The sequence below is a fragment of the Hyperolius riggenbachi genome, chromosome 1, assembly GCF_040937935.1.
Source record: "Hyperolius riggenbachi isolate aHypRig1 chromosome 1, aHypRig1.pri, whole genome shotgun sequence".
NCBI classification, from domain to species: domain Eukaryota; kingdom Metazoa; phylum Chordata; class Amphibia; order Anura; family Hyperoliidae; genus Hyperolius; species Hyperolius riggenbachi.
Genome location: NC_090646.1, coordinates 463,605,897 through 463,677,985, shown reverse-complemented (window position 1 = coordinate 463,677,985; position 72,089 = coordinate 463,605,897). Strand labels below are relative to the sequence as shown.

The 72,089-nt window shown below is 43.5% G+C and overlaps 1 protein-coding gene across 1 annotated transcript; it reads right to left on the bottom strand.

Annotated features, from left to right (window-relative positions):
* Window positions 1-12,559: 12,559 nt before the first annotated feature.
* Window positions 12,560-64,483, bottom strand: FOXN4 (forkhead box N4). Its single transcript, XM_068271482.1, has 10 exons — window positions 63,722-64,483; window positions 63,416-63,501; window positions 33,603-33,766; window positions 33,407-33,504; window positions 33,214-33,324; window positions 31,947-32,071; window positions 31,753-31,849; window positions 27,231-27,438; window positions 18,213-18,596; window positions 12,560-14,041 (listed from the first exon to the last, which is right to left on the bottom strand). Exons 2-10 carry the CDS (start codon window positions 63,496-63,498, stop codon window positions 13,791-13,793), a joined length of 1,521 nt encoding a protein of 506 aa, XP_068127583.1. The 5' UTR covers window positions 63,499-63,501; window positions 63,722-64,483; the 3' UTR covers window positions 12,560-13,790.
* Between the last annotated feature and the right edge of the window lie 7,606 nt (window positions 64,484-72,089).

Here is a 72,089-nt window from a genome sequence, read left to right as displayed (position 1 = left end):
CATGTTCGCAGGTGGGAGAGGGATCCACTCCGCTACGAGCAACCACCAGCTGGTTACAGTGAACGACCAGCTTGTTACCGGTTTCCGCGACACTGGAGCGGATGTCACCCTGGTGCGTGCGCACCTGGTCCCGACGGAAAATATCCTCCCTGACAAATACCTTACCCTCACTGGAGTGGGGGGCACTCTTTCTCGCATTCCCCAGGCTCGGGTGTCCATCGATTGGGGGGTGGGGGTTCAAGAGAAGGTTGTTGGGGTCCTGGACCAACTGCCGGTCCCAGTTTTGTTGGGGACCGACCTGGGCAAGCTTGTGTCCTATTATGAACCTGCCCCAAGCCCCTCAGACTGCCAGGAGGGAGACGGACTCTCCGCCCACACTAAGGTACTTTGCACCAAGGGGCAAGAACAGGGGGGAGGTGGGTTGAATGTGCCCAGTCCAGGGGTACCGAGTCCAATAGTACCTGTGTCACAGGTACCTGTGTTTGATATACCGATTGTTTGTGATGAAAATGTTGTTGTACCTGTCACTGTAATTCATGCATGCAGCCAGGATGTGAGTAATGCCAGTATGTGCCAGTCTGAAGGGGTACCTGTACTGGCAGTAACACGCAGCCTGGGAGGGGCCTTTTACTGTAGTGCAGCGGTTAAACCCTCTGACGTATCTAGTGAACATGGGGGGCAGGAAGCAGAAGAGCTTTCATGTAAACATGCTGAAGGCCCACCATGACAGGACCCAGTATGCGCTGCCAGTGTGCAGCCGGTTAGAGCAGGGAGAGGCAGACCCCCTGTTAGACCTGCTGGCTGACGTACGAGATGTGGACGGCGACCTAAACGTCAATCCACAGCTCGCCTCAGCCCAGCAAGAGCAGTTACAGAAGGTGCTGGGCCAGTACCAGCACACCTTCTCCGGTATCCCGGGGCGGACCAGTATGGCGGTGCATGGGGTAGATACAGGTACCCATCCGCCCATCAGGCAATCCGCTTACCGTGTCTCTCCCGAGGTACAGGCGGACATGCAGAAGGAGGTGAGGGAGATGCTGGAGTTAGGGGTGGTTCAAAAGTCCAGTAGTGCCTGGGCAGCCCCTGTTGTCCTGGTCCCCAAGAAGGACCAGACAACTCGGTTCTGCGTAGACTACAGGAAACTGAACGCCATCACCACTACAGACGCCTACCCCATGCCTCGCATTGATGAGCTGCTAGATACACTGGCATCAGCCAGGTACCTATCAATCATGGATCTGAGCCGGGGGTATTGGCAGATACCACTTGCACCTGACGCGAGGCAAAAGTCGGCCTTCATCACCCCTTTCGGCCTCTTCGAGTTCACGATGATGCCCTTTGGGATGAAGAACGCCCCCGCCACGTTTCAGCGGGCCGTGAACGACCTGCTAGAGGGAATGCAAGGGTTCGCTGTAGCGTATCTGGATGACATTGCGGTGTTCAGCCCCACCTGGGAAGAACACCTCAAACACCTGTCCCAGGTACTAGAGAGGCTGGCCATGGCCAATCTGACGGTTAAACCGAGTAAGTGTCAGATTGGCATGACCGAGGTGCAGTACTTAGGTCACCGGGTGGGGGGTAACACCCTGAAACCTGACACGGGAAAGGTGGACGCCATCCTGGCATGGCCTCGACCTATCACGAAAAAGCAGGTCCAGGCGTTCCTGGGGACCGCCGGCTACTATAGGAAATTTGTTCCCGCCTATAGTACACTGGCGAAGCCCCTGACCGATGCCACTAGCAAGAAGCACCCCAAGGTTGTTAGCTGGACCCCCGCTTGCGAGAATGCCTTCCAGGCCTTGAAGCAGGCCCTCGCAAGCGCCCCTGTGCTTCAGGCCCCAGACTTCAGTCGTCGGTTTGTGGTGCAAACCGATGCCTCTGACTACGGTCTCGGCGCAGTCCTCAGCCAGGTGGATGGAAAGGGGGATGAACACCCTATCCTCTACCTGAGCCGGAAGCTCCTGCCCCGAGAGGTAGCCTACTCCACAACTGAAAAGGAGTGCCTGGCGATCGTGTGGGCCCTACAGAAACTGCAGTCGTATCTGTACGGCCGCTCCTTCACGATCGTCACTGATCACAATCCCCTGAGTTGGCTAAACCGTACTGCTGGAACCAACGGCAAGCTCCTACGGTGGAGCCTGTCATTGCAGCAGTACGACTTTACGATCCAACACAAAGCAGGCAGCCGACACCAAAACGCTGATGGGCTGTCGCGGTGTCAGGGGGAACCCGACCCAACAGCGCCAATAGCTGCTACGGAAGGCGTCCTGTTGACACCTCCCTGAGCAGAGCTCGGGAAGGGGGAGGTGTGACGCCGGGCGACGCCCAGTCGTCCGAGGATTCGCGGCCGATTGTCCGATCGCAACCGTGATCGGAAAACTGACATTCTTTATTTTTAAAATAGAAGTTTTTCCTTCCTGCCTTCCCCCCCCCCCCTTTTGCCATGAGGGCTGAATGGGCCTGCGTTAGCATATGGCTAAAGCAACCTGGTTTAGCAAGAAATCCTGTTAAGGCTCCCGGAAAAGCTCTGGTGACACTAATGTGCTAATTGGGCAGAGCTGAAATACCAACAGAGTCTATTCAACAGGGGAAGCTAGCACAGCATGAGGTCTATTGACACCTACATTCCTCCCAGTCTTGACGGCACCGACTAAACTGAGTATGGAATGCATGGTGTTGATAACTTTGTCACATTTCGCAAATACCATCCATGGGAGGAATATGAAAATTACATAATTTTGTTTCCCTAATTCTGGAGAATATGGTGATACTAGACATAGCCAGGTAACCCGAGCAGGGGCTGAGATATGAATAATGGGGTCCCCGTGCGCCCCAAATATTGCAAGTTTGATGTCCTATGAACGTGTATTCTCAGCCCAATCTGAATATGAAATCGGTTTGCATGTGCGACAAAACCCCGGCGGGGTATGAAATTGGACATATTTTGTGGATGGCTGGAAGTTCCTCCCCTGAGAACTCACTGCCTGACACGCCCCTGGGCTGAGCTTGAGACTCCGCCCAGAAATGTCAGTGCTCAAAACTGATTGCATGAGGACCCCCAGCCAATTCCCCCACTTTCCATCATACCGAAAAGACTGCCACTGCTTGGGGAAATAGCAGTGGCCATCTTGCAGGCGGAGCAACGGCCATGTGGTTCGGCCATATTGCGAACTAACTGCAACAAAGGAACTTTGTCTTTTCCCGAACGGACTTTCCACAGAATCATAAGTATTCGTTCTTTTATCCCTTTTTCTTTTATGTACTGTGTTATCACTGTCTCTCATCGTTTAATTGTTCACGATTGTCTGTATATATTAATTATTTATATTGTAACAAATAAAGGCTTTTTAAAAGGTCTTTACCTCTCAGTAAAACCTTCTATTCAGTATACACAGACGAGACCTAAACTTCCGAAGGGACGCTACTGTTTTGATAGATAGATAGGAATTGCACAGTTTTAACCGGTTGTTTGTTTCACAGGTCTATAGCCAGTTAGCAGTTTTCTCTGGGCTGATAGAAAACAGAGATGGTGGCAAATCTACCCCTGGGTTGGAGTAAAAGTGTATTTTCGTAACCTCACAGGCTCCCTACTGCGTCGTGACGCTCAAACTCCGCCAATTCTACGCAGATTGCGTCCATAGCTCTCAATCTGTGTGCTAGAATCGGATCGGACGGTTTTGCGTGTTCACGGCCAGTGGGGCTCTTGTGACACTGGATATGCCTGTTAGCGCCTGCCCTGAACCCTTGCCTGGATGCCGGCTATGCCTGTTCGCTGCCTGCCCTGAACCTTTGCCTTGATACTATATACACCTGTTATTTGCCTGCCATGAACCTTTGCCTGGACTCAGATGATACCTTCCAGACAGAACGATCAGTCTTTTACATTGGAGTGCGAGGAGGTTTCTTTTTGTCCTTTGAGCTACATTAATGAACCTTTGCCTGGTTACCGGATACGCATGATAAATGTCTGCCCTGAACTTTTGCCTGGATCCTTAATAAACCTGTTAGCGGCCTTCACTAAACCCTTGCCTGGATACCAGATATGCCTGTTAGCTTCCTGCCCTGAACCTTTGCTTTGATACTTGATACACCTGCTATTTGCATGCCCTGAACCTTTGCCTGGGTACTGGATATGCCTGATAGCTGTCTGCCCTGAACTTTTGTCTGGATTCCGGATACACCTGTTAGCCCCCTGCCCTGAACCTATGCCTGGATACCAGCTATGCCTTTTAGCCACCTGCCCTGAACCTTTTCCTGGATCCTCAATACACCTGTTAGGCGCCTTCCCTGATCCCCTTGTCTGGATACCGTTCTCTTCCTGCCCTTAACCTTTGCCTTGATACACCTGTTATTTGCCTTCCCTGAACCTTTGCCTAGATACCGGATACGCCTGATAGCTGTCTGCCATGAACTTTTGTCTGGATACTGGACACACCTGTTAGCCCCCTGCCCTGAACCTGTGCCTGAATACCAGATAAGCCTTTTAGCTGCCTGCCCTGAACCTTTGCCTGGATCCTGAATACGCCTGTTAACCGCCTGCCCTGGACCCTTGCCTGGAGACCAGATATGCCTTTTAGCCACCTGCCCTAAACCTTTTCCTGGATCCTGAATACGCCTGTTAAGCGTCTTCCCTGAACTCTTGCCTGGATACCGGATATGCCTGTTAGCTTCCTGCCCTGAACCTTTACCTTGATTTGCCTGTTATTTGCCTGCCCCGAACCTTTGCCTAGATACTGGATACGCCTGATAGCTGTCTGCCATGAACTTTTGTCTGGATGCCGGACACACCTGTTAGCCCTCTGCCCTGAACCTGTGCCTGGATACCGGCTATGCCTTTTAGCCACCTGCCCAGAACCTTTTTCTGGATCCTGAATACACCTGTTAGCCACCTGCCCTGAACCCATGCCTGGATACCGGATATGCCTGTTAGCATCATGCCCTGAACCTTTGCCTCGATACTGGATACTCCTGTTATTTGCCTGCCATTAACCTTTGCCTGGATACCGGATACGCCTGATAGCTGTCTGCCCTGAACATTTGTCTGGAAACAGGATACGCCTGTTAGCCCCCTGCCCTGAACCTTTGCCTGGATACCAGATATGCCTATTAGTTGCCTGCCTTTTCCCATTAAGAACTGACCTCTCCTATCTCCTATTGAAGCCTACTTCCTGGATCTTGAAATACCCTTACTGGGGTCTCACTGTTCTTCTAACTACTGGTCGGAGTTATCATATGTGTGACCTGGTGGGCACTAGGCAGCAAAGTCCTTCAACCCAGTGAGCAGGCTCCAAGATCCAGGAAGTAGACTTCAATAAGAGATAGGAGAGGTAAGTACCGAATAAGGAATGGCAGGCAACTAATAGGCATATCAGGTGAACCTATGCCTGGATACCAGATATGCCTTTTAGCCACCTGCCCTGAACCTTTGCCTGGATCCGGAATACTCCTGTTAGCCGCCTTCCCTGAACCCTTGCCTGGATACTGGATACGCCTGATAGCTGTCTGCCCAGAACTTTTATCTGGAAACCGGACACACCTGTTAGCCCCCTGCCCTGAAACTTTGCCTGGATACCGGATATGCCATTTAGCCGCCTGCCCTGAACCTTTCCCTGGATGCCGGATACACCTGTTAATTGCCTGCCCTGTTCCTTTGCCTGGATACTGGATAAGGCCCCGTTCACACTTGCGGTTCTCTGCCAAACGGACTGGATGACCTGACCGGATCCGGACCGGATCGGAACCGTACGGTTCTGATCCGGATCCGGTCAGGTTGCATCAGGTGTTCATCAGGATGCGATCCGGATCCGTTTGGCAAAAGATAGTAGAAATAAAATAAAAATGTTGGGGTCTGGGAGGTCAGCAGAAGGTGGACCTGTGGAATCAGGCCCTCCGCTGTTTAGCACTCACCTCCACCTCCGACATACTGCCAACATCTCCAGCACGTTTAAAGTCACTGCTGCTCCACTCCAAAATGCTTGCCCATGTGTCCACATCCAAAATCGCTGCTACAATACGCATAGGAAGTGGGGTAGAACATCTGGATTTTATAGCCAGTGTGTTGTGCGCTCTCCGGTTCTCATTGGTTTGTATTGGCCGGATGGTGCAGTCCGGCTCCGCTCCGGATACGTCTGCCGGAGGAGCCGGACCAAAAAATAACGCATGTTGGGTCTTACGCCGGAGTCCGGTCCGGACGAAATGGACGCATGTGAACGGACGCATAGACTTTCATTGTTATGCCGTGCGTCCGTTCCGTCCGTTCCGCATGCGGTCCGGCTCCGGCACGGCGATTCCGGACGGCGACCGCTAATGTGAACCGGGCCTAAGCCTGTTGGCTGCCTGCCCTGAACCCTTGCCTGGATGCCGGCTATGCCTGTTAGCCGCCTGCCCTGAACCTTTACCCTGATACCGGATATGCTTGTTAGCTGCCTGCCCTAAACCCATTGCCTGGATACCGGATATGCCTGGCTCAGTCCACACTTGTCCAGTTGCAGATCGGATCCGTTTCAAATGGATCAGTTTTTCTAAAAACTGATGCAAAACTGATCAGTTTTTCAAAATGTTGTAGCATGTGTTTACAGTCCGTTTAACCACTTCAGGACCTCAGGCTTACAGCCCCCTAGAGACCAGGCCATTTTTCATAAGATATGGCAGTGTAGCTTTGTTAGCATACTCAGCACACAAATTAATTTAACCTCCTTTTAATGTCCTTAATAGGACACTTTGTATGAGGTATCTGATCGTTGCTGCAATTTTTTTTTGTAATTGAAAAAAGGGAGGCTTTTCCCTCCCTCCTGTGCCGTCCTAAATCGCCATAGGACGGCGAACTACAGTGTTCGCTGCCTCTCATAGGCATCAGCCTATGGGAGGCCACACATTCAGAGCCACTCTGAGGGACAGCCGAGTGTCCCCCGTACAGCACTGCAGGAGATAGCAGCGCTGTACAAATGTAAACAAAAGGGAATTATTTCCCCTTTCGGCTTTAAACAGTGCTAGTCGCGATGGTGGCTAGCAGGCTGATCACGAAGCAGAGCTCCGTGAACCAGCAGGGAACAATTGCGCATGTGCGCATGCGTTCCCTGCTAAACTGAAGCTCCCGGACTTGACACCAATCGGCGTTAGGTGGTCCTGTGGATGGTTGTTAGGTAGTTAAACGTATGTCCTTTCTTCATGTGTGTTTCTATTGGATGATGTTGAGCGGAGGAGCAGGCAGTAGGCACTCCGTTTTTGCCTCTGTTTTGTGTGCAAAAGTTCTCTGTGTAGATGGAGATCCGTTTTTGTGTAGCATTTCACTACATTTCCATGTATCCATGGTCCGTGAAAAACCTGCCAATCCGGACTCTCCGGTCAGTTTTTCAAAACCGTTTTTTAAAGTGTGTGAAGACGGCCGCTATTTTAAACATTGGTATCCATGGCTCCGGTTTTGATCTGGGTCAGAAAAACGGAGCCAGGGATACTTTTTTTTAAACAAGTGTGAACCGACCCTAATGGAGAGCTGACCCAGAAGACTGTAATAGGGTCACCACAATTCTTAAAATGGAGGGCAAATTCCATCAATCACTGTGTACAAACAGGTGACATTTTCAGTTGATTGCTTTGGTCCCATGATGTATCTTAGCATCCCTTCCTCCTCCACTCATGAAAAGCACATACAAACTGGATGAGCAGGCACTTTTTGCTGTCTGACTTACACACTGGGATGTCAGACAGACAATCATGAACAATCATTTTGGTGAGCAGAAGCCCTCGGTCTGTACAGGTGGTTTACCTGTAATGAAAAGTAGGAGGTGTATTTTAAAGTGATAGTATACTTAAACAGGGTAAACAAGCCTTAAAATTGGTTTATGAGTAATAATGCACTATACTTGAGTTACTGATTTTAGCCCCATTTTATACTGGCATCTTACTTCCAGTATGTACAATATACTGTATGCTATCACTCTGAGCCTATACTTATTGTTGGTAGCAAGCTAGCTACAGGTAGAAATGTGCTTCTAACACCTTCCCTATGGTTTCTGAAGTCTTCTGTCCCTTTTTTGTCTACACTGCTTATCATCCCTGTGCAGATTGATTCTATCAGCACTTCTGTAAATAGTGACAAGACCTTTTTTTTTTAATTGTAAAGAATGTGACCCAAAATAGAGCTGACATTTTTTAGATTATAAGCTTGCAAGGGCAAGGCTCTCACCCTTTTGTGCCTTGGAGTTTATTCATCCTGTGTCTTGCAATTTGTTATACATTTTATTCATCATGTTACTTTTGTCACTGTAATTACTGTATTGGACTCTATAAGACTCACTTTTTCTCCCCAAAAGTGGGGGAAAAAGTCACTGCGTCTTATAGTCCAAATGGAGGGAGTGCCTAATTTTTGAATGCCTGCCAATATGAACCTCCAACCCTCCGCAATGTCAGGGACTCCCTGTACTGTGACCATGCAGAGGAAGACACAGGGGGACAAACAGAGGACACAGAAACACAAAGGGGAATAGAGGAGGACAAAAGGAGGACAGAGGCAGACACATGGCGGACACAAGGGCGACAAAGGAGTAACAGGGAGACACGAGGGGGCATGAGGTACAAGATGCGCCTTCACCATGGATGCACCAGGTTTAGTATATAATTATATATATATATATATATATATATATATTTATTTATTTATTTTTTCCCCTGGTTTTTATCCTCCAAACCTAGGTGCCTCTTATGGTCAGGAGTGCCTTATAGTCCGAAAAATACGGTACCAATTCTGTATTTTGTACCAATTCTGTATTGTGTATATTGGTGTACACCATTGCCTGTGTTGTTTTGTACCCCATGTTTGTTTCTTACTTTGTACAACGCCACGGAATATGGTGCTTTATAAATCAATAATAAAAATAATAATTTACAGCATTATTGATCAAATCCCCATTTTAAAAAAATCCAACCACACTTATATATAATTACATTGACACAAATGACTTGTAACTAGTATGTAAAGTACTGACATGAAATAAGTAGAAGAAAATACATGAAGTTTGTTCCCACCTGGGAATGGAATCTTTACTAAATTAAACAATTACAATTACAGACACTTAACAAAAATAAACGCTTCATTTACAAATGTCTGTTTAAAATAATAAATATAAATAAATTTACAAATAATACTGCCTAGCACAATATTATTACACATAAAAACATTTATAAAAAGTGTGTACAAAATGTTCTATAATTCTACGACCCTACAATCGAGGCTGAAGAACTGCTGAACTAAGAATTTACAGTGATTTAGACAATGGTACAAAACAGTCAAGTCACAGTAAACAGCAGTAGCCATATTACACACATTGGCTGAGACACTGAACTTAGATCCTTCATTTGACTGATATGGAATTATAAAGTAAGATCATTGTAATGGTAAAACACAGTGTAAAGCCATAATATTTATCAGTGCAGAAAATGACCGACTGAACTTGACAGTCTTGCTTTTTACAACCTTATAACCTGGATAACAGGAAATAAAAGCTCCACACAATGTTAGAGGATATGTGGTAACCCTGTCCACTAATATGGAAGCTGCTATAATATGAAACACATGCTTATGTTGTGGTAGTATACTACTTCAAGTGGGTAGAATTTTTTTTATTTATTAAATTTGATTTTTTTTTTTAAATCTAATCAAGATTTGAAGAAGAATCACTTATTGTACCCCCACTGTATCCTCACAGACCACTGGTCATGCTTTAGTAATTCAAGCAGAATGGGTTTTCATTAGTAGTAAGATGTGCCAGGCCCATAAGGCTGAACACAGGCTTTACTTATAGGGGCATTATAGCGAAAATTATTCTGTTCCATTATCCCCAGCATCAGTTGTTTAATAGGAATAGCATAATTTCCTCTATAGAGATTGTGCTAAAAAAATAGCTCCTAACACCAATTCTGCTCTTGTACACAACTGATCTGCGTCATTACATCAGCTCTTCCTGACAGGGTAGCGATGGGTGCTGGCTTTTATCTGCTCTCTTCTAACTGTTATCAGCCTTCCATGTCTTTGGCACAGCTGATTTATTACTCAGCTCACACACTTTGTTGCTGAAGGCTTCTCATGGCTAGAAAGTAACTAAATAAACAGGGTTATGTTTATTTAGTTACATGTAAGAAGTCTGCAACCACACAGTGTGTGAGCCGAGTAATAAACCAGCTACGTCAGATATACTGAAAACTGACAGTTCCCTGTTGCATTATCTCCCCCCCCCCCCCCCCCCCCTCAGAACAGCAAATATAATCACACAGATCAGCTGTGTAGTAGAATAGAATTGGCGTTAGGAGATATTTTTTAACACATGCTCTATGGAGACAATTATGCTGTCCCTATTAAACAACTGATGCAGGTGATAATGAAACAGCATAATTTTCGACACAGTGCCCCTTTAAATTACGTGACATTTAGTATTATGTAACCTACTCTTTTTCAACCAATATTTTAGTGTTGTAAATATTTTCAAAAATCTATGCAAACACTGAAGCATTTAGTTCTTAGATTACACTTAAACACAAGAACTTGTATATGTCACCAGTTGCCTGGGTTCACACAGTGATGCCCCATTGGTGTGTCCATGTTGTTCTCACAAGCTCTACAACAGTGATAAATCATTGATATGTGCACTTCCTGTTTTGTTTTTCTTGTACTGTACATCTATCTGGAGAGGCATTTTGGGCAAAGTATCAAGTGCACAGGACAACTGGTCTGACATATGACAATACAGTATTGTGAATTTGTTATTTGTAGACTATACAGTATGGGCAGGTCTTGTACCTTTTTAGGACAGGACAATGTACCTCTTTCCTTTCAGTTATAGCAGTACATTTCAAACGACTATCAAATGACTTTTTTTTTTAGCAATTAAAGTGTTTTATTTTTACAATTTGCATTTTTCTTCCCACATTTTGACTAACACAGCACAATCAATTTTCTCTGCTATTAAAGTTCAATTTCTAATAAGAATATTGTTGTTGCTGTTCCTGTTGGCTATAATTCCCGTCACTTCCTGGTCAACTGGCATTCAGTGCATTGCTGTGACTCCTTGATGCAGTTGTAACAGGAAGTACAGGGATAATCCTCACAGGAGACTCAGTGATGACAGCCTGACAAAAAAAATACCTTGCTTCTTTTGGTTTGGTTAAACACCACATCCTGTCTCAGTGCAGCATGGGACAATGACAGATAGTATGGAAAATACCTCCCACAGGGGGCAAATAGAGGTTTTAATCCTTTCTCATTGTATCTAAAGCCAAGATTCTGGGTTTCAGGCTATTCTCTATGATGTGTTCCTCAGTATGATTTAGGAATAGAAATATAAAAATAAAGATACAATCTAATATTAGCATCTGTGGTCTATATGCAGGACAATAGGTAATGGAAATGTCAGTATACCCTGTATTGGCTGTTGGAAATAAAGATATCTGTGCTGACTGGATGCCGGTTTTTGTAGCGTTTTAGGGTGGAGGTGCCTTCCTGAGAAAGCTGTAGGTATTGTTACTGCTTTTGCTTATTGCTAATTGTGCAGGTCTAATAAGCATATACTGTATCTGCAGCCACCTATGGCATTAGAAAACACTAGGGTAAAATACTTTAAAAGCAATTCAAGGAAACAGGTTAAATGCATCTGTAAACTGCTAGTATCATCCAAGAAACAATAAGACTGTGTAAATGAAAACATTCACCTAGTTTGTCTAAAAGTGTTTATATTTTCCTGTTTAAATTTGGTCCCCATAGGTAAGAGATTTCAAATATATGGCCTGCTCATTCACACACGTTATTGTTAGAATAATGGGTGGAGACCAAGGCCACTTTAAAGAGAACGTGCAATCATTTTTTTCTTTATTTACTGATGAAAATATTACATACTATAAATTATAAAGTGGTGTTATTTAGAGCTCTAGCTACTGGTCTGAAGCTCCATACACACACGAGACTTTCTTTGCCAGAAATCACCATGGATCATTTTGAGTGACCGTCTACTATAATGGAGTCTCCTCTTCACCGATCATCTGTCTTGAAAAACTGCAGACCAACTGCTGTTCTGTTTTTTTTCTGCATTGTTTGTAGCCTCCTCCCACGTCTCCTTTCCATAGGACATTACAAGTTACTCAAAAGAGACATGAGCATGCCTGTACAGTGATCACTGGCAAACTGTCACCTACAATGATCACAATAATGTTTTCAATGACAATAATCCTGTGTGTACAAGCTTAATAGAATACTGTAGGGGGGGGGGGGGGTTTGAGGGAAAATGAGTTGAACTTACCCAGGGCTCCTAATGGTCCCCCGCAGACATCCTGTGCCCGCACAGCGACTCACCGATGCTCTGGCCCCGCCTCTGGTTTTCTTCTGGAATTTCAGACTTTAAAGTCTGAAAACCACTGCGCCCACGTTACCGTGTCCTCGCTCCCGCTGATTTCACCAAGAGCGTACTACGCAGACACAGACCATAATACGCAATCCTGGTGATGTCAGTGGGAGCGAGGACACAGCAACGCAGGCACAGTGGTTTTCAGACTTTAAAGTCTAAAATTCCAGAAGTGAACCGGAGGCAGGGCCGGTGCATCGGTGAGTGGCTGCACGGGCACAGGATGTCTGCGGGGGACCATTAGGAGCCCAGGGTAAGTTCAACTCATTTTCCCCCGACCCCCCTACAGTAGTCCTTTAACTGGAAAACTTTGTAAGTACAAGACTTACAAAAGGAAACACATAAAACTAGTGAGCTAGTGATCTGTCACCAAGTCTGGGGACTTTGCTCTTCTAACGCTAAAGACTTGTTATAATAAACCAATATTTTCTTATGCTTATAAACCTTTACCAATGTGGACCTTTAAAAAGATTTTAGATGTTTCTAATAAAAAATTACTATGCACAATAAATAAAAGCAGAACGTTAGTAAAACACTATAGATTCTCCTTATGTAAATATAGCATTGTACAGCAATGTTTAAATTAATAAAAGTCCTCAACAACTCAGTTTTAATGCCCCATGACTTAGCTAAAAATGAAAAATCAGACCTTTGTGTAAATACCTGATGAGAAAAATAATCTGTTCCTAAATACCACAGAAGCGATACCGGTAAAAGAGGAGACTATAGAGTTACATTAGAATGAATGCCCTTTCACAAAGCACAGAAGGCTTCCAGTGAAATACAAGTAAATGGCTGCTCCATTTTTGTAGAAAGAGGCATGAGGTCCCCCATTTCCAGACTCTGCTGTTTTGTGTTGTTTTTTTCTTTCTCTTAACCTGTAGGTGCAGGGCAGTCACATTTCATCCCCAATGGGTGGTAACTCAACTAAAAGCATATGAAACAACAACAATAAATATAATCCTCTATCCTCAGGTAAGGTGGAGCGACTGCTCTGTAACATGTTCTATTGGCTCTTACAGCAAACACATTTTTAGAACATAAGTTTTAGTGCTAATGAAGTCACAGTTCATGCGTTCAGTTGGCAACATGTAACCATATTGAGTTCAGTGCAGGTTGAATCTTCATATCTGAAGACTGGATGGCCACTGTTATTGGGATTTTTCACAGGTCACCAAAAACTAATCAGAAGAATGACTCTGGTTGTATTTACTTCCTTGACAGATGCTAAACTACTTGTCACGCTGAATGGTACAGAAGTGGTCAGTACATTACATATATTGATAAATTGTACACTACTGACTGAAAAACACCAAACCAGATGAAGGCAGCTCTTTAACTTGTTCATCTTCTCCTTCTGCTTCTAGTGCTTTTGTTTCTGGTGCCTGTATCATCCCAGCAGACCTACAGCAAAGCAATAGGTTTATTGCCTGGTCCTGCTACACACTGGGAGGCGGTCACATTGTCCAAATTTGCATACGTTGTATACAGGCTGGTGACTTGAAAGTCTGTGAAGGAGTGGTCACTGCTACTAGACACTGGTGTCAAACCAATGGTGCCCAAATCACAGTCTGATAGCTGGATAGGGGAGTTGCTGAATGCTGCTAGGGTGTCCAAGTTGAAACTCTCATCCTTCATGTCCTCCCATATATTACCTTCAAAACAAAAAGATAGAATTTTATTAGCACTCCAGTGAACAACTGTAAATAGCGGTGCAGTTTCTACTCATGCAGATTATCAATCAGGCGTCTCTATGGCATACTGCTAAAAGGAATAGATTTTGCTCAAAGGCAACCTGTGATGGGAGATATAGGCAGGTTGCCATTGGTGCTCCAGTTTTAGAAATGCCACTTCCCTGGCCGACATACTGATCTTGGCCTCAGTACTTTCTGAGCAACTGATATAAAACTAGCATGCAGCCATTAAAGGCAGGATATGTAATGTACACACTACTTTTCTGCTAATATCTCAGGCGTTTTAAAGGTACAGGATGAGTAAAGCCTCCCATATACCATTATATTTCTAGTCAAGTAACTGATTGATATCTCCCAGATAGTTTAGCTTTATTACCACCTCTCCACAACTAGATATTCTATCACAGTGATGGCTAACCTTGGCACTCCATCTGTGACAAAACTACAAATCCCATCTTGCCTCTGCTTCCCCAAGTTATGCTTAGAGCTGTCAGAGTATTGCAATGCCTCATGGGACTTGTAGCTCCACCACAGCTGGAGTGCCAAGGTTAGCCATCAATGCTCTATCAGATTTCACCAGAAATCCTATTGAATATCAAATGGAATTTTGACACTGCAAGCTTTGTGTGATTTGCTTCAGTACAAGTTAGCCAGTTATCATTATACATGGAAAATAAGCATGTGATAAATACAGCAGTGGTATAAATATGAACCAGCACAGTATAGTTTATTTTGAAGCATAGATTGTTAATGCGCAGATCAATTACTTTATTGTTCAAGGATAACAGCAATGTCAGGGAATATACAGTAGTACAAACTCTGGATATCCAGCAGAAAAAATGTATACTATGTACATAGCGTTACAGTCATCAATAGATGTTTCTTTAACCACTTACTTCTAAATGGACCTGTCTTTAAATATCTTATTTGTGCACTAATTAGTGCAAATAGGAAGTTTTATAAACAACCATTTTGCTGACATGCTTGCGCACTCACGCACCCATTTTAACTCCCTCAATGGAGGGGCGTGAAGTGGATAAGGTAAACAAACATTCAAGTGTATCCATGAACCCTTTGTGTCTGATGCATATAGGGCTGGTAAATTTGCCGTGTGCACTGGCAATGTGTTGCAATTTTACTGGTACTAAAGCCCGTGCAATGCACATTACTGGGATAACACATGCATTCCTATGGTAAGCTCTGCATACAGCGCGTTGGGCTACTGGCGTTAGTACCAGAAAAACTGCAGCGTGCAAAGAGCTATTTACCGGCCTTTCATTCACCAGGCTGGTAAAATATGCTGCATTTCTGGAGCACTGGCAGTAAGCTGGTTGGTCAGTCTAGTTAAAGTTGGCCATAAACTATTCAATTTGCACTTGATTTTGATTGATATTACACTCATTAGAACAATCAATTATATTATGACTGACCAACACTACAGATCAACCTATCAATTGATATTAGCCCTTAATGTTAAACAGAAGTGTGATTTATCAATCGTCATGTCAACAGCAAATGTTTAAATCCACTTCAGTTTATGATCGATTAGATGTTTGGTCTAATCTAATGTCTAATTGGGCAAAAAAACAAACTGTACAGTATATGGCTACCTTTACTTTGCTTAGGGTGGGGGATCCCCATGTTTAATGTGATCTGTGAGCCACAACTACTGTACACCTACTGTACTACTTTCTAATGTTTTTGCATGAAACCTGCTAGATGCAAGTGGTAGATATGTCATTTTTATTGGATTAAAAATGTATTAAAAATATAAAACATCTGTTTAAGTGCTGATCATATTACAGTTAATATAAAATATTAGCATTACAGCATAACAGTACTCCAGAAAGATGACTGGTGAATACATTGAGCTACAGCTAGGTTAGTTGGTTGAATTACAGCATGATGCAGTCATTATTTTACTTCTTGCTTATCAGACTTTTTAAGTTGGTTTTAGGGCTTTTTTCCACTTTGGCTATCATTCATAAAGCATTCCCTCTTGCGAAATGCTGAAAACAGCTGACTTTACCGAGCACATAGCAAAATGTCTATTCATAAAGGCTGTTTCAGCACGAAAAGCTGACATTCCCGAGCAGAATAAATTACCGCCTTGTGTGGTGATTATCTTAACAAATGTTACTAAATGTCAATTCATAAAGATTAGAGCAAGCGGTATGAGGACGGGGAATACCGCTCCCTTGGAAGTAGCGCTAAGCATTCGGAATACATTTAAGTCAATGGAGACAGACCTCCCAAGCAGCAGCAGTGAGAGCAGCGCACGGAGGGACTCAAGTAGCTTCTCCTGTTACGCCAGCCTACCGACAGCCTAGTTCGGGAAAATACCGCACTGCTATCGGAATTGTAAACATTTTTTAGGAATGAGCACACAGAAGTCTAAAATACCGAATGCAGTGTTTTCCCGCACTGATTTTCTTTACCGAACACACTTTTATGAATGATAGCCTATGAAGCGCAATCGTGCTGCAATGCGATCGTGGTTCAAACTAATTTCCACTAAAGCAATTTCGCTACTATACTCAGTATAGGGGCTCAAATGCATCCGAAACGCGGCAAAATGGCAAAGCAATCGGATCACACTAATGGAAATGGCCACTGCCGTTTCCATTACTTTTACTGTGCCCTGTGTTTTGCAATCCGTTAGCGATCGGAATCAGATTGTAAAATGCAGGGTAGTAGAAAAGGGCCCATAAGGTTACAATAAACTTAGAGGTGGCCACCTGATTTGACCATCAGATAGATCCCTGTCAGATCAATCTGATAGGGATCAATCTGATCGGTGCCACACGCTAGGAACAGATTTTTAATAGATTTCAGTAAAAAAAATCTATCAGACCGCAGCGTTGCTCTGACCGATCCAGTGCAATGCTATGGGTTGTCAATTTGCCACCGCTCTCAACCCACTGCCAATCTATATCTTCCGTCCAGAGCGATCAACTAATTTGTTCAGTTTCAGCCAAAAATCAATCGAATAATCGATCGGGCCAACCCACTGCATCGATTTCTAGTAGATTCAATCAGAGTGATCGAATCAGCCAAGAATCGCTGGGAAATATTGTTAAGTGTATGGCCTCCTTTAGTTGAACTAGAATGAATCACATAGCAGACTCCTACATGGGATCTCTGTCTAGTACAGGCATGGGCAAACTCGGCCCTCAAGCTGTTACGGAACTACAAGTCCCACAATGCATTGCAGGAGTCTGACTCAGTCACAGTCATGACTCAAAAGGCAAATGCATTGTGGGACTTGTAGTTCCGTAAAAGCTGGAGGGCCGAGTTTGCCCGTGCCTGGTCTAGTAGCATAAAGGAGCTTTGCCTGCTGTATGTCACCGTTTTTTATCTCAGCACAATAATACATGAGTTGAAAATTTTAATTTATGCTTGTCCATTCATATAACTGCGCTTTGAATGCAAAATTGGCAGAGAAAAAGGAAGATGAGAATCTAACTGTTGCCTGGAAAGATATACAAGAAGTCCACTTCAATAGGGCATTCATTTTGCACTGATCTGACATCAACTGACTTAAAGGGAATCTGAAGTGAAAATAAACTTATGATATAATGAATTGTATGTGTAGTATAGCTAAGAAATATAACATTAGTAGCAAAGGTATGAGTCTCCTATTGTTTCCAGTACAGAAAGGGTTAAGAAACGTTAGTTGTTATCTATGCAAAATAACTACTCTGAGCGCTCCCATCTTTACAGTGTTATTTTCTGAAGCACTAATACATCAAATAAACAGTGAAAGACAACTTCAGATAAGATTTTACTGCAGAGACGTTCAAAGGGTCATTAGTTCTGCTCCATAGTTTAAAACTTCGGCTGTAGTTTGTAAACTGCAAATATTAGAATATGATGCAGTGTTATAAAAAAACTATATAACTGAAAATAAAAATATAAGACTCCTTTCTTTGCTACTAATGTTCTATTAACTATCTGTACTACACATACAATTAATTATATCATACGTTGTTTTTTTTTTTGCTTCATTGTCACTTTACACCTAACAGTTTTGCATACCTTATTGGCATTGCACATTATCGTTACGTATAGCACTGCTTTATTGAATAAACAGTATGATAGTTTTATATCATTGCTGCCCTTACAAACATACCTTGTAAAGCGAAATCCATGATACTGGGATCAATTGAATCCACCTCTGTGTGCATGTCTGAGGTAAAGCTGAGGAAGTCGGATGACCCCCTGCCTATTATATGCTGGTGCAGTGGGCTCTGTGTCATGTCTGGTACCACATGGAGTGGAGGGCTTTGGGCTGGCGCTGGGGAGTGTGATGCTATTCTTGCTTGTGTCTGGATTTGATGATGTAACGGTATGGACTGTAAAGATAACGTCATGACTGGCTGTGGTTGCATCTGAGGATTAGGCACTCTTCCTGGAATATTCCCAATATTTGTCATTGCTGGTGATTCTGGTCCTGTCAGCTTGCTTGGGGCCTTACAGTTTTCAGGTCTGTCCATGATCAGTTTATCCAGCTCATCTACAAAAAACAAATAAGGGTGACAAACTGTTAAGATTTTCATATCCATGGGAGTGTGACCAGACATGCAAGCATAATCTCAACATCTTGAAAAAATGGTTCTGTCATTTGTGACATAGTATTTATTTGGCTCTGCCATGCACACGTTTATCCTCATCATTGTATATGTTAAAACTCATTACCCCCTGTAGACTTGGAGGACGACTGCTTATGATGTCACTTGTTTACACCTTTGATGTGCGTTCTTGCAAGCACAGAAGTGCAAACCCGCTGAGGGGTCGGCGAGCCTTACGGGTGGCCAGAGGGAAACCGGGGAGCATCGGAGTAAGAATCCCCAGGTAAGTAAAGACTGATTTAACCACTTGAGGACCTAGGGCTTTCTACCCCTTAAGGACCGGCCACTTTTTTTCCATTCAGACCACTGCAGCTTTCACGGTTTATTGCTCGCTCATACAACCTACCACCTAAATGAATTTTGGCTCCTTTTCTTGTCACTAATAAAGCTTTCTTTTGATGCTATTTGATTGCTCCTGCGATTTTTACTTTTTATTATATTCATCAAAAAAGACATGAATTTTGGCAAAAAAATGATTTTTTTAACTTTCTGTGCTGACATTTTTCAAATAAAGTAAAATTTCTGTATACATGCAGCGCGAAAAATGTGGACAAACATGTTTTTGATAAAAAAAAACCCATTCAGTGTATATTTATTGGTTTGGGTAAAAGTTATAGCGTTTACAAACTATGGTGCCAAAAGTGAATTTTCCCATTTTCAAGCATCTCTGACTTTTCTGACCCCCTGTCATGTTTCATGAGGGGCTAGAATTCCAGGATAGTATAAATACCCCCCAAATGACCCCATTTTGGAAAGAAGACATCCCAAAGTATTCACTGAGAGGCATAGTGAGTTCATAGAAGATATTATTTTTTGTCACAAGTAAGCGGAAAATGACACTTTGTGAGAAAAAAAAAAAAAAAAAAAAGTTTCCATTTCTTCTAACTTGCGACAAAAAAAAATGAAATCTGCCACGGACTCACCATGCCCCTCTCTGAATACCTTGAAGGGTCTACTTTCCAAAATGGGGTCATTTGTGGGGTGTGTTTACTGTCCTGACATTTTGGGGGGTGCTAAATTGTAAGCACCCCTGTAAAGCCTAAAGGTGCTCATTGGACTTTGGGCCCCTTAGCGCAGTTAGGCTGCAAAAAAGTGCCACACGTGGTATTGCCGTACTCAGGAGAAGTAGTATAATGTGTTTTGGGGTGTATTTTTACACATACCCATGCTGGGTGGGAGAAATATCTCTGTAAATGACAATGTTTTGATTTTTTTTACACACAATTGTCCATTTACAGAGTTATTTCTCCCACCCAGCATGGGTATGTGTAAAAATACACCCCAAAACACATTATACTACTTCTCCCGAGTACGGCGGTACCACATGTGTGGCACTTTTTTGCACCCCAAGTACGCTAAGGGGCCCAAAGTCCAATGAGTACCTTTAGGATTTCACAGGTCATTTTGCGGAATTTGATTTCCAGACTACTCCTCACGGTTTAGGGCCCCTAAAATGCCAGGGCAGTATAGGAACCCCACAAATGACCCCATTTTAGAAAGAAGACACCCCAAGGTATTCCGTTAGGAGTATGGTGAGTTCATAGAAGATTTTATTTTTTGTCACAAGTTAGTGGAAAATGACACTTTGTGAAAAAAACATTAAAAATCTATTTTCCGCTAACTTTCGACAAAAAATAAAATCTTCTATGAACTCACCATACTCCTAACGGAATACCTTGGGGTGTCTTCTTTCTAAAATGGGGTCATTTGTGGGGTTCCTATACTGCCCTGGCATTTTAGGGGCCCTAAGCCGTGAGGAGGAGTCTGGAAATCAAATTCCGCAAAATGACCTGTGAAATCCTAAAGGTGCTCATTGGACTTTGGGCCCTTTAGCGCAGTTAGGGTGCAAAAAAGTGCCACACATGTGGTATCGCCGTACTCGGGAGAAGTAGTACAATGTGTTTTGGGGTGTATTTTTACACATACCCATGCTGGGTGGGAGAAATACCTCTGTAAATGACAATCTTTTGATTTTTTTACACACAATTGTCCATTTACAGAGATATTTCTCCCACCCAGCATGGGTATGTGTAAAAATACACCCCAAAACACATTGTACTACTTCTCCCGAGTACGGCGATACCACATGTGTGGCACTTTTTTGCACCCTAACTGCGCTAAAGGGCCCAAAGTCCAATGAGCACCTTTAGGCTTTCACAGGTCATTTTGCGGAATTTGATTTCCAGACTACTCCTCACGGTTTAGGGCCCCTAAAATGCCAGGGCAGTATAGGAACCCCACAAATGACCCCATTTTAGAAAGAAGACACCCCAAGGTATTCCGTTAGGAGTATGGTGAGTTCATAGAAGATTTTATTTTTTGTCACAAGTTAGTGGAAAATGACACTTTGTGAAAAAAACATTAAAAATCTATTTTCCGCTAACTTTCGACAAAAAATAAAATCTTCTATGAACTCACCATACTCCTAACGGAATACCTTGGGGTGTCTTCTTTCTAAAATGGGGTCATTTGTGGGGTTCCTATACTGCCCTGGCATTTTAGGGGCCCTAAGCCGTGAGGAGGAGTCTGGAAATCAAATTCCGCAAAATGACCTGTGAAATCCTAAAGGTGCTCATTGGACTTTGGGCCCTTTAGCGCAGTTAGGGTGCAAAAAAGTGCCACACATGTGGTATCGCCGTACTCGGGAGAAGTAGTACAATGCGTTTTGGGGTGTATTTTTACACATACCCATGCTGGGTGGGAGAAATACCTCTGTAAATGACAATCTTTTGATTTTTTTACACACAATTGTCCATTTACAGAGATATTTCTCCCACTCAGCATGGGTATGTGTAAAAATTCACCCCAAAACACATTGTACTACTTCTCCCGAGTACGGCGATACCACATGTGTGGCACTTTTTTGCACCCTAACTGCTCTAAGGGGCCCAGAGTCCAATGAGTACCTTTAGGCTTTACAGGGGTGCTCACAATTTAGCACCCCGCCCACTTGCCAGGACAGTTAACAAACCCCACAAATGACCCCATTTTGGAAAGAATACACAACAAGGTATTCCATGAGGGTAATGGTGAGGTCATTGAAAATTTTATTTTTTGTCACAAGTTAACGGAAAATGACACTTTGTTAAAAAAAAATAAAAAAAAAAATTCTGCTAACTTGTGACAAAAATTTAAATCTTTTATGAACTCACTGTGCACCTCACATAATACTTTAGGGTGTCCTCTTTCCAAAATGGGGTCATTTGTGGAGTCTGTCCTGGCATTTTAGGGTCTCTGCAATCATTACATGTATGGCCAGTATTAGGAGTTTCTGCTATACTCCTTATATTGGGTATACAAGTAATGCACTCTGGGCTGAAAGGAAAAATGAACGGCAAACATACCTTGCTCCCCATCAATGGCAGATCTTCCTCCACATCAATGGCAGTGATAACCTCAGGAGAGAGACACCCCGTGCCACCCTGCACTCAGGGTGAGCCACCAACTTATGTGACTGGGCCTCAGAACTTTAGTATACAGCATTATGCCTGTAGGATACAGCAATATGCCTGCCAATAGAGATGACTCTGTGTGGCATTAAAGCATCATCATCGGCCCAAATCACATATAAACCGGGGGTGTCCACACTCAAGGGAAATTCAAACATGCCGTCTTATATCGCCAATCCAGGACAGATCAGCAATATCAAGCATGGAAACCGATCCTTCTTCCCACTTTTATGCTTACCCGTTTGGTCTTCAAGCTTACCTCTCCTCTCCCTGCGACAATGTGCAAAAGACCACTGAGTGTGTGCCTACTCCTGTGTCTGGAGTTCCCTAGGTTCTAATAGTGTACCTGCTCGTGGTACCTCTCAAAACACGGCCCTACGCATAGGCCAGGCTGGTCAGGACAGCGGGGACAATAAAAACTGGTGTCATTCCTTCTTCCAGTCCTGCTGCAGACACGACAACGTTTTCTTCGGATGCGTTGACCTGGGGCACACGGAATCTGATAGGCGTAATGCCTACCATGCAGTCGGCTAGTTGCATCTGGGGGGGGGGGCCTGGCACCTCCTGGATACAGGATGTCCAGAATGATCTGTTCCTGAAATTGGAGGAAAGATCCAGTTCTCCCAGCCTTACTGTAGAGAACAAAGCTGTTGTAAACTGCCAATTGAATCAGATAAAAAGACACTTTCTTATACCAGCGTCTTGTTTTCCGGGTAACTAAATAGGGCGCTAACCTCTGGTCATTGAAGTCCACCCCTCCCATGTTGACATTATATTCGTGGACGACAAGGGGCTTTTCAATGACCTTAGTTGCCCGTTGAATTTGGACAGTCGTGTCTGTGTGAATGGTGGACAGAAAGTAAACGTCCCTCTTGTCCTTCCATTTCACCGCGAGCAGGTCTTCAGTACGCAAGGCGGCCCTCTGCCCCCGTTGAAGTCTGGTGGTAACGAGCCGTTGGGGGAAGCCCTGGCGACTAGGCCGCGCAGTGCCACAGCATCGGATTCCTTCTAACTTTAAGTGCTGAAAGAGGGCCACACTTGTGTAATAATTGTCCACAAAAAGATGGTACCCCTTCCGGAACAAGGGTGACACCAAGTCCCACACAACCTTTCCACTGCTCCCCAGGTAGTCAGGGCATCCGACCGGCTCCAATTTTGAGTCTTTTCCCTCATAGACCCTAAAACGACATGTATAGCCTGTGGCCCTTTCACAGAGCTTATACAGTTTCACCCCATACCGGGCGCGCTTGCTTGGGATGTACTGTTTGATGCCAAGGCGCCCGGTAAAGCGTAAGAGGGACTCGTCTACGCAGATGTTCTGTTCAGGGATATAAGCATCTGCAAATGTTGAGGACAGGTGGTCTATGAGGGGCCGAATTTTGTGGAGCCGGTCATAAGCAGGGTCTCCCCTTTCAAGACAGGTTTCGTCGTCGTTGAAGTGCAGGAAGCGCAGGATGGACTCAAATCGTGTCCTGGACATGGCAGCAGGGTACAAGGGAACATGATGTACTGGGTTCGTAGACCAATACGACCGCAATACATTTTGTTTCATTAGTCCCAAGTGAAGGATAAGGGCCAAAAAGATTTTAATGTCGGAAACTTGGACTGGTTTCCACCCGAAAGGCTGGGCATACATGCTCTCCGGGTGCTCGGTGATGAATTGTGTGGCTTTACGATTGGTCTCAACCACAATTAAGTCCAGGAGAACCTGGGTGATGAACAGCTGCAAAAAGTCTAGGGCCGTTCCTAGATGAGCTGTCGCCACCTGGACTCCAGACTGGGCGGTGAAAGGGGGCACTACGGGTGCGGCGGAATCAGGGGATTGCCAATCTGGTTGTGCCAGCACCTCTGGGAGTCTATGGGTACTACGGGCCCGTCTTCTTCTTGGTGGCTGCGACGGGGGTACTACTGCACTTGCCACCGTACCAGTTTCCACTTCCATGCTGACGCTCACCACTTCGTCAGGGTCTACGGAAGCACTGGCACTAAGTCCAGGAGATGCTGCGCTGCTGGTGCCTGCCTCACCAAGAAAACTATCAACAGCGCTAGCACCACCCTGCTGCCCTTGAGGCGGATCCTGCGCCACCTGCGGTCTAACGACTTGGGGTCTGGTACGCCTGGCTGTAGCCGGGACCATAGCCTCGTCATCAGTATCGGTCAGGGAACCACTGCTTTCTACAGGTTCAAAATTGGACCCGGAAGATTCGACGGATGATTCTTCCCAAAAGAACTCATCCGACTGGTCCATATACCTGTATACCTCGTCATCGGAAAGCCCCCTTCTTGCCATTTTGGATTGCTAAATTTATGGGGTTTTCCTCCGAGACTACCCAGAAAAAAAGAGCACCTACCTAGCAAAAAGGGAGTATTTGAGAGGTATTGGGGTTGGTGGGAAGTGGGGTCTCAGAGGCAATCAAACAATCACGGGACAATCAAATCCAATTACAGCACAATCGACTCCAATCACAGCACAAGCAGATCTGATGCACTCGGAAGGTGATGGGGGGAGGGTGGGATTGGGTGTGGCGGGAAGTGGGGTCTCAGGCAATCAAACAATCACGGGGCAATCGAAGCCGATCACGGGACAATCAAATACAATTACAGCACAATCGACTCCAATCACAGCCCAATCAAATCTGATGCACTCGGAAGGTGATGGGGGGAGGGTGGGATTGGGTGTGGCGGGAAGTGGGGTCTCAGGCAATCAAACAATCACGGGGCAATCGAAGCCGATCACGGGACAATCAAATACAATTACAGCACAATCGACTCCAATCACAGCACAAGCAAATCTGATGCACTCGGAAGGTGGTGGTTGGAGGTGGTGGGGGGAGGGTGGGGTTGGGTGTGGTGGGGGGGGGGGGAGGGTGGGGTTGGGTGTGGTGGGAAGTGGGGTCTCAGGCAATCAAACAATCACGGGACAATCGAAGCAGATCACGGGAAAATCAAATACAATCGCAGCCCAATCAAATACAAGCGCAGCACAATCGAATACAAGCGCAGCACAGTCAAAAACAATGCACTTGGACGGTGATTAGGGGGGGGGTCTGAGGGCGATTTGAGGGAGTGGGGGGTTGATCAGGAGCCTGCACGGGGCAAACTGAGTCCTGATCTGATGAGAGGCAGACACAGGGGGTTACTGATCGCAGATCAGTTAGTGATTGCTGGGGAGGACAGATGTAAACAAAGAGCAGGGGATGTAATCAGAAGGGGGGTATGAGGGCAATCGAGGGCCTGGGCAGGTGATCGGTTACCCCCGCGGGGCAGTTAGGGTCTGCTCTGATGGGTGGGGGTGCCAAGGGGTGATGGACAGGTGATAGACAGGTGATCAGAGGGGGATCAGAGGGGGATCAGAGGGTAAGGTAGCTGTATACAGATGTATACAGTATACAGGGGGGTAGTCTGGGATGGAGTCTGGGGGTGATCTAAAGGTAGGGGGGGGGGGATCAGGGGTGACTAGGAGGCAGTTAGGGACCTAACGCAGGGGATAGCGTTTAAAGTTAGTGATAGGTGGGGGGGTTGGGGTTTTTAAAGGGGTGCAAGGGTGCTGGCAGGGGTCTGCTGGGGTGATCAGGGGGGGTATGAGGCCTGGGGTGGGAGATCAGGGGGGCTGTAGGCAAAAAAAAACGTGTGTGCTGTATACTCACAAAGTGCTTCCTCCTCGCTAGTGGTCTCTGCAACAATGAGACCACGAGGCGAGGAGGAAGCACGTATAAGGCACTTTGTTTACTTAACAAAGTGCCTTATACATTCTGATTGGCCATTGTTACGGATTCCTCCGCTCGCCGGCTCTGCTAAGTGGCCGGCGAGCAGAGGCAAAATGCCAGGCTTCCGACTCCCGGCGGAGGATCGCGTCACGGATGACGCGATCGCTCCGCCCACGCCCATACAAGGACCGCCGCATTTTGTCTATACGGCGGTCCTTGCGGCGTCAGCTTCCCGGCCGCCATTTGTCTATACGGCGGTCGGGAAGTAGTTAATTTAACACCTTGTATGTTCTTTAAAACCACGGACTCTAACACACATGCATAGACATCTGAACAGGCTGCTCAATTTCACACATCTAACCAGTGCAATGGCCAATGGGCATAAATTTCCTATTTCAGAATAAGAAAAGGGAGACACAGGAAGAAGCTCTGATCACAGTGAAAATAATAGGGCGTAAGAATTTCTAAACAATACTTGTTTGCTAGATTATCTAATGATACTATAAACAGGAAATGGATTCCTTAAAGGAAACCAGAGACAAAATAGATTCAAAATTTTATACATACCTGGGTCTTCCTCCAGCCCCATCACCATGCATCGCTCACACACCGCCATCCTCAGTCTTCTCCGTCTTCTGTATCGGGCCCCGTAAGTTCAGCCAGCCACAGCCAGTCTGGGCATGTGCACTGCGATCTCTCCATCTCTCTCTGGCAGAGAATAGTACTGCGCAGGCTCAGTAGCTCCCACCCGCCGGAGAGAGCGCACTGCGCTTGCTCATGCTGGCCGCAACTGGCTTAATTTACGGGACCCGGTACCAAAGAAGGAGAAGACTAAGGACGGCGGCGTGGGAGTGATCCATGCGGATGGGGCTGGAGGAAGCCTCAGGTATGTATAAAACGTTGAATCTATTTAGTCTCTGGTACATTTTAAGAGCCCTTTTCCATTACTGTGAATTTTCAGCATTTTCCTGCATGCAAATTCGGACAGGGAAATCAATAGGCTGCCACCCCATTCGCATGCTGCTTTTAAAAACGCATCTAAATCCCTATAGAATTGCATGGGCCCTAACTGGATGGAAGCAGCCAAATGCAGAAACTCATTCATGTCTATAGTCAGCCCCTGATAAGTAAGTAGTTGTTTAAGGGTACTAAAGCTAAATAAGGTTACCAGAACTAATACTTGACCACATGCCAGGTTAGGGCATTGTTCATTTCAATAGTACACAGTTTTGATTGGCCAAAGAGTTTAACTCCTCCATGTAGTATGAGGGGCAACAGATTTTGAATACAGAACATGAACAGATTGTGTGGGTAAACACTACATGGAAGCGGTAGAATAGTTAGCCATAACCTTTAGCCTCACCTGGGTTAGCCATACTCCTCCGAATTGCTGGCAGGTCCTTCCTCTTCCACTTCTGCATCTCCTCCTCCATTTTGTCAATCTTGGCTGGGTTTAATGCCCAAAGACATCCTTTGCGTGAGGATCCGCTCAGCTTGTTCTCCACCTTTTCAAAGCATTTGTTTAGGGATAGATTGTGCCGGACAGAGTTTTTCCAGCCATCTGGGGCTGTCTGGAATGAGGCAGAAGAGGAAGCTGTTAATATCAATAAGGTTTCCAATCTTTAAAAAGGCATGTACAGGGGTCTGAAACAACCAACAGGTCAGAAGGTTTAATGAGATGCTAATATTGTTTGCATGCAGAGTTAATGTAAATTGTATGCAGCTTGAACTGAGCCAATCAAAATCATCAGGAAGTGTATTAGAATGGCCCAGTTCCATGCTTTAAAGGAACCCTATCAAACCAAGTGCTGACAATGACAATGTACAAATAATGTCTAAAGGTTCGTACACACGCTCTATTTGCAGGAACGACGGGTCCGTCAGACCCTCCCGCTGGGCTGGTGTTCCAGGGACAGTAGAGCGTGTGCACAGTCTGTCAGGCAGACTGATAAGGCTGTTTCTGAATCAGTCTGCCGACAGACTGTACACACTCAATACACATATACTGATTATTACTAGAAAAACATAAGATTGATTCCTGTCAAGAGTATCTACATATATATATCTATAAAATATAACTTTTATTAGACCAATTAAAATGAAATTTCATATGCGTTATTTACTATTTGGGATGGACTAATATTCCATAATCAGACCACTGTCAGTATTTTTCCTATGTCTGATCGTCCTATTCCCAACTAAGATTGTTTAAGGCAGGGGTCTCAAACTCGCGGCCCGCGGGCCATTTGCGGCCCGCGATACAATATTTTGTGGCCCCAGGGCCCCAGAGCTTGTAGGAGCCTCCAGTGGCTACAAGAGGAAAAAAAAATTTTTCAAATCGGCCTTATAGTTTTTGAGAAAATCGATTTTAAAGTTGCAAAGGAAAAAAAATACACATTTAAAAACCTGCCGACTTTAATGGTTAATAGCAAATCCACCTTAAATGCTAGAAACCCTAAATTTGCAGGATATGTTAAGGAGATCATTAGGAATAAGAGGAAAAAACAATTTTTCAAAAAGACTTTATAGTTTTTGAGAAAATCAATTTTAAAGTTTCGAAGGAAAATAGTATATTTTTAAATGCGGTAAATGTCACTTTTAGTAGCAAACCTAACGGTAGTGTAATTTGACATGTATCAAAAGAAAGAGCAATACATTTCCAGACAGGGTTTCCAGGGGGTCCATACGCAGCCGCAGCGCTTTGGCCAGGGATCGCTATACAGCCGCAATATGGCTGTATGAAGATTCCTGGCATTTTTTCCTATTTCCCCATTTTTTTATTTTTTTTTATGTTTAGAGTGTGGGAATTTTTTTTAAAAAAAATTATGTGGGGTCCCCCCTCCTGAAACTTTTTAACCCCTTGTCCCCCATGCAGGCTGGGGTAGCCAGAATGTGGAGCTCCGACCGATTGGGGCTTCACACCCTGACTATACCAGCTGCAAAAAAGGTCCCTTAATGCCGATGATTTTTGTTCCAGGGTATCTGTTGGGGGGGGCAGGTTTATTTTGCTCTAGGGCCCCATTGTTGCTTAAACCGGCCCTGCCTGCCGGCAAAAGCGACACGGAAGCGAACTATATTTGCCCATTTTACCTTATAGTTCGCTTCAGTGCTCCCAAGTAATCCGCCGCATCCCCGCCGCTAAACAAGGGCTGCAGAGCCCCCAAATCCCCCGGGCAAACATCCACAACTGCGCTGAGGGGCAGAGCTTCCAGCTGTAGCTCTGCCCCTCCTGACGTCAATCGCCGAATGGATCGCCGCCTCTCCCCCGCCCCTCTCTGTGAAGGAAGAGTGAGAGGAGCGGGGAGAGGCGGCGATCCGCCGCGATTGATGTCAGGAGGGGCAGAGCTGAAGCTGAAAGCTCTGCCCCTTCCAGGAAATGCCGGCGGATTGCCCCCTGGGGCGATTTGGGCGGGGACACGTGAACTCCCTTATGCGGCCCAGCCTCATCCTGACTTTGCCTCCTGCGGCCCCCGGGTAAATTGAGTTTGAGACCCCTGGTTTAAGGTGCTATAAAGATTCCCCCCACCACAAATCCAGATTTAGATACTCTTGACAGGAATCAATCTTGTGTTTTTCTAGACTGTACACACTCTCTACTGTAGCTGGAACGCCCGCCCAGCGGGAGGGTCTGACGGACCCTTCGTTCCTGCAAATAGAGCGTGTGTACGAACCTTAAGTAGCTGTGTAAACATTTTCCTACTTTTCATGTTAAATATCAGAGGCAAAAGCCTTATGTGTAGATATTAGCTACGTATGGAATGTTTGATTTGCAAAGGTCATCAAGGATCTCTGCAGTCTGACATTCTAAAAACAATGTAATATTGAAGCAGAGTTATATGAAAACAAAAGCCTGTCAGGTATCAGGTTTCACACACACAATTACAAATGTTTATGTTGCACATACATAAATGATACATTTCCTCTGCTCTCTGTGAGAGAAAGCTCTGCCTGTCTCTGCCTGAGCTCTCTACACACACAGGATTAACAGATACACTGTGAGGGAATTCCCCCCTCCCCTCATGGCTCATTCTGTCATCAAAATTACAGCAGACTGCTGTCAGAAAAATGTGAAAATAATTAGATAACAGTAAATAAAGAGATAAAGATTCAAATGTATACACCAGTAATTAGCAGCACTTCCCTAACATTTCCTATCTCAATTGAAAAAAAAAGTTAATCAATAGTGTTCCTTTAACTACCTAACAACCGCGTCACGCCGATGGGCGTGACCGCGGCGGCAGCCCCAGGACCATCTAACGGAGCACATAGACTGTTACATGGCGAAACCCCCGTCTAATTAGCGTGTACAGCGCTGCGATCTACAGCAGCGTTGTACTGGGGACAGCCATGTGACAAGGCTGTCCCCCTGTGAGTCACATTAGCGATCAGCAGTGATAGGCTGAAGCCTATCACAGCCAATCGCTGTGATAGGCTGGCCGGGGGAGGGAGCGAACACGCTGAAACCAGCGCAGGAGATTTGGGCGCAGCCGGCGCCACCATAGGCTGTAATAGGAATTACGGCTATAGCAGTCACAGGGATTAACTTCAGCGCCGTCAGAAGACGGAGCTGAAGTTACTTTTAAAACATAATAATTCGGCTTCCAGCAATTGCTGGAAGCCAAATTATTTCATTCCCCACTATCTGTGGCGACCTGGAGGGGGAATAGTATTTAACACGGCCGGGAACTTGTGCAGCAGCAGGATCAGCCAAATACCGGCTGAATCCTGCGCCCAAGTCTCCAGCACCGTTATCTCTCGCACACGGGAGGGAGGGTTGGGAAAAATAAAATAAAAATAGACATTTTTATTTAAAAATAAAGAAAATAAATATTTGTCAAAAAAATAAATAAATAAACAGCTGGGGGGGGGGGGGGGGGGGGGCGATCAGACCCCACTAACTGAGAGCTCTGTTGGTGGGAAGAAAAAAAAAGGGGGGGGGGAGGAATCACTTGTGTGCTGTGTTGTACGGCCCTACAGCTTGGCCTTAAAGCTGCAGTGGCCTATTTTACAACTCAACTGGGCTTTTCTAAAAGGAAACAGATAAGGTAGCCTCCGTACTACTCTCGGTTCTGATTTCATTGACACAGATGCAAATGTAAGAGGTGGTCAGGCAGCAAGTTACATTAATGAGGCACCGTAGTGACATCTAGTAGAATGCAGTAAATTATCCAGGATAGCCACTTTCACAGTCATTTTCAGCATCAGAAACACTTCCTTTAGTTTTATATTGCTGTATATTGAATGTAGCCCCGCCCTCCCACTGATGTTCACCCTCAGCTGATTAACTATGCAGAATCACCACCAGGCATTCTGGGGGTGAGACAGGGAAAAAGGGCACCGCATGACCGAGCACATTTGGGTGCTGGCTGTAGCGGTGCTCAGAGAGTGATTAGGGCACCGGCAAAGACGGAGCCTAAATTACGATAAAAACAGCACAGTTTGGCTGCCACCAATAGCTGGAAGCCAAATTGCATCTTAATCCCATTGTATTGTATTGTTGGAGGGGAAATAATAAATATGGCCACTGGGAGATGTAATACAGCAGGGTAAGACATTTATCGTCTTCACCCTGTGCCCAAACTTACCGGCGTCCTTTTTACATGTATGCTTCTGAGAGACCAGGTATATTTTCTACTGGCTTTAGAACTCTCAGTAACCGAACATTTCATATAGATCACCTAACAGGAAACCAGAGACAGCTGAAACGCAACTTGATACTTACCCGGGGCTTCCTCCAGCCTCATAAGCAAAAGGGGGTAAAGCCAGTGGTCCTGAAGAGGTTAACACACTGCTACAGCAGCAGACAGGATTACTATATATTACAAGATGAAATATAATGAGCTCCACTGCTGTGTGGCAGGCTGATCAGTCTCCTCATTTAGTACCTTAAAATATGGAAAGTGCTCCTTCATGAAACTGTAGATTTCACTCACAGGCAGGCTGCCAGTCTTGCTGTTTTTTAAGGCCATTGCGATAAGACAACTGTTACAGAGAAATAACATGTGAGATTGCATGCCACAAAAAGCATGAAAATAAGCACAGAGAGGCTGTCACATGCATAATATCAGTCAGTGGTCACCTGTATGAGTATATAGGCTTGGGGTAGTTCTTGGGGTGGAGATCCTGTGCAGGGTGTGCTGCCAGGCGCACCTGAGATAACTGCTGTGCTCGGTAGCAACCACTATATATCCCACCTGGAGAACACTACGGCAAAAAATAAACAGCAAAAATGAGCAATGTATGATTCACACTGGGGAATTGCATCACATTGTGCATATAACGTAACCAAAAACATCATTTGCAGTGGCATGTGATTACACACTTATGACAACTGAACAAAGAAATGTGTACCAAACGAGACAGATGTGAATATTGGCTAGCATAGGATCCATCTGCATGCATGGTGAACTGTTCCAATTCGCAGAACATATTTTTATGTCAGTGTGAACCCAGTCAAAAGCCTCATACACACATCCGAAGCATGTCCTCCGATCCCTCGGATTACATTACAGGGCCAAGGCTATAGAGATGCATCACTAGCCGGCCTGGATTTTCAGCAGAATCGGTCCTTATGGGCTGCCTGGACCGAGTTACCTCTAGCAGGTGTACGAAGCTTAAGGCTCTGTTCCCAACAGAGCGGAGAACGGACATGTTTTTATCCATTCTGCACTCATTTAGTGAACAGCTCCTATTTTATAAATAGGAGACGTTCACACTAGCCACTCTGCAACGGATCCATGGGATCAGTGGCAGTAAGCGGACCGCACTTCTGTGCAGTCCACGATAGTCCCGGGCAGGCGGATGTATTCCCCCATATTGCCTATGGGGGTAGTGCAACTCCCCCAAGCTGCAGCCAGACCATCAGAGCAGACATTACACTGTCTGCTCTTGCTGCTCTGGCACAAGTGGGAGCCAGGCCTAACTCTCTCTGAAAAGAGATGAAGACCGGCACCATCTAGTAGATATAGCTCAAATACATTTATTAGAAAGACATCATGACATAATGAACGACGTTTCGGAGGACAACGTTTTGTCCTCCGAAGCGTCGTTCATTATGTCATGATGCCTTTCTAATAAATTTATTTGAGCTATATCTACTGGATGGTGCCGGTCTTCATCTCTTTTCTGACAAGTTGGGTCTTGAGTGCTGCTGGACCCTTTGACCTGGCACATCATTAATTCTGGGGAGTGCTGTCTGCTACAAAGTTTCTAACTCTCTCTGAAACGTCTATGTGAACTCAGCATTGACTGAGTATGATTAGAGAATGCTGTGCATATTTGAACTTTGGCAAATGGAAATCAGAAATCTCCCTTTAACAGGTAACACAACAGGAAAAACCACATACCTGCTGAGAGCCCTGAGATAGTGCGTAGATTTGCTGAGAATGAGGCTGATAGAGAGGCTGCTGAGACTGAATACCAGGAGACAAGTGTCCACTCAGATTATACTGGTTCATCTAATGGGCAAAAGTATAAGTTAGTTTGTATATAAGATTTCAATAAAAAAAAGAGAGAAAGAAAAGAAGATTCAACACTCACACTGGCGCCATGTGTAGTCATGGTATTGAGACCCAGAATGCTTTGCTGCATGCTTGCTGGTATATGAATCATTTGTCCAGGCACTGTGCCAGCCAAACCTTGGTATGAAACAATATTAAAAGTCATTCAAAATTCATCATTTATTTACACATTTCATTAAAGTTTACACTATACTTCATGGTTGTACGTATTATACCTGGCTGCTGTAATACTGAGTTCTGAGAGGAAAGGCTGTACTCCATCCTTGAATTGGTCATCTGCTGTAACCTGGGCACATCCACAGAGGTCAGCCATGATAAGGATTGGAGGTCGCTGGGGATATCCTCATCTCGTATTTGTGTAGTGTCAGAATTCAAAAGTCTGCAATCATTGATATAAACACAAATTTTTTTAAAACATGCAACGCTGACACATTTATCCAATAGCATATCTGTGGCAGGTAAAAACTAATAATAATAAAATACAAACAGTATAATTAAATTGTGTAAATCAACCAGAAACCGGTAGTACAGTTTTGAAAGTGTGATGATTGTCCCATAGATCCTGGATTCTCAACACATGTGGTATGTGTTCCTTAAGAAATACTTAAAGGGAAGCTTAAGTGACACGATGAGATAGACATGTGTATGTACAGTGCCAAGTACACAAATACATATGCTGTGTTACTTTTCTTCTCTCTCTGCCTGTAAGAGTTAATAATCAGCTGTGCAACTGACAGTTTTCCTCCAGTCGGGACTCAGTCGGACTATAACTTCCCTCACTGATAAGGAATTACAGCCATAAAATACTTTCCTGGCAGAGAAGAGGGCTTCTGAGAGCAGAGAATAGATTACAAAAAGTCAATAGTTCAAATATCATAGCACTCCGAGACATGGGATAGACTGTTTCATCGAGCTGAGACAAAACAATTAATTTAGTTTTTTTAACATGACTTAATACTGGGATAAAACATTCATTCTACTTTGTAAATGTTCAAATATAAAAGCACGGGATATCTAAAAAAAAGTCATTTCTAGGAGTTGGAGGATAGATACCATTGTTTATCTCATTGGTTAATTTTCATTTAAGTTTCAATTTAAGTTTGGTTCAGTTGAATTTATTCACAGTCAATTCCTAATAGCAGCGTTAAGACTAAAATAAATCAGATATAAACAAACATGAATATGCATTGGTAGCAAATTCAAAATTATTTATACATAATTATGGAGTACTCCTTGCAAATACATATGAATCAAGGGGTATTTCAAATAATTTACCCACAATAGTGGGTACTTGCTAAACAGAACATGTAATAATGCATGTAATAACGTTGAGAAAGAATGCCATCATTTACTATTGTGCTTGTTTTTCATAGAGGTATGTTTTTAATGGGAAAATGATTGTTCGATATGTGTGAAAAAAAGGCATTAAAACATCCTGAACTGAAATTAACTTGACATCATTTTATTTTTTTGTGTAGTATTAAGGATAAATTCAACTTCCAAGCAGTCTCAAATTGTTATTTTCTTTTTAAGGGCTCTTTTTGTAAAGGTGCATATATGTGCACCATAGGCAAACACGGGGGGATTACAGCTGCCCAGAATCCCCCCTCAGACCAGAGCCGGGAGCAGTGTCTGGGGACAGGCACAAGTTGAGACACCAGAATATCTGCAGGCATCCTGCAGTTCACAGCACTGCCCCATTTCTTTCCCTGCTACAGTTGACATTGGATGAAGCAGCAGCGTGTGTACAGAGCATGGAAGAGCAGCGTGTGTACAGAGCATGGAGCAGCCCTGGGGAACATAACAGAGTCAGGTATGAGCACAGCCCTGTGCCCCTGCTGGGTGAATGCTTCACTTTCCCCTTCATTACCAATGTCAGCTGTCCTTATTATTATCTGTATCCAAACTGCTCCTGATCGAACCTGTTCGGTCAGTTGGACGGGAAATTGAATTATGTGTACCCAGCATGATGTTAATGAACATGATAGGGACTGTAGGTTTGTTCTTAACCTGACTCTGTCCATAAGTAGAAACACTGTGCTATCTCTGTCACCTGTGCCTCCTCTACACCCCCTGAGCCTCCAGTGTCCTCCTCTGTCACACCTCTGTTCCACTGTGCCTTCAGTGCCTCTTCACTGTGTCACCTCTGCCCCCCTGTGCCCTCAGTATACCACAAGCAAAATGTCATTTTACTAGTTTAAAAAACATTTTCCCTTGAATTTTCTCAAAAAACGACAAGATTTATTTTAATTTCTCGTTTATATTGGTGGGTTATTCGGGTGTTCATAAGTAAGGAACAACCTGTATACATATTTCTTTTATTTCAGGTTTCCCTTAGGCCCAAATAAAGAATGGTCACAGCATACATGCAGCTAGTATGTCACTACTATTAATATGATTTGTATTCATACAATAAACACGTGCCTACAGCTCTCATCTTTATGTAAAAAGGGCAATATATAACACACAGAAATGGCATGTGGGAATGAATATAAAGTCTTCATTCAGCCATAAGTGACATGTAAAAGCTGTAACCTCTCACTGGCTGCAAAGCTGCCTCCCCAGGTCATGCAGTGCCAACCTGAACAATTCTGATTACATTGTGATCAGTCTTCTGCGAAGGAGCTATTGTAGCACAGCATAAATGCCTCGGCCCCTGCCCATAATATCCTTGTGCAATTTTGCAGGATGAAAGGCTGTAGTGGAAGAAAGAGGACCCAGCTGACCTTTATTCCAGCACTCCCATTGGCCGAATCATAAACAAACTAGATCAAACAACATGATTTGAAAGCTGGGCAGGCCTGACTGCTTTGCAACAGTTGGTTCTGTTATTGAATGATTGCCCATTGTGTCCACAAACGGCTAGAGCCGACTGACACGTGTCTCTATTGTTTTGTTTTTAGGTTAATTGTTTCTTTTTCATCAACCTCCCCCTCTCCTCTACCCCTCTCTACAGACCCGGCATTTATCTAGCTGAATGACAGCAGACAAGTAACGCACGAAAACTTGCCATCTGCCACCCGCCTGGTGCCTACTGGCCTGAAAGAGGGAGCTCGTGATTTTTCTTATTTTGAATCGAAAGGTCGGATAAGTGGTGTGAAGAGTCAAAACCCTGTGCGAATGCCTCCTGTCATGTGGCCAACCTCCTTCCAGGGCTGTAAAACACTATCAAACATTGTGTTAACATGTAACAGAGAAATGCTCACTGCACAGCTCATAGGATCACAAAATGTTACTTAATAAAGCTGTCCCTTTCAGTTGTGCTGCTGTAATCTCATTATGGCAATATGCTGCTGCAGGTCTGTTTAACCATTCTCTCCCTCTGCTACAATCACACTTTTCATTTACAACTATTTGTTTAAAAAAAAAAAAAGATTTAGAGAAGAGTAAATATTTATAAAAAGGCCAAGAACTACATATTTTACAGTAGATTTGTACTGCTTTACTTTATAGATACCTAAATATGACTTTTTCAGAGAGCCACTGTTAAATTTGAGAGTCGTTAGTCAGATGTAGATAAAACGTATTACTAAAGCTCCACGATATTTGACTAGTCTCCCATTTTCCATGTTTGCAATTGCTTCAATTAACAGTTTCATGGTGAAGGTAGCAGGAGATGCAATATTTGGTAAACTTTCATTTAGCATCCAGCATTTCAATCCCTACCTACCATCTGATTTACTTTTGGCCCCAACCTAACCTGATAATTTCCGCTAACCCTAATCAACCTCTAACATGACCTAATTCCTCAAACTGTTCCCCCTCCCCCACATGGCTTCACTTACCATCTATCCTGACAAATAAGCATGACTTCCTGGCTTTCTGCACCCAAATGTGCATGTGCCATTGAGTGCTGCTTCACTGTCTGATTGATCATTTACTGTTTGCGATCAGAAAATTGCATGCATTTAAATAGTCGGATCAAAATATATGGAGTGTGAAAGAGACCTAACTGAGTGTTCTTCTGTTGACACCATTAGTCATAAACTAATAAAGTACACCATGATATCCTCGTAGAGCCCACTGTTCAAGCACAGGGTGCCTCCTCATCTTCTGGCTGCGCTCTTGGACTAGGCATGTGCGAGTAAGGTTTGCACATGTCCAATGCAATGATGTTGCTTGTGCATGGATTTTTATCTCCGTGTACCAGTGCTTTGGTCTCCTGGGCATGTGCAGACCTTACTTGCACAAATTCAGCCCAGATGTGCTTGTATGGACAAGAAGTAAGGTATGCACATGCCCAAGAGACCAAAGTACTGGTACACAGAGATAAAAATCTATGCACAAGCAAGGCGGTTATCACAACCAGAAGAGACCCATTCAACTCACTTAAGTGAAATTGTTATAGAGGTACCCTGCACTAGAATGATGGGCTGGAAATTGTTATAGAGGTACCCTGCACTAGAATGATGGGCTGGAAATTGTTATAGAGGTACCCTGCACTAGAATGATGGGCTGGAAATTGTTATAGAGGTACCCTGCACTGGAATGATGGGCTGGAAATTGTTATAGGGGTACCCTGCACTGGAATGAGGGGCTGGAAATTGTTATAGAGGTACCCTGCACTGGAATGAGGGGCTGGAAATTGTTATAGAGGTACCCTGCACTGGAATGATGGGCTGGAAATTGTTATAGAGGTACCCTGCACTAGAATGATGGGCTGGAAATTGTTATAGAGGCACCCTGCACTGGAATGGTGGGCTGTAGGAGGATCCATAAAGCCTCTGGACGATCAAGAGGTTTCCTGCTGCTACTCGGTGTCTACCTTTCGTTTTTACCCACTCCAGGTACTCCAGGTACCCTTTAAATTCAAATCTGAATCGCGGCACAGATCCGCTGCTCTCGCCGGTCATGCCGCTCACTCATCATTGCAGGCCTCTGGCTCTGCCATTGCTATGACGGTAGAGTTCTGTGAGCCGGTCAGGAGCTGTTTCATTGGCTCCTGACTCTGTCATCAATGTAAGTCCATGTGATCACGTGATCACATGAAATTGGCTCCTGACCGGCTCACAGAGCTCTGCCATCATATTAACGGCAGGGCAAGTGTGCTGCGGCCGCGGGCAGAGTGGAGGGAGCGGCAAGAATTTGTGGCGGCGATGTTGAAATATACGTCCTGTCAGATATAAGCGGCGACAAACAGGATGTAGATTTCCACTAGCGTGTTCTGGGAAAGGGTATTATGTATGTCATGGGGGTATATTACTGTTATTTTTTGTAAATAAAGGCTTGTAATTATTGATATAGTATACAAAAACACTAAATGGAAAAAATACACCTTTATTTCCAAATAGAATATTATCCCCATACATTGTACTAGGGACACACTTTAAACGTTGTAATAACCAGGACAAATGGGCCAATAAAACATGTGGGTTTTATCTATCGTGGCACATATTATTTAAAAACTATAATGGCTGAAGACTGAGAAATAATTATTTTATTCATTTTTTTTCTTATTATTCCCTTTAAAATGCATATAAAATAAAATAATTATTGGCAAAAAGTACCACCCATAAAAAGCCTAATTTGTGGTGAAAGAAACATTATATGGATCATATATGGATACATATAGAGAATTTAGGTGTAATAAGTAACGATAAAGTTATTGGTGAATGAATGGGAGGAGTGTGATGTGAAAATTGCTCTGGTTTTTAAGGGGAAAAAACCTGTGGTTGGGAAGTGGTTAAGTATAAGCCAAAAGTGGCCTGAAGAGTTAATTAATGTCATAGCCTTGAAAAGTTTTGAAATACCTCTGTAGTAGTTTAAAATGTAGATTAAAAAAAACAGTTAAAGGGTCATCGAGGTGTAACATTGGGAACACAGCCGTTACCACAAGGTTTTGGCTGTAATGGTCATTTACCTAGTTTGCGTCTCTTCTCTGCAGGTCATGGTCTTCATATAATAATTTACAAAACCTATGAGATTCAGAATTGCCATACACAACCATCCCACCATACAACAGCACTAAGAGCAGGTTCATATGGCTGTCTCCCAGCGCCTTGCTTTGCTGTGGCCAAACATTTGGCTGCTAACATGCAGAAAAGCATTTGACATTAATTGTTGCTGTCTCATGTTTGAGTCATAAGGGGATAGACCGTAACTGCAAATGCAACCGACTCCAGAAGCTTAATGTAGCCTTGACTGCAGCACTTTATGAAGGCAAATGGCGTGAGATGAACACTCCCATTCATCTCAATGACAACACAATGGATCCCTACCCCTTGCAATAAACGCCATGGACAGATGCCGGGAGCCGTCTGTCTGAACCGGGCTTTAACCTTAACCGAAAAGTCGCTTAGGGAGGCAGAGCCTGTCGCTCACATCCAGGAAGCAGTGTTCCAGTTCCTGCCTGTAGCACATAAAAAAGTTATAGAAGTAGATAAGTTGTTAAATGTTAGAATCACTTTAATGAACCACATTTTTATGGATTTCTCCATGAACTCATCTTAAATTGTGCCTGAATTCATGAACACTTTTGCTATGTGTGAATTCTCCTTACAAGGTCAATTCCACACATACTTTTTGTTAGCCCATATCATGCTATTTTGAGAAGATAATTTTTTCTATTGCTAACTTCCATAGTAATGAGCTGTGAAGTTTGACAGCATGACACATTGGTTTTACTTGCTGGGACCTTCTAATGTAAACACTTTTATCTCATGGAAGGTTGTAGTAAGAAGTAAACCTTCAGCTTCATAAATAGTGTTAGTTGTTCCCGTTCCATCACATCCCAAAGGGTTGAGATCTGGTGACTGTGGGGACCATTTTAGTACAGCTAACTCATTGTCATGTTCAAGAAACCAATTTGAAATGATTCGAGCTTTGTGACATGGTGCATTATCCTGCTGGAAGTAGCCATCAGAGGATGGGTACATGGTGGTCATGAAGGGATGGACATGGTCAGAAACAATGCTCAGGTAGCCCGTGGCATTTAAACGATGCCCAATTGGCACTAAGGGGCCTAAAGTGTGTCAAGAAAACATCCCCCACACCATTACACCACCACCAGCAGCCTGTACAGTGGTAACAAGGCACAATGGATCCATGTTATCATTCTGTTTATGCCAAATTCTGACTCTAACGAGACTCATCAGACCAGGCAACATTTTTCCAGTCTTCAACTGCCTAATTGTGGTTAGCTTGTGCAAATTGTAGCCTCTATTTTTCCTATTTGTAGTGGAGATGAGTGGTACCTGGTGGGGTCTTCCGCTTTTGTAGCCCATTAGCCTCAAGGTTGTGCGTATTGTGGCTTCACAATTGCTTTGCAGCATACCTTGGTTGTAACGAGTGGTTATTTCAGTCAACCGTGCTCTTCTATCAGCTTGAATCAGTCGGCCCATTCACCTCTGACCTCTAGCATGAACAAGGCATTTTCGCCCACAGGACTGCCGCATACTGGATATTTTTCCCTTTTCACACCATTCTTTGTAAACCCTAGAAATGGTTGTGCGTGAAAATCCCAGTAACTGAGCAGATTGTGAAATACTCAGACCGGCCCATCTGGCACCAACAACCATGCCACGCTCAAAATTGCTTAAATCACCTTTCTTTCCCATTCTGACATTCAGTTTGGAGTTCAGGAGATTGCCTTGACCAGGACCACACCCCTAAATGCATTGAAGCAACTGCCATGTGATTGGTTGATTAGATAATTGCATTAATGAGAAATTGAACAGCTGTTCCTAATAATCCTTTAGGTGAGTGTATTTCAAAATGTTAAAATTTTGTTTTAAAACAATAACAACAGATCGCAGGAAGACTGCGTAAAACAAAGGTGGAAAAACATGACCGTGAGATACATCAAAACAAAAAGAAAGACAATCTTGTTGTACTTGCTAAGCCTCATCACTAAATAAAAGATCAGTAGTCTGCAAGATGTCATACACAGATCAGCTTTCCAGCCATATTCAATAATAACAGGCCAAGAGAGAGAAAGAAAAGAGAGATAGAAAAGAAAAAAGAAGAGCAGGGAAAGGGAGGAAAAGCAAAAAGGGTCAGAGAAAACCCAAAGACAGAGCCACACCAGAGCTGAAACTATCAAAAATCCACCAGTTTGTTTCAGGGCAATCCAATATGGAGATGCCAAGGGTCCCATACCTTGTCAAACTTCTCAGTTCTATGTTCCAGTATACTGGCCATCCTTTCTTGTGCTATAAATGCGGAAATCCTATTTTTAACCTCTTCAAACAACACAAATTGCTGCTTCCAAGAGCGTGCAATTGTTTGCTTTGCTGTAACAAAAATAAAGCCTGCCAAAGTCCTCTGATGTTTATTTAGAGATTCTATCTTGCCATGAAGCAATGCGGACCATGGGTCCTTCAGAACCATTTTGCCAAATAGTGATTGAAGCAGCCCATAAATCTTAGTCCAAAATCGAATCAGCATTGTGTATGACCAAAAGATATGTAGAAAGTCTCCCTTTACATTACAGCCTCTAAAACAGAGTCCTGAGCCTGATTTCTGTATCAGTTTTGTATGCGTTTCTATGAGTGTCTTCACACATAAAAGGTGTACATTTCTTGTCCTGAAGACTGTAAAGTCGGAGCAGTTTTGGGTACCTGGAATCGCAGTAGGTGGTTTCAATAAACTGAGGAGTCGGAGTCGGATGATTTTTGAACCAAATCCATAGCTTTTGTAAAAATTAGACTAAAGGGGCTCATACACCTAACGATTTTGCCGCCGATATACAGCCGTTTCGATCACAGTGATCGAAACGGCTGTGAAATCGCCGCGCACACCGCTGACAGAATGATCGATCTCCGTCCGAAATCGATCGTTCCCGTTCCCGTTGACCCATCCGTGCGGAATATTTTTCTCGGTTGCTGGCGGGTCGGGAGTGCGTCATTAGAATGCCCGACGACCGACGCAATACAGCGGTAGTACATTACCTGCTCCAGCCGGCACGAGTCCCCTGGTCTTCTTCCGCTTGGGGCTCCAGACCGTTTCTTCTCCGCTTCGGGCTCCAGAGCAGCAGCTCCACAGATTGTGATCGGTTTCAGTTCAGGCTGAAATCGATTCACAATCTGTTTGCAGTAAAGGTGGCCATATGATCCCTCTCTGATCAGATTCGATCAGAGAGGGATCTATCTGTTGGTCGAATCTGATGGCAAATCGACCAGTGTATAGCCACCTTAAGGAGTTGGAGCAATTTTGGGTACCAGGAGTCATTGGTTTCGTAAACTGATGATTTTTGTACCGACTCCACAGCCCTGCCTGTCCTGTTAGTTTTGTATGTGTTTCTATGGGTGTGTTCACACATACTGTAATAAGTGTATATTTCCGTTCAGTCAGGTAAAACTGATAGAAAACTGATGAAAAAAACTTACAGGACAGGACAGGACTGGACTGGAAATGTGCAAATTTATGTGTGAACCACGCCTAAGTCATAATAAAATGGGTATTGTGAAGCATACAGCCAGTGGAAAATATGCTGCACTTCTACTGTTAATGCACATGTTTACTTTTAATGCACCACACCGCTGTGACTGGGGCCCTAGTGATGTTCTGACTGATAATACAGTTTGATCACATCTGCCTGAAATATCCTGCATTCCATGAAAGTGATTGATCTTGTTTGATTTCAAGGTCAAAATCATTCAAGCTGCCAATAGTAGTATTGGACAATACCAATCAAAATAATAAAAGTGGAGTTTGAGTGGCAGAGTGATGGTTTACATTGCATCAAGCTGTACCTGTATAGCAAAGGGTTGATCCATATAAAATGTAGCATCCAGTCGGGTACATTGATTACTATTCCCTTAGTATTTCAATTGGGGAGCTGTAGTTGTGAATGGGGTTAATGCACTACATGGTTGGAAGGGACCGGTTTAAACCTGAGGACTGGGACCCACAGCACCTGCTTAAGCCATGCTTCGGAATGGCCAGCGATTCTAAAAGTGCTAATGAAAGACAATTGGGGTGATTAAACAGGAGTGATTGCAATTTCCCCAAATCGTAAAATGCATTTTTGGAGTGACTGTGCTAAAAATACAAAGTATAGGATCGTTGCAAAATCATTTTTCAATCACTGTACAAGAGCAATTTTGCAACGGTTTTACTACCCTGAACGACAAAAGAAAAACAGGAAATAGCAAATCGCAACTACTGTATCAGATTGCTAACATTAGATTCAAACCACTTTAAAATCACCAGCTATCGCTTTAAAATCACCAATGTCGCCACATCTTGATAAATTGAAGAAAGTAAATTTAGGTGTGGCAATATTTTACAATATGCAAACACTGACTAAACAATTTATTCTAGTGATTTGTAAACAGTAAAGTTCCTCTTTACATACACACTTTCAATGTCACCCATACAATAATGCTGCTTTTGACAAGTGTCTGGGTAAATATTTATAAAAACATCCCTAAAAGCTCAGACAACTATAATATTTTCTTATAATAATAAAATACATATATATATATATATATATATATATATATATAAATATATAATAAAAATAGTGTAGCCCCAGGTTTTAAGCTTTATTAGCCCTTCAATCAACCTGAATTTCACACTGTTATTGTTATCAGTTGAGCTTCAGCGCTCCAAGAATACAGGTGCTGAGGGCAGCATCTCTGCAATCAAGACTCCAAGCAACAGGGAGTAGAAGATTTATAGCAACTCGGAGGTGGATTAAAGCAAAGCTGAAATGAAAATATGAGATTATTAAGTGTATGTGTTTTTTTTCAAATGATAAACATAACAAAGAAGTGAGTCTTAAGGTAGCCATACATATAGCGATGTATGGGCATATTCGACCAAGAGGTAAATCTCTCTCTAATCGAATCGGATAAGAGAGAGATCTGTCAGCTGCTCATAGACCACAGGCCGATTCCCAATCAATTTCAGCACGAAATCTCAGCCTAGTGATGGCCGCATCGCTGCCCCGGAATTTGGTTGCATTGTCAGTCAGGCATGTACTTGGCGGCACCGATTTTCATCCGATTCGATTGTAATAATTGAACCGGATGGTCAATTGGCCACCAAGTCGCCTGATGTATGGCCACCTTTATATTTTAAGGTTCAGATTAACCTTTTGCAGAGCTGACGGCTATGGCTGCTTTGATCAATCCACGTGACAGCAGAGCGAGCGGCTACAACGTTGCGGGACAGCAACAGGAACAGCGAGATCACACAAATGGCACGGCGGTGATGATTGAAATCTATGTCTTGGCTGGAATAACATCTCCCAAACAGGGCATGGATTTCAATCATCAAGGTCTGGAAGTTTAACTTACAGCAGCCGTGACAAATTTGCCTGTAATAATCCTTTTATCTTTCCAGGACTTAAAACCTTATCAGAACCCTTACTCACTCCCTCACGCATTCTTTTTACTTTTCAGGAAAACGACTGAATTCAACAAGGAGTTTGAAAAGCTCATTTGCATAGATAACTTTTTAACATTTCCTGAACTAGGAAACAGAAAGAGTTTGCAGACAATTTCTTAGTTGGGCTAGTACTACATGCTCCTTTGCTTATCTTATCAGGGGCCTGATGCAGTTAAGTCCGGTAATGTTGCAGTGTGCAGGGAGCGCAGTGCAATTTTACCGTTACTAGTGTACGGGAAGCACCGGCCTTTAACCCTTAGCACTATGTACATTACCAGGTTAACACACATGTTGTTATGGTAATGCGCTACCTGTCATCATGTCAGGCATCGGACGTCCTCCGGGCTGTACTGCACAGGCGAAGTAGTTCTGCGCCTGCGCAGTACAGCCCGGAGGACGTCCGATGACGTCAGCGCGACGGCGTGAGACGCACATAGGAGCGCAGAAGAGCCCGACCTGGAAGCCGGCCTGGCCAGGTCGGGTGAGCCATCGGAGAATACCGGGAGCCTGCGGAGCGGCACCGAGGGCACGTCCTGCCTGCCATGGGCTGGAGGAAGCCCCAGGTAAGTGGATTTGTATTTTTTTTTAATTACACCCTGAACCTTCCCTTAAATGATGCAGGATTGGGGGTTCTCGGGGTTACTTACCTGATCGGCCGTAATTCATTCCATCAGGTGAGGGCTCTGCCCCCTCGGAAATGCAGCTTTGGTGGGGTTTTTTTTCTCAGAGTTCTGCCGAGGCGTTGGCCACTCCCATATGTGTTGCCACTGCCCACCCCCCGCTCTGCAGTCGTGGCCTAATTAGTGGCTGCCCACTAATGTGGAGGTTTCCAATGAGCTTTGGAGAACTTTGCATTGCCGATGGGGGTGGGGAGTGAAGTGTCTCAAGTTAGTGAGTTACAGCTGATCATGTAAGTAATTAATCCAGAGAGACACCCTTAATCCTGAATCATTAAGACAGAACCTGGCTTGACAGGCTCTGAATTTTATACTGGAAGTACTCTTGGAAGTTGATAAGATTGTTTTTTAAATATTCTTTTTAAAAATGCATCCTTTTCCTTAAAGAGACACTGAAGTGAAAAAAAAATTATGATATTATGATTTGTATGTGTAGTACAGCTAAGAAATAAAACATTAAGATCAAATACATCAGTCTAATTGTTTCCAGTACTGGAAGAGTTAAGAAACTCCAGTTGTTATCTCTATGCAAAAAAGCCATTAAGCTCTACGACTTTCAAAGTCGTGGAGAAGGCTGTCTTCTGACTTTTATTATCTCAACTGTTAGTGAACAAATTTCTTTTTCTCTGCCAGAGGAGAGGTCATTGGTTCACAGACTGCTCTGAAAGAATCATTTTGAATGCTGAGTGTTGTGTAATCTGCACATATTATAGAATGATGCAATGTTAGAAAAAACACTATATACCTGAAAATAAAAATATGAGAATATTTTCTTCGCTGCTAATCTTCTAGTAATTTATTCATAGCAGGTAGCACGGTGGCGTAGTGGTTAGCAATCTTGCCTTGCAGCGCTGGGTCCTTGGTTCGAATCCCAGCCAGGGCACTATCTGCAAAGAGTTTGTATGTTCTCTCCGTGTCTGCGTGGGTTACCTCCGGGCACTCCGGTTTCCTCCCACATTCCAAAAACATACGGATAAGTTAATTGGCTCCCCCTAAAATTGGCCCTAGTCTACAGTACTTACACTACATAATATAGACATATGGCAATGGTAGGGATTAGATTGTGAGCTCCTTTGAGGGAAAGTTAGTGACAAGACAATATATATATATATATATATATATATATATATATATATATATATATATATATATACACACTGTACAGCGCTGCGTAATATGTCGGCAATATATAAATACTTAATAATAATAATAATAGTACACAACCAATTAATTATATCATATATTTTTTCGCTTCAGTGTCTCTTTAAGTACATTAAAGTGAACCAGAGACAAGGCACCCTCATGTATTTTACCATATATATAAGTGGGAACATTCGAGAAAACACCTACCCTGCTCTCTGCTTCATCCTTCACTGCTCAGCCTGCCTGTTATCAGCCCTGATAAAATCCCCCACTGAGCATTCAGTCTGACTTTGCTCAGGAATCATTATAGCTGAGTCATTATAGCAGAGCCAGAAGGGGACAGGCTTGAGCTTAAAAAGACATCAGAGAAGACAGTCTCAGCTATAATGATTCCTGAGCAAAGCCAGACTGAATGCTCAGTCGGGATTTTATCAGGGCTGATAACAGGCAGCTTAATATTAGCTGCACTTCACAAAAAGCAGAAAAACAAGCAGGGGAGCGGCGTGCACAAAGGAGTTGGCCGTCGCTTAGCCAAGTTGATCCGCAGGATGGTTGGCTTACGAAGCGGCAGTCGGAGGCTACTGTACACATGCTTGATTATTGGCTGAGGCGGTCGTTATCGGCACCCTAGCCGACTTTAGCCAAGCATGTGTATGAGCCTATAGATCCCAGGTAATTCCATCTGCTCCAGCATAGTTGAAACATCTCACAAAGTTCTCTTCCACTGGTATCTTACTCCAGCAAGTATTGCTAGGGGAGATCCTAGCCAAAGCACATCCTACTTTCATGGTTCCTTTGTACAAAACTGGTGGCAATGTCTAAAGGTGTCTAAAGGTTGGGAGCTTCTGCACAAGAGCATATCAAATTGTACACTCAGTTCTTGTTATATGCATTAGTAAGAACTCTATCAAAGCACTACTATGCAGGAAACCAAAAGGCTGCACCATGATTCAATATAAGCTTCTACCTTATACGTTTGCAGGAGTCAAACAAACCATAACAGCAGCATGGAAATCCCCTACTTTTCTCTTATAGACCAGACTGAGATGGGCTCTTTTTTTGTGATAAACTAGAGCCAGAATGGTGCTGAAATACCAAAAGATATGAACTCCACTCATTAATGGATTACTTCCCAATAGGTAAATCAGCTGAGATCCTCTCTTTACAAGATATTTTCTGAGTAACAGAGTACAAGGGTTAGCGGCAGGATTCTGTAGGTTATGTTACAGGAATTTGCTTACACCACATTACCCCTCTTCACCTGGATTCCCTCCTAAACTCTGAGCAGTTTCTGTGAAAACAGCAAAGTAGCAGCTATGTTCAATCTTGATTTAAGGAGAGAACAATTTCAGTGTCTTTGGTGTGCCTTTGCCTGGTAGTATGTTTGTGGTAAGTCGTGGTGCATGTTGTGATTGTAACAATACTTGTTGACCCTACAAACCTTTGTATATAACAGAAACATGTTGTAAGAGAGATAATGCTGATTGTTTACTTTGAAAATTCAATAAAAAGATTGAAATTAAAACAACTCATGTACATTTACCATATACAAGCATACTGCACATGGACACTGCATATGTATGCTGGAGTATATCTGTGGGAGGCTGGATCCCTTAGTAACTGCTGAGTGGCAGGTAATTTACATGGGAAGATCAGGCATACAGATGTAAAATCCATCTCTTGGGGAATGGGAGACATCACTGATAACCATATGGCAAAATCTAAAATATTTTGATAGTGAAAGCAAGACTGCGGAGTTGGAGTTGTAAGTAAATTTTGGGTTACTGGATGTGGAAAAAAATTCCAAATCCATCACCTAGTAAAACTGAAATTGTATATAATGCATGGGTCAACTATAAACCAATTTGAATATAAAAAGAACCCCTGATTTTTACCAGAGAGAGCATTTTTTAAGTTTTGACCTTTGTTTAAATTGTACAGCAACTGTAGATGTATGTTTTCTTTAATAAATGAAATGATAAAACAGAATGGTATTGCTATAACGTTTAGACCCAAGCTTTAACAGTAAATCCACAGGCAGAAGAGAAATCGCAAATCCAAAAGATCTGCACACTTACTGTAGACCAAGTCCACTTTTATTCAGAAATCGTGACACATTTCCATTCTGGGACAAAAATATGCAAACACAAGCGCGCTGACCACACAGAAAAACCCCACAGTGCCCCTCTATGAGCAGAAAGAAAGTTACTCCTGGTTCGCCTCCTCTTTCTATCATGTAACACAGTCCACAGAGGTAGTGCCACTCAGGTTAGCAGCAAAGCAGTCTACACATAAGTCCACCAATCCTTGTATGAGATCACTGTTATCTTCCATATACTGGGTTGCTCCTTTGATAGTAAGCCTCCACCACACCCTTTAGTGCTGAACTCACCGTTCACTAAGGTGGTGGGTCTAATGTAGCCTTGGGACTGTTCCCGGGTCGTCCCCCACCACTCTGGCAATATCCTGGGTCACCTCAATGAACTTCCTTATCTTCTCTTTAACCAATGATATATGTCTAAAAACTCAATAAAAGGCCTCTTACAGCGTAAAAACGTCTCACATTTATTTATAATTAGCATAAAAATGCACTCACATGTTCCCAAAAGTCACAAACGCATAGAGTTTTTGCTTCAGTGCGGGCTCTCCCCCGCTTTGTTGGCCGCTGGCAGGCTGGTCCTTGTAGTCCCACTCTGTTAAGCCATTCGTGCGCACTTCTCCCGGCCTCACCTCACGTGGGACGCCCACCACTGCTGCCGTTGGTACTTCCTAGTTACGTGATTAGGCTCCGCCCGACATGTTTCGTCAGGATATGACTCATCAGGGACTGAAGCCTTAGTGAACGGTGAGTTCAGCACTAAAGGGTGTGGTGGAGGCTTACTATCAAAGAAGCAACCCAGTATATGGAAGATAACAGTGATCTCATACAAGGATTGGTGGACTTATGTGTAGACTGCTTTGCTGCTAACCTGAGTGGTGCTACCTCTGTAAACTGTGTTACATTTCGATTCTATAGACCGATTCGTTTTGGGGCCCCGGGGGTCCCCTTTGTCAAGGTAACAGCACCGAATGGTGACCATTCTGTGCTGTTACCCTGACAAAGGGGACCCCCGGGGCCAAAAACGAATTGTTGGTCTATGGAATGGAAATGTGTCACGATTTCTGAATAAAAGTAGACTTGGTCTACAGTGAGTGTGCAGATCTTTTGGATTTACCAAGCTTTAACAGGGTGGGCCTCTAAAAAATAGCCTGATGATTCTCATTGGCAGTGATGACATGCCTTGTTTGTTGCATGTTTGAAATCAATATAGGAAATATATAACTTATTAGTATATTTATCATGTATGTCCTTTATAGAGATATAATTAAAGTGTTGGGATTGGTACCAGAGTTACATAAATAAGGGAATTGTAGTTGACGGTCTTGTGTGCCAACCCCACAGCCCTGCCTAAAAGTACACCTGTGTAATTTTAACACATTTGGCATGATACAATGACAGGTTGCATTTGTACCTAATGGTAGTTATGCTAACCAGCAACCCACTCTTGTAAAAATATGTGATTTGAATCCAGAATTCATGGAAGGAATGGCAAGCCTGACCTTCTTTGTAGCTCTATGATGACCTACAGCAGAGTGCTGTACTATCAGCTTCAAGGAGGGTTGGGATCCTGAAATATGATATTTACAAGAGTGTGGAGAAACACTAAATAACAATAAGCTGAAAGCAAACCTGAAGTGAAAATAAAATTATGCCACAATTAATTGAATTTGTAGAACTAATCTTAAATAGAACTTTACTGGAGTCCCTAAATCTTATTTTCATTTTAGGATTCAAAAAGCGAACTTTATAGCTTAAACAGCAGCTACGTCAGTGTGATGTTAAATCTGGTTCATTGTGTTTCCACACAGAAAAATGATGATATACTATACTGAACTTTTCATCACTACTCTGCTATCAGGATAATTTGTACAGCCACACAAAACATGTATGGCCTCTAATAGGTTTTAAAGAGAGCTGGTGCTCTACAGTTATAAATCACTGGTTTATTACCCATTGCATTGAAAAAATACATATAAAGGTAACACAGGCACGTTCTAAATAGGTTTGGTACTATATGTGCACATACTGTATTTATCTCATTATGTCACATGCTTAATGCTGGGCATACATGGCTCGATTTTGAGCCATTAAGATGGCTTGATAGATAATTTCTGACACGTCTGATCTCCCGCCCGATCGTTTCTCCACTCGATTCCGGATTGAAGTAAATGGAAAAAAAATAAGAAAAACGAGCGGAAGATAACAGAATTGACTGCGGATTCGAGCGGCGAAATGATCGAGCGGGAGAATCGAGCGGAAAAATCGAGCTGTGTATTTCCAGCATTAAACCACCACTTCTGACAGAAATGTTATCCTTTTGTCTGTCAGCATATTTTGCTGAGTTTCTTTATGTCTGTAGAAACTCCTAGATTAACCAGTGTCAAATAAATCCCTTTTAAAGTGGACCTGAACAGGACAGAAGGAAAACAGAAGGAAATGCAGCCTGCAAGCATTTAGAGAGTTTAGCCTGTCTAATGCTCCTGAGAGAATTCGCCGCCGGGAGACTTGGGCACAGGATACAGCCGGTATGACTTATCCTGCTGCTGCATAGGTTCCCGGTAGCGTTAAATACTATTCCCCCTCTAGGTCCACATGGATAGTGGGGAATTATGTAATTCAGCTTCCAGCTATTGCTGGAAGGCGAATTACAGTGTTTTAAATGTAACTTCTGCTCTGTCTTCTGACGGCACCGGAGTTACTCTGTGTGCACACATAGCTGTAATTCCTATTACAGCCTATGGTGGCGGCGGCTGCGCCCAAGTCTCCAGCGCTGCATTTGCAGTATTCGTGTCTAATTTCCCCTTATCTGTGACTAAGAACAAATTTTAACTTGATCCCTCAGTTGTGTCAGCTGACTACCACGGCAGAGATCTCATCTGTAAACATAGGATGTTCACAATATGTCTGCTACCATTAAAACAGGAAGTAGACAAACTGCAGATTTATTGCAGAATTTGTATCAGCTGTAACAAAAATATTTTTCTTTTAAGGTTACTATGCTGTTGCTTATTTTTTTAAAGCAGAGAGGAAGTTCTGAATTCAGGCCCACTTTAAAGTACACGGTCAGGAGTCTGGACACAGGCCACTTTATGCACCACAAAATGTTACTGCTATGAATGTGCGCTGCGGAATATGTTGGCGCTATATAAATAAATAATAATAATAATAATGAACTAAAGACTTGTCAAACAGCCCACTCTGTGCTTGCCCCCAAAGGTGCCCATTTGCGGTACAACTTTTTGTAAACAATCATATTTTTGACAAGATCATTCAGATTGAAAAAAAAGATTGTATTTTATTGTTCTTACACCCCTAAATCATGGTGATCATATCTTCACCAGTTATGATCATTTACTATGAAAAAAAAATCCGCCAAGCGTATAGATGATTTCTGTAAAGCAAACCTGAAGTGAGAAAACTCCCCGGAAGCACTAGTGCCCCAGATTGCTTCTGAAGTCAGGCAGCTCCATGCAGTGCAAGCAGTACAAAGCCCCCCCCCCCCCCCCCCCCCCCCCACCAAGTTCATGTTTCCACTTGGCAATGCACATTTTTTAGGCACATCTTCCCTAACACAGTGCACTTTCCTACTCAAATATGTTTGCAACTTCCACAGGTACACAATGTACTTTTTAGCCTTGGGGTGCGCAGTCCGGAAAAAAAGCTACATTTGTCAGTTTTTCCATGAACAAAACATCGCATTGAATAGAAATGGCCCATTGGTTTTACAGAGGCTGACAGTTCTAATGCGTTTTGAGTGGGGAGGAACAAGATCTACCGGTAGTAGAAATGGGGCCTTAAAGGCTTGTTGCCGGGGAGATTTTCTCAGACCAATACACAGTAAACAATACCCAAAGGAGTTGCTAACCTAGTCTCAGAGGAATAAAAAAGGACTAAATAATGTGATTTTTTCCTTTGAATGCTGAAGTTTTACAGTTGGTGGTGCAGATGTAGCGCAAGTATCTTCTTCTGCATGGACGTAAAGCTTAAAGTGTACCTGTAGGTATAAAAGTTGCCCCTACAAGGTGCTCATCTTTGGAGGGGGAAGCCACTGGACCCTAGACAAGCTTCTCCTGTCCTCCTCCACATGTTCCAGTGCTGGGACCCCTGATAAATCGCTTGCCAGCTCACACGTGTATTAGCACAGACCCACTCAGGCTACAGAGGAACAAGCCAAGTCCAGCTGAGTCCATACTACTGCATCTGCACAGTAACATGGAACCGACCAGACTCTGCTTTTCTGCGGGAGCCCAAGTGGGTCCATGTTTCTGCACAGACACAGTGCGACCGTGCTTCGGGGGTCCCAGTGCTGGATCGAGCTGGTGGAGGAGGACCGGGAAAGCCTCTCCAGGATCCAGAGGCTTCCCCCTCCTGAGGTAAGTATCTATTGCTTGCTTTAGTGTAAGAACATTTTTTTTCCCTACATTTTGACTGATCTTTAATGTAATGCAACACATTTCAGTTGCTATAAAGCATTGTTATAGCTATATTGATCATATTTCAGTCTGGTTAGATGCTCAATAATGAAGTTCATTTTGGCGCTCACCGGCCTCTGCGTAGCGCCTGGATTGGGCACTGCTATAGCTGTAATGCTATAGCTCCTCTGCCCGCGCACATGTAATTCAGGTGACAGTAATAACCGGCCCCAATTTAAGTGTCCCTCTCAGTTGTTATGACTTGAAGGGGGAATCATTTTTAACTCTGTCAGAATTTCATAGGCAGCATGGTGAGCTGTCATGGGGCTCACCCTGCACCCAACTGACTGGGCGACGTATCAATACATATGCTTCAATAATCCTTATGCTTTTCATTCAAATGATGCCATCCATCTAGGAGGAGGCACTGTGTTTGCAGCAACCAGAGATACTCTGCATCTGCTTGAGCTAGGGGTGGGACTGTGTTTTCAGGCTGCTAAAAATTGTCAATTACAACAGTGGTCTCTGGGTGAAGTTGCTGAGTTCTGGCTCATTAGAACCCGCCGACTACTCTCAAGAAACTCAGATGCCATCATGCTTTGCAATGTAGTAAAAGTAAGTCTGACTCCACTGTAACAAAATTAAAAACAATAGTGCACACGCCAGCCTGGAGCCCCGGGAAGTGAGAGTCCCCGGGGCCCCAGGCTGACGAGTGCACTATTGTTTTTAATTTTATTGTAGATTTCCATTCAGTTTAGTTAGGAGGGGGGCAGATGAGAGGGAATATCCTGCACGCTGGTGCCCCCTGCTGGCCATATAGCCATTGTCTATATGCAACTGAAGCCCTCTCCAACTGAAGCCCTCTCCAATTGATTACTGCAGACTAGGTGTAACATGTGTGTGCACTTCTTATTGGCTTACAAGCAGCCTGCAGGCTTTATATAAGCAGCAGAGAACTGTTTGGGAGTGAGTATTCCACTGTAACAAAATCAGGAGCATATTATATAGTGTGGACCAAGTAAGATGGCAAGACCTTGATGAATTTAGTAAACTAAGAAAGATATTTAACAATGTAGGCAACAACAGATATCAACTTCATATTTTAAGTTTTTTGTTTGCCTAGAACAAGGTTTTAAGGATATGAACAAACATATAATGGTAAATATCCTTTAGACCCTCTGTGATGAACTGGGCTCTGGAGACAAAACAGCGAAGCAGAATGAACAATCATTCCATGATATGACTTCTTCCACCAAACTATAGGATTTGAAAAAAAAGTCTTCTCATGCAATGTAAAATATTCTGTACTTCCAGCACTTATTAGCACAGACTAGCCGGCTTAACGACCAGCTAACGCCCATAGGCGTCAGCAGGTCTTAAGTGGGTTACCATGGAAACGGCCGCTCAGTTCACGGAGGGTGTCTCCGTGAACAGCCGGAGAGCCGCCGATCGCGGCTCGCCGGCAAAATGTAAACACGCGGGGAAGAAATCCACGCTGTTTACATCATACGGCGCTGCTGCGCAGCAGCGCCGTAAGGCAGATCGGCGATCCCCGGCCTCGGATTGGCCGGGGATCGCTGGCATCTGATAGGCGGAAGCCTATCCTTCAATGCGCAGGACGGAAGTCCGTCCTGCGCATTACGTAGGAAGAGGGAGAGGGAGGTAAGCAGCGTGAGGGTGGAAATGGCTGCGGAGGGGGGCTTTGAGGAGCTCCCCCCCGCAAAACGCAGATGGCCGGCGGCGATCAGACCCCCCCCGGCAGGACATCCCCCTAGTGGGGAAAAAAGGGGGGCAGTCTGATCGCCCTGCCTATTACCCGATCTGTGCTGCGGGCTGAAAAGCCCACGCAGCACAGGTCTGCCAAAACTCGGCCGGTCCTTAAGTGGTTAAAGCTTGAGTAACCATACCCTAAATATGCTTTGACTGCTCCAGAAGACGTTCTCGCAGAGCTCTCCACATAGAAGCACATTCACACAGGCCTTCTTTTTTAATTGGGAGCCATTCTGTTGGCCATGTAATGTGGGGCTGCACAGCAACCCCGCCGTGATGCTCAGGCCCGTTATATGCTAAGGTGACAGGGCAAGTGTAAACAGCACTCATACAAAGTGACAGCTCTATTCTTTTCTCTGTCAGGCCTGATGAAAAAACTTGCCATTATTTACGCAGCTCTCTCAGAAACAATCAGGAGTACTGGGGAAGAAGTACAATGTGGGTGCAGGTTTATAGAGTGCACGCCACATATTCTGCAGTTTCTATTATTTCACACTAAGCATCCTCATGCATAGCATCATGTACTACTGAGCTCTCTCAGGAACAACCAGGAGTACTGGGGAAGAAGTACAATGTGGGTGCAGGTTTATAGAGTGCATGCCACATATTCTGCAGTTTCTACTATTTCACACTAAGCATCCTCATGCATAGCATCACGTACTACTGAGCTCTCTCAGAAACAATCAGGAGTATTGGGGAAGAAGTACAATGTGGGTGCAGGTTTATAGAGTGCACGCCACATATTCTGCACTTTCTATTATTTCACACTAAGCATCCTCATGCATAGCATCACGTACTACTGAGCTCTCTCAGAAACAATCAGGAGTACTGGCGAGAAAGTACAATGTGGGTACAGGTGTATAGAGTGCACGCCACATATTCTGCAGTTTCTACTATTTCACACTAAGCATCCTCATGCATAGCATCACGTACTACTGACCTCTCTCAGAAACAACCAGCAGTATTGGGGAAGAAGTACAATGTGGGTGCAGGTTTATAGAGTGCACGCCACATATTCTGCACTTTCTACTATTTCACACTAAGGCCTCGATTCATAAAGCATTACCTCATGCGGTAATGCTGAAAACAGCAGACTTTACCGACCACTTAGCAAAATCTCAATTCATAAAGGCTGTTACCGCATGAAAAGCTGACATTACCGACCAGGGAGCTAAATTACCGACTTGGCTGCAGTTACCGACAACACATGTCAGTAAATTGTCAGCAAATGTCAATTCATAAAGCCTTCAACAAGCGGTAAGCCTGGCGGTAGTTACCGACACCACTAGTGAGGTCTTAACATGTTACCGACAGCTCAGACAGCTCTGATGAATGCCAAAGTGCAGAGATCCGAAGTCTGTTTGAGTCATCAGTGGAGAGAGCCAGAGAGCCCTCTGTGTGAATCATTTCAGCAGGCAGGGAAAGACTGTGTGACTCATCTGTCTGAGTCATCAGTGGAAAGAGCCGTCTGTGTGAGTCATTTAGCAGGCAGGGAAAGACTGTGTGACTCATCTGTCTGAGTCATCAGTGGAGAGAGCCGGCTGTGTGATTCATTTCTGCAGGGCAAAGAGAGAATCGAGACACTGCTCTACTCTACCGCTCAATGGGCTGCGGTAATTTACCGACCTCCAAGGGCAGCTGGGGAAATCTTTATGAATTAGCACACAGACCGGGAAAATACCGCACCAGGAGTACTGGGGAAGAAGTACAATGTGGGTGCAGGTTTATAGAGTGCATGCCACATATTCTGCAGTTTCTACTATTTCACACTAAGCATCCTCATGCATAGCATCACGTACTACTGAGCTGTCTCAGAAACAATCAGGAGTACTGGGGAAGAAGTACAATGTGGGTGCAGGTTTATAGAGTGCATGCCACATATTCTGCAGTTTCTACTATTTCACAATAAGCATCCTCATGCATAGCATCACGTACTACTGAGCCGTCTCAAAAACAATCAATACTGGGGAAGAAGTACAATGTGGGTGCAGGTTTATAGAGTGCACGCACGCACGCAGACATTTTAGAACAAAAAAAAAAAGATTTATCAGATAACCAAAGTTAATTTTTATTAATATTAATGAGTGGAAATAATTCTCAGCATTAATTCAAAAGGTAGCTCTGATAACCAACTTTATGACTATGCATTTATAACTAGGTTATATTCCTTTTAAAATAAGCCAAAAGAATGTTTCCCAAACTGTATTGAAGCATTGCAATGGTTTTGATGGTGGGAGCTAAAACATTGAATTGCTCTACTGAAGAAAAAACTAAACAGATCCATATTGCATATTTTAGTCATCTCCATGCTGATTGGCTAGCATTGAAATGTACAAGTTAAAATTGTCAGGGAGATTAAGATCAGAGAGTTGGGTCTCCTAGAGTAATTAGAGTAGTTAGTCTCCCAGAGTAAAAAGTACTGTAAACGACTTTTTTTGGGATGCCACTGTCATGACTAGTCCACCTCCTCATGAGGGATTCACTCAATATTACCTTTATTCGATACCAAAGCACTATACAAAGAAGCCAACCAGCCTCCCTTCTTGCTTGCACACTATTTTGGCAGCTGAAATGAGCAAATTCCTCTCAGTACGTGCTTTTGAAAATAAAGAAAACTCTTAGAAACACTCATGAGGATATAGGGTAGTCCAAAACCAAAATCTTATTGATCAGATATTTGCTAGCCACTGTAAGGAACAGCAACACAGGAAAAAAATATTTATAGTACATATTACATTGGGACAAATTTACATCTTATATGTATGTATTTTCAATTGTACATGTTTTTGTGATAGTGGTCCTTTAGTATTATGGAAGGCATCAGATGTGGAAAAGGTTTAATAAGTTAGAGATAAACACCGTTTGAAGAGGGATTGTCAGCCACAAAATCAAATTCCATTTAACCACTGCATTGTGTTCATTATGAAGTCTGGAACCTCACCCCGCATTGCAAGCATTCCAATCTAATCAGAAATGTTTCTGCTGTAATAAATCTTATCTCAGTCAGCCTTGCAATCACTGAAGAGAGGGAAGCTTGTCATCACCCCTCCCACATTCCTGCTCCTCACTTATTGGCTGAGGGCAGTTCAGTGTGAAGCTGCTGAAATCTGATCCTATGCTGTGCTCACATGTTTGCAAAGCAAGCTAGCTATGACAGGGCAGAGTCTAGGAGAAAAAAAAGTAAGGGAGGAAATGAAATCAGGATTGACTTCAGTCAGAGGAAATCAAGATGGCAAATGCCAGGAACAGAATTCTCGTTATTTACTATATAAATATCACTGAAATCAAAACGTGGACAGTACAATACATCTGTTATGTAAGTAGAACAAGTAGTTATCTACTAATATATGTGTTTTTTACTGGCATAGTATGGCTGACCCTGCTGCTTTAAAGTGTGGAGGTTAATGTAGGCATAGAGGAAGGAGACTGGGCCATGCACCAAGTAGGTAAAGGTGTTAAAGTTAGGTACTCGGACACATTTAGGGATACTGGGTACAAAGTAGCAGCAGGGAAGTAATTTCAGACAAGATTTGACACAGAAGAGGGGGGAGTTAGGATTAGACATAGACCCAGATCATAGTCTTTAAAGCAAATCTATCAACATGCAAACTGTATAAAACTATTGTGCAAACTTAAATCTAAAAATGTAACTTATTTTCCATAAACATTCAGCAGGGTTCCTTTGGAGCTCATGAGTTTGACACTCAATAAGCAGGAATGCAGGTAGCCCCCTCCCCAACCAACATTCCTTTAGGCAACATATGTGTCTGACCTACAAAGAAATGTGCAAATTAGAGGGGCAGGTGCTTCAGATACCTTCATGAGACTAGGAAGAATATATTTAATAGGGAAGTTTGGTAGATGCTTAAAGGGATACTGTAAGGGGGTCGGGGGAAAATGAGTTGAAGTTACCTGGGGATTCTAATGGTCCCCAGCAGGCATCCTGTGCCCGCGCAGCCACTCACTGATGCTCCGGCCCGCCTCCGGTTCACTTCTGGAATTTCAGACTTTAAAGTCTGAAAACCACTGCGCCTGCGTTGCCGTGTCCTCACTTCCCCTGATGTCACCAGGAGCGCACAGCGCAGGCACAGACCATATTGGGCCTGCGCAGTACGCTCCTGGTGCCATCAGTGGGAGTGAGGACACAGCAACGCAGGCACAGTGGTTTTCAGACCTTAAAGTCTGAAATTCGAGAAGTGAACCAGAGGCGGAGCCGGAGCATCGGTGAGTGGCTGCGCGGGCACAGGATGCCTGCGGGGGACCATTAGAAGCCCTGGGTAAATTCAAATTATTTTCCCCTGACCCCCCTACAGTGTCCCTTTAAGTACTGTAAGTGTTTTACAATACTCATTTGACTTCTTATATTCTTCCATGCACTAAGGCCTAGGAGTTCCTGGCAGGTTTGGCTATAAAAATGTCCCTAAAATCTTGAGGCCACTAGAGCAGGCTTTCTCAACCAGGGTTCCCTGGAACCCCAGGGTTCCTTGAGGACTCTGCAGGGGTTCCTTGGCATTTTACTCCATCGTGGGGGAAGTATAATAGAGCACACTATAATAGGTGGTACTGTAACAAGAAGCACTAAATTGGGGGGTCAGGAGACAGGATAATGAGTGGCAGTGTAATAGGAGATAGTGAAATTAGCAGCCTAACCTACTTAAAGACCATGCCTCCTGTAAAATAAATGCAGGGGTTCCTCGAGACCAAAAAATTGTTTGCAGGGGTTCCTTGAGATCCAAAAGTTATTTACAGGGTTCCTCCAAGGTAAAAAGGTTGAGAAAGGCTGCACTAGAGGGAGCAGATCCTCCAGCCACTAAAGGGAGCATATCATGGATTGTTAGCAAGCCCATCCATCTATCAAGAAACTGCTGTTTCTGGTAGCCAGCAAAAAAAAAGCATATAAATGCTTTTGCATTAAAGCGGAATATAACCCTGCATTTCAACTTTGCTCTAAAACATTATTTACAGTATATTATATGCAACCAGCATTTTTTTTACTAGACCAGCATTGGAAGGGTTACACAGAGCTTTAAAGTTCCTGGAGATTTCTGCAGACGCATCAGAAGCTGACATAGATACATTTTGTTTACATAAATGTATCTAAGTGTTGAATGTGACTCACTCTCTCTGACTGAGAAGGAGCTGGAGGACAGCCAAAGAGTGTGTAACATTTCTCAATAGATCCATTTAACTAAATAGAATGTAACAATCTGAACTTCTGCATATCTCTCCACGGAACTTTAAACCTCTGTGTTTAACCCTTCCAATGCTGGTCTAGTAAAAAAAATGCTTTTTGCATATAATATGCTGTAAATAATGTTTTAGAGCAAAGTTGAAATGCAGGGTTATATTCCGCTTTAAATAAGATAGATTAAATAGACCATGCATATATAAGATAAGAGGACCTATAAGTGAACTAGGCAGATATGTTGATGTAATCATCAAGTATGGCTTGATTTGTGTATTTTGTAATTATATATCACATATAGAAACAAGAATTTTGGGGGGATTATTCACCTGACAACATTTGCAACATTTCTAGATTGCAACATGTTGCTGTACTTTTGCAACAAACACATCTTGTCTGTAGCATTACAAGACCAGAATCCCAGACCTGACTGATAAATACTCATATTCTTCCCTATGGAGTTATCCTACTTATACTGTACTGCATCAGGACTTTTTTGTACTAAAGCTTGATAATCAAAGCAGCAGGTGGAGCTCTACACAAAGATAGCATTTACATTTGCAATATTTATTATTTTCCTGATTAAAAATACGATTTTATTTCTTAGACTTAAGCTAATAAATAAAAGAAAAAAAAGAGAAAAAGTACTGTTTACAAATTCACAGCTCATTACTATGTATTAACACTTTTCTTGTTTCAAAAACTTGCAATGACATTAAAAATATCCGAATCACGCCACTTTAAAAATGTTAAGTTTGAATATTTCAACATGACTGATGACTTTCTCAGAATATATTTTAGAATACTTCAACTAAGATTATATCACTACTATATGAAAATGTAAACCACTAGAAATAGAAACATATTCATAAGCCAACCCAGTTTCATAACATTTTACAGTAACAGTCATTTTTAGCGTGGCTCATAGAAAGCCTGAAGTATCTTGTAGTTCCACAGTATCCCACTTTTAAATGAATGCAGCAATCAAAACTAACCACACAAAGACATTTGAAGTTTGATAACTCCAAATAAAACTACACGCCAAATATATATATATATATATATATATATATATATATATATATATGTATAAATAAATAAAAGAGGTGTGTTTTTAAATCAGAATAACCACAATAATTTTCAAAACTGTAAAGATGCAGAATGTAAAACATGTTATTAATCTGAAATGATATAAAATAAAAGTTATGAAATATGATATTTAATTGGCAAGTCTTCTCCTTTCTAAATACCTACAAAGTGGCTTATTTATGTCCACTGCCAAATGTGGACAAGGGAATAAACTATAAAAAAGTTTGACTGGAGTTTTGCTATTTAAAAAACAAACAAAATAAACACACAAAATCCTTGGGTATAATAAACTGATTACCAGAACACACATTTATCAAAGAAAAATCATTAAATACAACCATTAGTATACAATATTTCTACACAGACTACATGCATGAAAAATACTCTACAGTAGATGCACCAGGGGGAGCTAGAAGCTTCATATTCAAATCAATCACAAACTGTTATTAAATAAAAGCACAGCAGAAAGAATAAAGCATTATCCTGGCTACTCATCATAACATTATATACTGTGTTCAATTTCACATAAATTATTACATGATTTGAAACTGATGTGATTTTTTTTGTATTATGTAAATCAATTGCATTAAACCTTTCTGTGTATGGCCAACAAAAGTGCGCAAGATAATACAAAACACACAGTAATTGGGAGAAATGTATGGTGTCACATACTATCATCACAAAACGTGAGCACTGGGCCATAGATTTACCATAGCAGAGCAGCTGGGGTCATAAATCTTTGCCGTTTTATGGTGCAATAAGAACTGCTACTAAGCACTTCTGTTTTCCATCCAACTACCCCCACAAAACCACTGCATACAGTTACCACATTGGCACTGTGAACCAAGTACAGTATATGGTTTGCCAAACTACTCCAAAATCAACCATTCTCAACATATGCAACAGTTTTTGTCTAAGCTACTGCTACAAACCTGTCATCAAAGATCTCAGCGATGGAATATTGGTGTATGTACTACTGAGCCACAGAAAAAACACTAGCAATCTGTTCATACACATAAGGGCTGGTTCAGACGGACGTCCGAGTGGCGTCACATTTGGGGGCGTTGCGGCGGCTGCGCGGTCAGGCTTTCAGTAGCCTTCACGTTGTGTTCCGGTGCGGTCGCATTTTTTCTTCCTCCAGGGGGACATTAGCCGTCGCGGTTGGCCGCCCCCTGGAAGCTACATGTCGCTTCCAGGGGCAGCTCGAACGCTAGTGAAAATCGGAACCCGAACGCCGCAATCGTGTAAACGCGCACAAAAGCTCGGTGTAAATGCTTCCATTCACTTGAACATGTCGCTTCCAGGGGCAGCTCGAACGCTAGCGAAAATCGGAACCCGAACACCGCAATCGTGTAAACGCGCACAAAAGCTCGGTGTAAATGCTTCCATTCACTTGAATGGGAGCGTTTACCGCGATGTTCCGAACGCTTGCGGTAAACGCTCCGAACGCGTCCGTCTGAGCCAGCCCTTACCCAGTATGATTTTAACTTGGGCAGTTTCTGCTGCAAAATAATAAATAGATCTTCCCCATTTAACTTAACTTTGGGGAGACTCAAAACTTAATTTGGTTTTTTTGGCTACAAGCCTTATGTTGTCCACAGCAACTAATTGGATTTTTTCTTTCATTAAAGAGTGCAGGAGAAAGTGTTAGACGGTAGAAAGGAATGTGTTACTATTGGCAATATGGGAATCTGTTTTACACTGTTGTCATTTTCAGAAATCAGCTGTGCATTCAACATTTATATTTTTCTGTATCTGGTGACCCTCATACTACATGGAGGTGGTAAAATTGGTCAATGATTGGCCAATCATAACTGTAAATGTGTACCAGGCTTTAAGATCTAATGTTAATGTTCACAACAAATTTCATAAATTTCAATATGAAACTCATTTTCCTTGTTTTGGAAGGCTGAAAACCTGCTACTATTTGTCTCTACCATGCTCTGAACATAAATAATGCCACAGTAATTAGTACACTGACATTCATTACAAAAGCATTACGTCAACTGCATTTATAAAAAAAAGAAAATATATTCTGAAAGTTCTATTGTATTTTATCTTTATATCTGGAAGTTATTGTCTTAAACTATAATTTGGTAATTTGGAAACCACAAAGGGAAACAAAGCAGAGCTGTCACACAGCTGTCAACACTGCCTTATATGTTTTTGCCACTTACGGAATAGCAGATGCATCTTCATTAAAAATGTCACTCTTTAGTGGCAGTTTTTAATGGCATAACCTGAAAGCTTGTTCTGCTGTGGCTAAAATATTGATCATCATTGAAAGCAATATGCAGGACAGAGAAACATGACATACCTGTATTCTTGATTTGTGGGATGGTTTTGTTCTGCTGTCCTGATAATTCCAGACATAATTCCTGAGATGTCGCTGTCTATCATCTCCTTTAAAGCGACAATAAAAATACAGACCGTTAGATAGAACAATTGACAGCTAATATTTACATGAACACACATACGCTCACACACAATGGTAATGGTCAAACAAGCGAGCAGGACAATAGCCTATAATTAATGAATATGTGCATTGTCTTTTTCCAAGTTTCTTGTATACTGCAGCTTTTATTAGCACACATGTACTGTACAATAAAATACACATGAATACCTAAGGTGGTAAGCAGGCTGGTATATCCTTTGGTTAGTGAAGCACAGGTTGGGTGCAGTGTGAGCAGCTCTCTCTGTCTCTGGGCACTGCTCTCTTCTTTGTAATGAGATGTCTATCTGGTCCCAAACCGTTTTTAAATTTCCCTCTCAGGAGCTGTCAGCGCGACGCATGCGCACTGCCTCTGGGTCAGCAGCAGGGCAATCCTGGGCTCATCTCTGCTGCTCGCCACCCAGCAATGGTCCTCGCTAGCTCTGTGTTTCCCCCGTGGGCTGCACTCTCACCCCTGCCCCCAATAAGCTGGAGTTTGTGCTGGTAGGAATAGCAGCAGGAGATACTTTGCAGAAGTGCAGGGACAGGTCGCTAGTAATGCCGAGACGCCGCTATTCTGTCCAAATCGCTCTGGGACGTGAGAGACTCGGGCGAGTAGGAGAAGTGTGCCGCCTGCTCCTGGCTGCCCTCTCTAAGCCTTCGCCCCGGGGATGTGACATGTAGCCGCAGTGGGGAGGCCGCCCTGCTCTCCTAATGCGTGCTGCCTCTCCACACACATCTGGCTGGCGCCCCTCGCTGAGATGAGGGCTGTGTAGGATGCCCAGGACAGTCCAGCTGCTGCCAGTGCGGGGCTCTCCTCAGTGCAGGTGTCAGTGCAGCAGTGTGAGCCCCAGAGCTGCTCACTCCCCACTGCGCCCTCACAAGCTGCTCGCAGCCGTTGGCCAGCCAATGAGCCCGCCTGAGCCGCGCTGTCCATGCCCGCCGCTGAACCCGCGTCCTAGCCCGGGAAAACAGCGCTCTCATGGCGGTAGCAGGAGGGGAGAGAGAAAGGGAGGGACGGGAGGCGCCCATACAGCGAGAGAGGGAAAAACAAACAGAATTCTATTGTGTCCACGGGAAACTGATGAGTGTAATGTGTAATCAGTAACATTGTTCTGCACAGGGAATGATGAACACTGTTATATTATACGTGTGCAGGGTTCCCGGAGCTGCCAGCTACATTTTGATACCAATACTGTATCAGGACCTGAGCATGGAAAAAGATGACCTGGTGTTAACCCTGTGCATTCTGCAGGTCATACAAACATACTGCTATGCTATTCATTTTTTTTTTTTGAAAGGACGATATATTAGAGGCTTTTTGGTTTCTTATACTTTCCTAGTGGATCTGGGTCGCCAGGAGCCATCTGAGTATTCCATTAAAATAGCCAATCTCAGTTCAGTGTATTTAAAAACAAAAAAAATGTGTAAAATTGCCTATTAACGGTACAGTTTTGCGGCCGACCAATTGTTTTCGATATCTGCAGAAATCAATCAGATGCAAACAGTTGTGCCCATTAACTTTCGAATTACCCCTAGCCAGTTCGATCGGATTAATGGAACCAAACTGTTTCTTGGAGCAATCCCATTGATCGGATTCGTTAGTGGTAATTCGTCCATTAAAGGGCAACTATAGTGAGAGGTATATGGAGGCTGCCAAATTTATTTCCTTTTAAGCAATACCAGTTGCCTGGCAGCCCTGCTGGTCTATTTGGCTGCAGAAGTGTCTGAATCACACCATAAATTAAACAAGCATGCAGCTAATCTTGTCAGATCTGACAATAATGTCATAAACACCTGATCTGCTGCATGCTTGTTCAGGGTATATTGCTAAAAGTATTAGTGGCAGAGGATCAGCAGGACAGCCAGGCAGGGCCGAGGCATAGGCTGGAGAGGCTCCAGCCTCAGGGTGCAGTGTAGGAGGGGGCGCACAATTCATTCAGCTGTCATTCCTAATTGTGTTTGAAGCAGAAAGAAATAAGAAAAGGGGATACATAGCAGTGACTGCAAGCCAGATAACTAGATATTAAGGTGTTTGGGAGGTTGTGGGCCCTGTGGCCCTCTTAGTCTAATAGCAATCAGTGTGTGACGGCTGGGGTGGGAGGGATAGAGGGGCACACTTTGCTGTCTCAGCCTTGGGTGCTGGAGGACCTTGTCCCGGCTCTGCAGCCAGGCAACTGGTATTGCTTAAAAGTAAATAAATATGGCAGAAAGAATCCATATACCTCTTAATACAGTTGTCTTTCAATGGGCAGAAACAATTGTCTCTGATTGATTGATTACCGCTATTAAAGTGGGATTGTCACCATAAAAATCAAATTTCAACAGCAACTGGTCTGAGTGTATAAAGATGCTAATCCTGCATTCAAAACTTTTTCTGCTGTTATGATTTGGAGCTATCGGATACCTTAGGAGCACTGGTCCTTTAGTAGTCAGTGCCAAACAGTTTCATGCTGGGGGTTCTTTTTATCTATAATATATTCCTCCTCTTTCATTTATTTCCCTGCCTAGCTGCTTATCTGAAACACAATCCCCTGCTCACTTGTGTTTACAAGCAAGGCTGAGGTGACTCAGCGATTGGAGGAAAAAATAAAAAAAAAGTAAAGGGCAGAAATGACATCAGGATTTAGCCTAAACTGGGCTTGATTTACAAAACGGTGCTAACTTTAGCACTGGCCCTTAGCACGTCTAAACTCAGTTGAAATGTGAGAAGTAGTGATCATGCGCAAAATACGGCGCACAAAGTTTTGCGCGCGCACTGCACAGAGCGCAGGGCGCTCCTCGCGAAGTGCCCAATAAAGCCTATGGGACTTAGCACACGCATAGGACTTTGCGCGCGCAAAACTTTGCGCGCTGTACTTAGCGCGCGATCTGATTGAGAAAACTGGTGCTAACCTACTTAGCACCCTGGTTAGCACGCCTTAAGACTTGAGACGTGCTAAGTAGGTTAGCACCGCTTAGTAAATCAAGCCCACTGTGGGCAAAAGACATGGCCCCCACCAGGAACAGAATTGTCTTCATTTACTATATAAAATTCACTGAAATCAAACATGGACAGTACAATACATCTGTTATGTGAGTAGATCAAGTATTTTTCTACTTATAGATGTGTTTTTTTCCCTGGCATAGTATGGCTAATCCTCCTGCTTTAAAAACGATTGGCTATAAAATTGTACTGTTAATGGGCACCTTAACAAGGAACAGTAGGGAAAATAACATAATGATTAAAATTGCTCATTTTTTACTATATTAAATTATAGATTATTTAGTCAGTGTTTGCCCAATGTAAGACTTTACTTTCCCTGAATGTAAATCAAACTGAAATTTATCACTGGTGGTGGCATCATTAGTTCTGCCAGGTGATCTGCACGGAATGTTCGTTACTGAGAGTTCTATGCACAGAGGGAGATATTGCTTGCTTGGCAGTTGTAAAAAGCTGTTATTTCCCCACTATGCAATGAGGTTCACAGACAGAAAACTGTCAAGTCCATGCTCATGACATCACACTGTGGGTGGGATTTCACTATAATATCAGCCACACAGACCCCCCTGATGATCGATTTGAGAAAAGGTAAAGATTTCTCGTGGGAAAGGGAGTATCAGCTATTGAATGGAATGAAGTTCAATCCCTGGTTAAAGTTTCTCTTTAGATCAGTTAACCTCCTCCAGGTCTTCTTTGTCCTTCAAGTACCCACTCCTTTCACACTATGTGCATGCTATATTGCTGCATGCAAACTGACTGCCCATACAAATGTATGGGCATGTACACATCTCTGTGTTATTATGAACCAAACACACTTTCTATGGTGTATTTCTTGATAATGTGCAAATTACATAGCAATTCTATATGCTATGAACCATGCATTGCGATTCCGCTGTGAATCCCAATGCGTGTATGGAATTATCAGACGGTGCAGTCTATGCACTTCTGATGTCCCTGCGATCGCGCATTGCGCTGTGTTTCCAAAAGCACTGCTAAAATTGCGCAGATGGAAATGAGTCCTCTGGGCTTTTTCACATTACATAACGTGTGCATGAACCGATTTAATGCATGTGTTATGACCTGCATCGTGACGTTGGGAAGTTGTGGTGCAACACTGATTAACAGCGCTAGTTCTAATTTACCCGATGAGAAAATGCTGGCACTGAACAAATAGACTTTCATGTTACCTTTCTAAACGCATCCTAGTAGCGATCTGTCAAAACGCACGGATCAGCTCCTAGTGTGAAAAAGCCCTTAGTGGGCTCGAGCCCTGAGGCAGCTGCATGCAAATATTTACTGTATGCATAGTTCTTATTGAAATGTGTATAAAACTTTTAAATAACAACCTTTTTTTTTTTTAAATAAAATTATTGGCACAATCTGTCTGATCAGGGGGTGTTTATGAATAGTGATACATCCACAGGCATGTGGGTGGTCTCTTGCTCCACACTGACTGCCTGTTTGTTGTATTTGTTGTACTTCAGTCTAGGTACATATGTTAAAAGAAGAGATTGCATAGCATAGGAGAGAGCCTGGAAAATCTAGTATCACCTGCTTCGCCTGACCGTCCCCCGCATCACCCAGTCCCATGCACGCCTCCAAGACTTCTCAAGAGCTGCTCCAACACTATGGAACTCCCTACCTCCACCCATTAGGGCAGCCCCCTCCTTCAACACCTTCAAGAAGGCCCTCAAAACTCACCTTTTCACTCTGGCCTACCACCCCTCACAATTGCTCTAAACCCACAGCTGAACTCTGGTCCCCTACCTCTCATGTCCCTACCTCTCCCTCTAGATTGTAAGCCTTTGGGCAGGGTCCTCCTCCTTTTGTGTCCTACCTGATCTTGCACCTCCATTACTGTAAACCCATGCTATGCATTTGAGTGAACCTAACTTGCTTAATCTCCATGCTCCCATCCATTGACTGACTAAGCATTACCTTGTACTCATACTGTGCTGTGTGATCTGGTTTTCTTGTATTCTCATATTGCTGTATGTCACCCCTAAATATTGTCTGTAACCTAAATTAATGTCCAGCGCTGCATAATATGTTGGCGCTTTATAAATACAATAAATAATAATAATAATAAGATAAATCATATGTGGATATTTTGCTTGTGAACACCAGATCTAATCTGATAATGACGAATCTTATGGCCCTTAAAAAGTTTGCTGTTTCTGTGAATAGGCAAGGGAGAGTTTATGTGGATTAGACAGGTCTTGGAGCAAATCTAATAAGGGAGAAACGTTCATCTTGAGCATGCACCTTTCTGCTGAGCCTTTTAATTTTTTTGATAATAGAGGAGAGAAATTGAGGGAGATGGTTTGAGAAACCTTCTGGATTTAGGATATGCAAGCCCTTCTTATAAGGGATCTAAGCTGCACTTAGGGGCAGAGTTGTTTAAATCTTCTGATCTCTGAAAGTTTATCCTAAAATTTTCTAGGTCACTGTAAAATTTAGGTTTTTGGAATGTTAAGTATTGGTGAGAGTAAACATAATTTGCATAGGTGAATAAAGGTTGCAGGAGCACTTGTGGTAAAAAAAAGCACCGCCATAGGCATCTATTATAAAAGCCACGATTTACGGCGAAGAAGGGAAATTTGGGAGCAGGGAGGCGTCTGATAAAATTACGGGCGCCGAGACATGCTGATATGCAAATGGCATTACATAGTGGAAGTGGAGCATCCAGGCACGCAAATTTACTTTCTTTGCTGGCTTAGCGGGGGGGGGGGGGGGAGGGGGGTTATTAAGGTTCGGAGGAGGTGGGCTCAATTTTTTGGGGGGGTTAAATGTAAAGCACCATCAGGGGAGGTTAAGGGTTAGGAATAGGTAGAGGGTGGTCTTAGGGTTAGGCATCAGTAGAGGGAGGTCTTAGGGTTATGCATCGGTAGAGGAAGGTCTTAGGGTTAGGCATCGGTAGAAGGAGGTCTTAGGGTTAGGAATCGGTAGATGGAGGTTTTAGGATTAGGCATCGGTAGAGGGAAGTCTTAGGGTTAGGCATCGGTAGAAGGAGGTGTTAGGGTTAGGCATAGGTAGAGGGAGGTTTTAGGGTTAGGCATCGGTAGAAGGAGGTGTTAGGTTTGGAGTAGAGAGAGGTCTTAGGGTTAGGCATCGGTAGAGGGAGCTCTTAGGTTTAAGCATCGGTAGTGGGAGGTCTTAGAGCTAGGCATTGATAGAGAGAGGTCTTAGGGTTAGGCATTGGTAGAGGGAGGTCGGGTTCTGTGTTAGAGTAGGGTTAGGTCAAGACATAGTAAAACATCGGTAAAGATTCCCAATATTTTACTATTGAAATTAAGTATTACAATATTGGCAATTTTACAGATATTCTACTAGTGGCAATTCCCTGCTTCCTTTTTTTCCTTTTCAGGTGCCCTTTTTACATGTACGGTATGTAACTACTTTGGGGTGGAATGGGTTTAGGGAGATCCATAAATGTGTGGATTCTTATAGATGGTGAAAAGCAGGGGTTTTGGGGCAATAAATGAGGGCAATAGGAGCAACCCTCACTGATATACCATTAAAAATTGAAAAGTCTTAAGATAAGGCCTTATTTATCCTTACTGCTGCATTTGGGACAACATATAGGAACATAATCGTTTACTCCTGAAGACCAAAAACTTTCAAGGTCTCTTCCACAAAATGCTGTTGGGTCTAATGACTTTTCAACTTGTTTGGAGAATAGTAGAGCTCCTGGGCAAGTCCCCACACCTGTTATGTATCTGGGAGACTCAGAACCCATATAAACACTTTCTGGTCAACAGAGTACTGTCAGTTTATCAAGATTCTATTCTTTGTATCTGCTTTTGATTCCTGAATTTGTGACCTGTTTACCATGCTTCATCCTGCCTTTCCTCTGGTACTTTGTATCTGACTTCCTGTTGTTGCCTGGCTTGGACCTGACTTTGTGATTGGACTCCCCCACTGGGGGGTGCCTCATCATCCCTTGTAATTAGATCTGGCGAAGACTTTTAACCCCTCACCTACCACTAGTGCAGGGGTCCGTAGAATACCTGAAGATCCCTAACATTGTGTCCTTAAAATATTCTACTTTTGAGTCTCCATAATGTTTACAAGCTACCTTGAATAGGAAACAATACAGACCACAATGCACCTATCCTGCTTTTATATAAGGCCCTGTAGGAGCATATTAAACCCAGCAAGGGATGCAATAGTCTTCTCATCTGAAAAGCTCTTTCAAAGACATTTGGTAGAATATGAATTCTATTTACATTATGATCAAAGGGACTTTCCTACAGTTGTTTTCATAATTTCTTCATTGATATTGAAAACTGAAACCAGCACAGGATATCCTGGAGGCACAGGACATCCTGGAGGCAAATAATTATATTTCTGTGGGCCGGGAATTCATGTACCCAATCTAATTTAAAGGGGAACTGAAGAGAGAGGTATATGGAGGCTGTCATGTTTATTTCCTTTTAATCAATACCAGTTGCCTGGCAGCCCTGCTGGTCTATTTCTCTGCAGTAGTATCTGATTAAAACCAGAAACAAGCATGCAGCTAGTCTTGTCAGATCAGACTTATAAGTCTGAACCACTGAAACACCTGATCTGCTGCATGCTTGTTCAGGGGCTATGGCTAATAGTATTAGAGGCAGAGGATCAGCAGGGCTGCCAGGCAACTGGTATTGTCTAAAAGGAAATAAACATGACATCCTCCATATACCTCTCTCTTCAGTTCCCCTTTAATGTCTGTATAATTTGGTGCTACAGACCAGTTAAATAGCAAGTGCTGATTGGTGAGTAAGCTTTTCATTCCATTGTGTTTTTGCATTAAAATTGGGTAGTAGTGGTGGGTGGTTTCTCTGCTGGTGAGGGCACTGGGGAGCTCTGCCCCCGTGGTGTAGCATGCAGTTGGCGGTCTCGAGTGGTGGCTGCGCTCTGGCCACCCTGTATTGCTCACCTCTGTTTGAAGCCTTTAGCATTCCCCAGGCAATGCAGGTCACAGGTTACATCTTAGTGGTAGGTGGGGGCCTGGAGACTTGCTGCCCGTGCTGCCCCATTGCTATGTGAAACTGAGAGTCTCCTTGTAGTGTAGGAGACATAGTGTAATTCGGTTCAGCCCATGCTAGATTCAGTACTGCAGGTCTGCCATGCAGTGGCGGCAGAAGTAATGCAAGTTAATGGGCGACACAGGAAATATAAATATAATGGCGTTGGCGGTAGGGCGCTTATGCACAGAAAAACGGGAATACAACAGGGAAACCTTGGGAATTCCAGTGATGTATTTCCTGTAAAGCAGGGAGTATGTCACGTGGCGAGGGTCTTGCAATGGGGTGGGTCTATACATATGACATGACATACATTGGATTCAAAATGGCCTACTTCAAAATGGCCACCATGGTCACCACCCATCTTGAAAAGTTTCCCCCCTCGCATATACTAATGTGCCACAAACAGGAAGTTAATATCACCAACCATTCCCATTGTATTCAGGTGTATCCATACAAATGGCCCACCCTGTATATTTTTTACACCCACTGACTTTAGCACCAACACTGGAAAATGCAGCAGGTCCCTTTGCTTTTCAAATCAAATCAAATCACATCAGTGGAAACA

Excerpts from the sequence above, each read along its gene's own strand:
- FOXN4 (XM_068271482.1), bottom strand. The coding sequence starts at position 63,498 with ATGATAGACAGCGACATCTCAGGAATTATGTCTGGAATTATCAGGACA. Across the intron at positions 33,505-33,602 it reads CTCAGTATTACAGCAGCCAG|GTTTGGCTGGCACAGTGCCT; the intron begins GTATAATACGTA and ends TTTCATACCAAG. Across the intron at positions 33,325-33,406 it reads TGACTACACATGGCGCCAGT|ATGAACCAGTATAATCTGAG; the intron begins GTGAGTGTTGAA and ends TTTGCCCATTAG.